Source organism: Battus philenor, unplaced genomic scaffold, assembly GCF_028537555.1.
Source record: "Battus philenor isolate CCGP_79_NKW_IND1 unplaced genomic scaffold, ilBatPhil1.0.hap1 SCAF_2, whole genome shotgun sequence".
NCBI lineage: Eukaryota > Metazoa > Arthropoda > Insecta > Lepidoptera > Papilionidae > Battus > Battus philenor.
The window spans coordinates 13,440,747-13,512,835 of NW_027181682.1; the positions used below are offsets into that span (position 1 = coordinate 13,440,747).

The 72,089-nt window shown below is 33.5% G+C and overlaps 1 protein-coding gene across 6 annotated transcripts; it reads left to right on the forward strand.

The window, feature by feature from the left end:
* Positions 1–930: 930 nt before the first annotated feature.
* LOC137922013 (transcription factor Sp4-like) lies at positions 931–27,212 on the forward strand. 6 transcript variants are annotated; one of them, XM_068764832.1, is made up of 17 exons: positions 931–1,060; positions 4,200–4,314; positions 4,721–5,046; positions 7,509–7,583; positions 8,177–8,296; positions 10,223–10,342; positions 11,038–11,140; positions 12,522–12,746; positions 14,507–14,670; positions 15,717–15,803; positions 16,928–16,990; positions 17,303–17,425; positions 21,423–21,546; positions 22,443–22,632; positions 23,683–23,829; positions 24,210–24,354; positions 25,168–27,212. In XM_068764832.1, the coding sequence occupies exons 1-17, from the start codon at positions 998–1,000 to the stop codon at positions 25,333–25,335; spliced, it is 2,358 nt and encodes a 785-aa protein (XP_068620933.1). In that variant the 5' UTR covers positions 931–997; the 3' UTR covers positions 25,336–27,212. The 6 variants fall into 6 exon arrangements, with proteins under 6 accessions (XP_068620933.1, XP_068620935.1, XP_068620937.1 ...); XM_068764834.1 differs by having other exon boundaries at positions 23,686–23,829; XM_068764836.1 differs by having other exon boundaries at positions 4,721–4,896.
* The last annotated feature ends 44,877 nt before the right edge of the window (positions 27,213–72,089 follow it).

The following is a 72,089-nucleotide window of genomic DNA, read 5'->3' on the forward strand; positions in this document are numbered from 1 at the left end:
GCTGGGACACACGCTCTCTCGGGGCGGCTGCTCATTCGTGCATAATGGACTCGGGGCGAATGCGACTGATGCTTGACAAAACGTAGCTCAACTTTCACTTTCGCTCCGTGCTATTACAAGTGCTAATAAAGTTATATAGCAAATTTAAAACAAAATCCAAATTTTTGTTTTAATTGTTATTTAGGTTAGAATCGATTATATCGATGTTACAAAAAGTACGCCGCAATAAAAAAAAATACGCTGCGCGACAATTCGGAGAAAACAGTTACCCGATAGCTTATTCCAAATTTATAAAACGAAAATAAGTGGTAGTCTCAGTAAACGAAAGCGAACGGAACGTTCGAAACAAAAGCCGAACGCGATAAGAAATTCTCAGGAATAAATAACGACGTAATCTAGAGAGTGATGTGAACAAAGATTTGTGAGTGCACAATTGTACCCTTATCGTTTGTTTACAGGCCACGTTCGGGTGCGCCTGACACGCTGAGCGTCGTGGCATGTGTGCATTTTTTGCCCGCCCAAGGAGGACGCGGGCGCGAGGTTATACACCCATTATTACGTCCTTCCTACTTTCAATTATTATTATCGGGCGGCGGCGCCGCTCCCGCGACGGGGAGGAGAAGAGAGGCGCAGCTGCTGCCTACCAATAATCAAGACCTGTCCCCAGTAGAATGAGACGGAGATACTGACCGCCAACTTTAAATATTAACTTTCCCAAGTTCCTAGACGTTATAGAGTGAAATAACTTAAGTACAAGACGCTTTTTGCCTAATTGTTTTCATCTGATAAACTTTTTTACTTTCATCTGTTGAGTTTCTTGATATAACAGAAAATAACTGCTCCTAATACGACCGCGATAGGAGGCGGATCTCCGAGACATTCCGAACGCGTTCGGCGATAATCGTCAGTTCACTCGCCGCAGTTTGGCGGCCGGTCGTGAGAATGGTTCGTTCCGTACGTGGACAAAGGAAAATAATTGTTTGCAAGTGTAAAGTAGATGATGTCGTCTGAGTCCACTAAAGTGCAGGTGGAATACATTAGTGAGGATAAAATTATCAAGGTAAATAGTGCAAAGTGAACGGCAGTGTTATTGTGTAATGAATTGGACGCTAGCAAGCGGTCTCGCGTGTCGGCCGACGCAGGGGGAGGGCGGGGCGAGTGCGGCCCCGGCCGTGTGGGGCCCGGCAGGCCACACGCGGGAGGTTGTGACCGCGTCGCGAGCTACTCCCTTGCCGAAATAGCATCAACAGCCTCTTTCGATCCTCTTGCCCACCCACTTATAGCAGTACACACTTCTGTATTACTTTGAAGTATCTGCAAACATTTTGAGTTCTTATGTCCAAATGTAGTGTCTAAATACAGACTCAAAAGATTTTTCAAGCACAATGAACCGAAACAGTCTGTGCAGTAACAAAATATCACAAATCAAAACTTGGAATACGTATTAGATATTCGACACTTAGGAGAAAGCGTGTAGTTTAGTTAGTCACATGCAGCGCAGTTCTTAAAAATCACGGTCACGCGATGCAAGGTGGGTGGATCAAAGGGCGGCGGCGGCCTTGCGTGCGACGACTCCCGGCTCCCGGCACTTGTTAGGAAAAGGCGTGTCGACACCCAACTGCTGCAACTAACCGAACTATATAATAAATCGTAACTTTGGAACTTCATTTACTGTTAAAGAGCCATACATGTATATTGTAAAGCAATCGTGCTGTTCATCTCAGACTAACATTTCTTCCCTTTTTCAATACTTAATACCAGCGATTATAATTATAAAATATTTGAGCAAATATTTTATATTTTAGGCAATGGCAAAAGTGATAATTTTCAATTAAAAAAATTAATTTATTAAAATACCGATTATTGGTAAATACATATCCATCTTAAGAATATTTCATTAAAAAATATTTTTTTTTATGACAACCAAAAAGGTATAGTTTGTTTGGAGTCAATGATATTGTCTATGAAATGTTCATAAATATTACATTCGTTAACATTCTTAAATTTTAAAGTAATTTTTTTTTCTAAATTATCTAAATCGTCTCATAAATGTGTGAAAGTACATCTGTAAAGGTTTGTAAACACCAAAAGAAAAAAAAATACTTTTGTTTTCATAAAACTCCTTCCTAGCATAGGTTAAGCGACTTAAAAATATGCGCGAAATAAACTAAAGAAAAAACAATCGACGATAACACAATACTTTTAAGTACAGATTTCGCAAAAACTAAATTAATCTTGGAGAATTCTTAAAGCAACCTGTAATAATTAAATGAAACAATTTTAATATGTCACTAATTTTTTTTCTTTAATTTTTATTAATTAAATAGTTTTTATTAATAAAAAGTTTAAAATACAGAAAATAGTCCCAATTCAGACAAATATCTCTTACTTTTATCATCCTAGTATTCATATTAATTTTAAAAGAATTAATTCAGGTATCTGGATAAGTATAAAATGTTGCTTTAGATCTACTTATATTTCTTCAGTTCTGAAATTGTTATATCTCTCTATATCAATCCATTTAGTTAGTATATTAATTATAGTATTTAATAAATAGTTATAAATATAACATGCAAACAGGTATGCTTGTCATGATAAGTCCGCTGTAAAATCAACTTAAAGTTCAGCCATTACTGTCAATTCTCTATCTACTAACATTATTCTGTATTTAAATTACCCTTCTTTTCATTTCTAATTTAACTCTCCTTTTACAAATTGGTTAAACATAATTTATTAATAGTTTGTTACCAATATATTTCTGTCAGATAGTCCGGAGAGAATTAAAGCGTAGCACTAAAATCCCTTGGTACACATGGTTACATATACATATAAAAGTTTGTATCACTAATGAATACATACATTCCAATCACATTCTCTATAAAAAAATTAATGGTATCATAGACTCTAATTGTTCTGAAAGCAATATTGAAAAGGATGTATAAAATCCATATACAGAGTGTAACCCGAGTGAAAAATTCTAATATAACTTAAAGGTTTAGCAAATCTAATTCAAGTATTTGAGTTATCGGTATTGAATTTTGACCAACATGTAAACTTGACTGACCTTAAAAAGACATACATTAATGTATAGAGTACATTGGTTCTGTCGTCCAAGAAGTATAACATAACATGTAAATTAATGGAGTTAAAATAAAGCACTGTCACACCACTAACTATACACATTATCAGAATGAGTCTACAGAAGCTTCTAAGAGTAGTACAATTGAGTAACAGATAAAGTTATACATTATTATTTGGTTAAATGTACACTACTTTCGCAGACTAAAAATATACACTCGGTTAGTTACTTAATTTCACTTAAATTCCGAAATAATATTGTGTTAATTTATCATAGAAATTAAAGTGGGATTATTCTGAATGTTTGGTACAATCTAGTCTACTAAAGCAGCTTTATAATAATGATTTGCATTAAATGATCTATTGTATAGAGCTAAACATAAGACATGTAAATTAGAACACAAAGTCTTTTACGTTGAAACACAATGTTAATGGAGAGAATGATTACTTGTTACTTAAGCTATCTCTAAGCTTATAAATTTAAACGAGAATGAGTTTGTAAAACCATAAGCAACACACACTAAAAGACTGTGGCAAGTCTGAGTCAGATTGTGCATTCCAAATTCAAAATACCTTTATTCAAATAGGCGTTTACATATACTTTGAATCAATTATGTAAACATTATAACTAGTTAGCTACTTTTGTCTTGGAATGCTGATCTGTTGAGAAGAGCCCAACAGAACTCAACAGTTACCCATTCTAAATGAAAGTTACTTTTTTATGTGTACATTATAATATCAACCATTAGAATTAATCACGAACCAAGTTCCACACATTTTAATTAACTACAAACTCTTGAAGGCATTATTATAAGACTTACTTAAGCAATTTTAATTTTAGATTTAATACCAAGAAAAGTAAAATTTAAGATATCTAACAGTATTTAGTTATAAATGCATGAAAGATAATAACATTTGAAGATTTAATACAGGGTCAGGTTTTGGAACAAAAATTTCTTATTTTACAAAAATAACTTTCAAATCAAAAATTTTGATTACAAAATGACTATTTCATGACATTTTTTCATATAGTAATGAATTTTTAGAAATATAAGTCTTAAATATTGCATGGATTTGAACAAGCGCTCATATGACAACATGGCTTAAATTATTTCTTCTAGGAGGCAAGTGGTAACCAGTCTCCACTAGCACTCCTGGCAGCTACCTGTAGTCGCCTCGGCGCTGCCAATATGGGGCCTGACCAGCAGCAAGACAAAGATCAGCAAAACCATTATAGTGAGATTATTTTGCTTTTATTATGATATTCTTATATATTCTCATATATTTAGATTGTTTGTCCTCTTTATCCTTTCTCCTTGTATGATATCTTCTATGCCCAAATCCTTTGTCCCATCATCATGTAGTTGCTCTGTTTATTTTGCTACCGTCCCTTTGTGACTTCCCTTTTTAACTGTGTAGATTTGTTTGATATTGACTATTTATGTATGTATATATTTATAATTATTATTTATGTTCTAACTGTATAAAAATGTGCTACAATTTCGCTAGAGACATTTTTCCTCTATATGATGCATGCATAGAATCATTGTGACATTAGCACAGAAAACAATGTCCTGAAAAGTCATATTTTTTAAAAAAACTTTAAAGGTAACTAATATGTGATATGATTGATATATTATAGGTCCACAACAACAACAACAACAACAGCAACAGCAACAACAACAACAACAGCAACAACAACAACAACAAGCACAGCAACAACAACAAGTCCAGCAACAGCAGCAGCAACAGCAGCAACAACAGCAACAGCAGCAAGCGCAACAACAACAGCAACAGCAGCAAGCACAACAACAACAGGTCCAACAGGCTCAACTAGTTCAACAACAAGTGCAAGGAGATGCAGCAACTCTTGCTGCAATACAACAACAATATTTACAACAACAACAACCTCAATTAAGGGTTATTAGTACTGCAGTTGTGCAGCAACTTAGAGCTCAGGGTTTAACAGTGAGTTAATGCATTGTTATTACACATAACAATAATATAATGCTAGATTTCTAACTATAGGAAATATGGTGGAGATGTTAAATATATTACTATATGGATTTATATAAATCCTTGCTTACCTTCCATTTTCAAACTGCTTGCACATTACTTATTACTTCACACTGTTGTTGGGGCTATTACTAATCAGCATTATATAACTAAAATAAGAATAAATAGAATCGCTATCTATCTTTTGTAAAGGTTATATCTTTTTACTTTGAGGTTGTTATAAGCTGTATGTGCTAGTATGAAATTGCACAGCAATATTTGCTAAATCTGCATTGTGTTTTGATATAACTCTTTGAATGTATATTTTATCTGCGAGTTCTGTGTTTTTAATACTATTCACTAACTATGCTATTTGTTATATGGTTTAATTTAATGAAAGCGTTCGATGTTGTGTCTGTGAGGGCCACATTTAATATACAGGGTGTTCTATAAATGTCAAACAAAAATTAGGTGATAGCGTTGTTAGTGGCAAATATCAGAAAATGATTTAAATATGCATAACATATTTTTAAAACATATTTCCGTTGAATGTAATAGTATTTTGAATACATTGTTGGACAATATGTGATGATTTTTCAAGATAATTGTAGTATAATTTTTGTCTGTTTTGCAAATGGGTCAATCACTGAAATAAGACAGTTAAAATATTTTATAAAAGTAATTACTTTAGTGATAGTAATATGTTATATCATAGCATGCATAAAATTGATACAATTTTTATGTCTTAAAAATTGGAATGCAATTTTTTTACTTTTTTTCCCCGGTTTAGCTAATACTTGCCCGGTGTCCTTATTTAGAGTTGATTTGATTTATAGGACATCCCTGTATATAATTATAAATTATTCATCTGATTCGAGCTGTGCTAACTCAGTAGTAGAGTACTGAGACTGAGGTTCAATTCCTGAAAAATTTCACACTTTATGCATTAATTATGTACGATAAGCCATTGCTCATGAACAAGTTTCTAGATGCTAGGCAGCAACGTCCTTTGCATACCATTATACCACACTACGGTTCTAGATCTGCCTGCCAAGCATGGGATTATGGTATATCCCCTCATAGATATCTTTGGGTCAGGACTATGCTTTGCAGTGGGCGTTTATGAGCAGAAATAATTTTGACATTATGTTTTTTCTAGGTGGTATTATGAATATTGAGCATATATGTGTTCCATTTCGTATTAATAACTTTGCATATAATTAATATTAATTTCTTGAGATTTTTATCTAATTGAAACTCATTAATTTAGAAAATATATCAGAAATTTTAATGCTATAATTTTAGTCTAATGATATAAGAGACAGTAGTCATGTGATGGTAAGTCAATAGTAAAATCATTTTGACCGGCATTTGATTTGGCACATTTGAAATATTTTTTTTAATACACCAATTTATTTAATAATATAATATACTGATATTTATGATCGGGTACCATATTTGAGATATAGACCTTTTATTACTTATTTTATTTTAGACAGTTTTTACTTAATAAGTTTAATTAAAGTTTGCTGAGTACTTATTCTAACAAAGCCGGTGTTTAATATATATTTCATTGAGGCTACATGTTGACTGATTTAATGAATCCTTAATATAACTACAGTATAATAATTACTTTTCAATACTGTTTAGTGAGCAGGTGTTGATGATATTGTAATGGTAAACATATATTTGCTGCAACGTCGCTAGGACCCTCGCTAGGTAGACTGGGGTCATAATTAAGGTCGGGAGGCGATCTTCAGGGGAGGCTTATGTCTTGCAGTGATGTCCCGGCAGATATGATGATGATGATGATGTGGTTGTTTGCATCTAAATTATGTATTACAAGACTCAACAGCCTGAAATTTTTTATCGGGTTTTTTACCAGAAAATATATAATATAGGCTTTATTCAAGTGATTAAGATGGGTTTACACTTACGAATATAATATTTTTAGGTCTCTTGAGTATTAAATAGAGAAATTGATTAAGTTTTTATTAAATTTTTAATACACATACTATTTGTTAGTAAGAACAGTATATTATACTTTGTATTTGAAGACATTGTTAAGTCAAGTTGTTGTCTGTCAAATATGTCACTGCATATTTCTTTGTAAGGTAGCGTCAGTTTTTATATTTATGGAATCTGACTTTTAGATGTTTGCTATATTTGTCTTTATATTTTTTTAACGTATAGTATATACTAATTACATAATGAATGATTCTTTCGGTGATCACTTTTGAAACATCTTTATATTTATAAATATATATTTATACGTACTGTTATTGGTCATAATTATCTACATTTTTTTATTTTAAAAATCATTAATCCACTACGAATTAAAAATGCAATTAAGTGTATTATTCTATATATAGAGGTTTGTTTGATTATGCGCTTTTGCTAATCTGTTTTTTTTTAAATGTTTCCTTTAATTACAGGGCAATGAACTGTCAGCTGCAATAGTGAATGCGGCCAGTACTGTACCGAATGGTATCCAGGTCCAACAGCCACAGGTGAGCCGGATGACAATCAATTGTTTGATGGTGTGCCAGCTTATGGATGTCACCATGCAACATATGAACAATTATTCCTAAGTAAGGGTTGAAATTAAAAAGAAGTAAATTATATATCGAGGTACTGGTTACAAATTCATTTGTGCAATAAAAGCGTAAGTAAAAAGTAAGATAAAAGTTTCGGTTTTATCAAACAGGAAATTAGCATTTTTTGTGTAATAATAAAAAATATACAACACACATAATAATATAAGGGAAACAATGTTTTTTTTTATTAAATTTTAATTATAAAAAAATGCGGTAGCTAATGGGAACAGTGAAATTAATATGTAAGTCTGTTTATGCTGGTAATTTAAAAACAGTTTCTTTTATCAATTTTTATTATGGCAACTTATTGAAGCCGCCTCCGTTATAGACAAAACTCATAAGACTAATGATTGCTTACTAAGATAAGCTGATTCTTTTGTATTGTCTTTACACGTTATATATGTATATATATATATATATATATATATATATATATATATATATATATATATATATATATATATGTATATATATATATATATATTTACTTGATGTGTTGTTTGCAGGTGATATCTATGCAACAGCTGCAATCGCTACTGGGCGGCGGTGTGGTATCCAGTGGTGAGGGCGCCACCTACCAGAATGCACCGCAACAGCTGTTACAAATACACCCACAGCTGTTACAGGTAACATTAACATCTTCATTTAATGCAAAATTGTTAATTATTAATGACAACCGTAATGCGTTTTTATCGCCCGCTTGGTAACCTGCGAGTTCCGAAGCTGAAATAATCGTCTTGTTGACAGACTATAGACATAACAACAGATGAAAATAAAAGTATCATAGCTTATGCTCTAAGCTACTCCGAACACATTCCAAGATATTATTCTCGCGGTTGTATATATTTGACATATACAAACATTCCACGTGAATCTTTCATGTGGTTTACTTTTCTCTACTCCTAAACTGTAGTGCTACCAAAACCGCTATACCGCACCTTAGGTAATTGCGGCGAGATGGGGATCGCGGATATAAAGCATGAGCACCGCCGCGGTGAGAGTTGAAAACCGTACGAAGTGCTTGATACCCCCCTCTTCACCTCGCTGTTTATATACCTAAGGCGCGGTACAAAGGTTTCGGTGGCATATAGAAAAATTGTTGCATGGAAAACGACGATGTTTCGGTTTTAATCTTTATGAGTTTGTTTTGATTTATGTATTGGTTATCATTGTTTTTATAATATTCTCTATGTTATGACATACTTTTAAGGCCAATGCATTACGAGAATAGCAGAGGGTTTATTTTTTTTTCAAAGAATATTTAAACACATGTAGATACTATTATCTATCTGTTAATTCATTTTATTTCATCCTCTGTTTTTTTCTGAGGGAAGGGCGATCTTAATCCGTTAGATGTTTTTATTTATTATTGTATTATATTTATAATACGTATTATACCTCATTTTTTATAAATATATATGTTGTTTACATATGTGTGTATGTTTAAGTATGTATGTTAATGTTCGTTGGTTTGTAAATATGTATTTATTGTACACGTAAACAACCCATTATTAGTACTTTTACCTTTTCTATACTATAGTTTTTGTATATTGTTTTGTAAGAGATTGCCTTGTGTGATAAGACCGCACTTTGTAATTTTTTGTACATTAAAGTGAAACTTATTAAAAGTATCCTTACGTGTGCAATAACGAATATTAAATAAAAAAATACTATATAAATTGCTATATTTTAATTTGATTTCGTAACATTGAAAGGGATTTCTTGGTATTAGAAAGTTTTAGTAGTTGTCGGAGGTGTTACGCTCGAAATTATAGATGATTGTATTCACCTGGGACGCGGTTTAGATAGAATACCACTAGATGGATCAATGACACGTTTAATGTCAAAAATTTATAAATAAAACACATATCATAGTAATTAATTAATTTTAATGTTTCAATTGTAACTAAAGATATTCTTATTTCATAAATTGTAAGAGTTCAGTAATAACATAATTATATTTTAATTTAACAATGCTTTATTATAATAGTTTTGATGGTCATCAAATGTTTTATATTCAGAGATAACTGTTTTAATTTACTCTGTGGTTTATATAAAGAACACTGGTAAAATTTGTACATTACTTTTCTCTGTGAGAACCTTTGTGTTTTAATAAAAATAGGAAAAAAAATGACTGCGTTGGACAAGTTGTACACGAATTTTGCGCTCAATAGGACATTTGGCGATAATTTTTATTAATACAGTATGATTGGCTTTAGGTGTAAAAGCTTCGATACCGATTTCCAATTACTCTTTAAAGTGATAGCTCTGGAATAAGGCTTAAAACTTTTTGCAGTACAAAGTCTGCAGATATAAATACTTTATTTTAATATGCAGTAATAGAATTTTTAAAAACGTGTTTTTTTCCTATATTATCATTACGCTATTTATTATTTCGATTTTTCGATAGTGTTAGTTTCACTCCTTTAAACATTTCACACCAATAATCAATCATCCTGTAAAAATAAATTAGCATGCTTTATTAATAAGCATAGTAATAATATGGTAAATTGCATATGAATGATTTTTTATTTTAATAATTTGTGTTATAGCAACAAGCTGGAGGTGTTTATGGCGGTTGCCTTGTGGGAGGAGTTGGGGGAGTAGCTCCCATGCAGGCCGTCACCGTGGACGGACAGGAAGCGCTGTTCATTCCCGCACAACATGCACAAGTCAGTATTTATTTATATTTTGTTTCCATAATATTACGTTCAGATGTTAAACCTTTTAATACATATATTTTTTTAACTTTATTTTACATCTTTTAAATATAATATTGAAATATTACATAAACAATAGAGAATCATGATTGGTAGTCTTATTGCAATACTAAAGATAAAGTGTTGGCTTATTATGGAAAACACTTTTGCATTAAAAATGTTGCAAGATGGCATAAAAATCTATTAGTAACTTGTTAAAGCCGTCTCTATAATTTCTAAGAAAAAACTTTATCTTCAAATATGTAATGTAATATTAATATCCTATATTAGAACAAGTTATTGTGTTTATTATTTTCATACAATATCATTAAGGGACAATGTTTTTTTTCATTTTAGAAATATTCCACCTACCCTCTTAGGGTTTTATATTTTTTTCTGAAAATAAATAAGCCAAAAGTGTTGTGTTGGACATATGCCTCCATAGAATACTGACGGCCAAGGTCACTGATGTGATCACTTGCTTAAATTTCGAATAGATGTAGATTCTATTGTATTTTAAAAAACATCTAAATATGAATTCGAATAATGTGAATAAATGACTTCAAAGTGGTTTTATTTATTTAAAATGCTGGCTATTTATTTAGGTCACTGCGCAGATCGTGAACATTGCGATTGGTTACATTGAATTGTTTTGAATTTCTTTGCAGAATTTCTCTGGGATGGGACAAGTTAGCCTTGTGAATGGTCAGCTAGTCAGGACCCCAGTGCTGCCAGCCGGGTTCCTTCAGAATGTCATGCACTTGCCTGCTGGTAAGTATTGCTGTTTTTATGCACATTTATGGCAGTGGTTCTCAAACTTCTATTTATATGAATGAAAAGACAGAAGATTTTTATTGTTGTCTTCGCTTAAAATTATTCCAAGCAAGATATTATTAGACTACCAATAATGGGAACTCTTACTCAGCTACGTACTGCAGTACAGATTAACCCGCGTTGAGATTATAAACATTTAGTCATGATTATATCTGAAAATACCAACGGAATTGCTATATCGGCAAGTCATTATTTTTCGAAGAAAAAAGCAAATTGCTTCAAAAAAATGTTAAATAGAATATTTATGACTAACTATGTCTTTTAGCTAGCGTATTTCAAGTGAAATATAAATTGAAAATAAAAATTAATGTTTTATGTGACCCAGTATCATATGCTCGGGGTTTGAGGACCACTGGTCTATTTAAATAAGAAGAACAAAGAGGTTTGTTTGAATTATAATTTTTAATATATATTTTTATTTTAAAGCTAATTATAAAGTTTTATAATTAAAATTAATGTGGGTAATATTAAATTGTAACAAGCCAACCTCTTCTATAGGTTTTGTTAAAACTACACGAACAAATGAAAAGATTAGGGTCTTTCAATTTCTCACTTAGCTTTTCGGGATTGCTTTGGGATTTACTTTCCGTTCACACGCTTCGCTTTCACTAATTCAGTTAAAAACAAATTGACAAGTTTTTCTGTCTATCATTTAAAACATTAGAATCATTCAGCATGCGTTTTACCTTATCATTTCTCTGTACATATCAAGTTAATGGCTGTGTATGAAATAGATTGTGAAAATAGTTTATTTGAACAAATTCAGTATTTTTTTTTATAATGAAATCCGATTTGATGTGTTTCTCGTGTGTTATATTTACACTCGAACACTGTTTTTGTGTTCCGCATAAGTACGGTAAAGAAAAATACGCAAAAGAAAATGAAATAAGAACCAATACTTTTCGCGATGCAAGTAAAAAGTGTATAAGAACGTGGAAAATAATTTAAAACCTTACGAAATAATAAAAGCATTACGATATTAATAAACATAAGCCTTTGTACTCTTATAATAACTTTTATGTGGTAAACTGGTTTTAAAACTTTTCCTCACTTGAATATGGTGACTCATTAAGAGTTGGTTTTTATTTATCTCGAAAGCCAGATGTATAAGATGCATTTCAATTAACTTTTTTTTTTATTTTAACTTTTAAACTGTTTGAGTAAAACACAGAAGAAAATGCTTATAAATATATATGTTTATGTAGAAAATGTAATTCATACACGGCCACTCCCTTGCACGCCCCTCATCGGCTTCTAACGTACTTCTGTCATACTAATCTTTGTTTTTCCGCATCCCCCCCACCTTGACCGCTAACAGAGCAACAAGCGACCGTCACAATACCGGGCTCTAACCTATCCATTCCATTGAGCGCCCTCACCGGGAACCAACCGATGATCACGATCCCGGCGAACTTTTCCATTCCCGGCGGCATTCAGATTCCGACGAGCCAGCCCATCTCAATCACTGGCTCGCCACTGCCCAGCGCCGACAAGAGTGGTGGCCCCAAGGAAACCAAAGAACCCACGAGTCCGTCTGCACAAGGTTGGTATTTAGGCTCATCTTCAGAACGGACGGAGACAATTCTTTGTTACATTCCTTAAACATAATTCATTTATAATAACCTATTTTTATATCGACTTATTTACCCGAATTTAACTCATAAATTAAACGAATTTTTATTACCATTATTGTTATATTTTACAAGTTAAAAGGTACTTCGGAGTAGGCCTTTTGTCACTTCTTTTTAAGGGGCACCCTGAAGTGAGAAAAAAAATCGAAACTAATTTTCTAAAATCATGACGGGTGTGGAAAAAAATTAAATGGTATAATTTTGAAATATTCCAAAAAGTAGTTACAAAATATATTTTTTATATTTTTTTTACAAGTCTTTAATTTATACAGTTTTAATAGCAATTTTTAGACATATTCAAAATACGCTTTGGGATATCTATGTGATATGGATGTCTTACATTTATAAAAATTTGATTGATTTCAAATGTTAATGTATTTATCTAAGATTTATTTTGTAATTTTCTTTTTTTTATTTAACCAAAATAAAATTATATTTCATATATTTAGAAAAACGTTTAGCTTATTACAACATAGTCTTGACTTCACTTGCCTGGGTGTAAAGTCAAAGGTTGTTCTCCGTTCTGACGTATCTTTCACTTTTAGCTTTCCCGTTGCTTCTTTCGTCACGACTTCATGCTATTTATATTTTATTTCGCACGTCATTCATTTCATAATTGTCATGGTTTTCATTAATTTTTAGAATTTGATACTTTTAAAAGTGTTTTAGTTTAATTTTAATATTAACATTGTTTTTTTAGCTCTTATATTAGCATCGGCATTCGAACAATATCAAACAATACAATTGTTTTTAAGAAATTATATGAAATTATTTTGTTTCTACTCACCGTCGCTGCTAAATTGAATTGACGATATAGTTAATGAGATACGGGCAATGCAAGACCGTCTATAAGCTGATAAGTTTATGATATATTGTGACAATAGTTTAAATTATGTTTTATTATAATTCTTTTACACTGAATATATTACACTTTAAATCAAATAATGTTCATATATATGTGGGATGTGATTTGAAAACAAAATTCGAAACAAATCTCATATAAATATTTATTAAATTATCGTCCTTAGACTCTTTTAAACTATGTCGTCATCTTCAACAAAAAGTTAAATATAATCTAAACCCAATATAAACGAAAACAGAGTTATAAATTTAAAATTAGAAAGCCAAACTTAATATAGAATAAATTGAATATGTTTGTTGTATGTTCCAGGTATATTGCAATACGATTGTATATTAAGAATAACTACCTATTATTACCTGTTTAAACACAGTTCCGGGATCACAGTTATCTTTTATTATGGCAGATTAAAATAATTCTACTTAAAAATGTATGCATTTAGAAAGGGGTAAATAACGAAATACATTTAACGTCATTCTATAATTAAGAATTTAAATGTTAACTTTATATTTACGAACATAAAAATTTAAAAAAGAGTGTACAATTTTATGGTTACATACCTAGGAGTAATAGATATTAATTACAAATTGGAGACACGATTACTCTTAAACGTTGAAGGTAAAATCTTGTGTAAACTGGAATATATTACGAATGAATTGGATAAATAAATCCACAAATCTGATGGACTACGGACTACTTAACTTTCTCATTCTTATTTTGTAAATATATCTTCTTTGTATATATGTTTTAGTTTATTTTTATTAAAAATTGAAAAAGTTTTTTTTTTCTAAATTACCGCGTTGTCTTAATCAGGTGGCGGTGTAGCAGTTCGAGGTGGTGTCGGTGGAGTTGGTGGTGTGGGCATGGTGCCAGTGCAGGTTCCCGTGAGCGTTGGCAACGGACATACCGTATACCACACTGTACACGTGCCAGTGCACGCGCCACACCACCTGCAGATCATACCGCAGCTACAACAGGTACTTATATGAAAATAAATATATTATTGAAAATAAGGTTCTAGTGTATTTAAAAATTAAATAAATATGCGAATCATGTAATTAAAAAGCTAAAATTCATAAATAACGTATGTGTGATATAGAATTGTCTTACATAACTTTGATATATAATGAAATCAAAATCCTCAACAAGCTTAACAAAAACAGCATTGTTGTAAATGCTTTATACGGCACAAAACGTTATATGTTATTGTTGAACATAATAAAACATATTATGTTGAAGCAATTTGAAATTTACCCGCGAAAAATTTCAGATCTCATGTATGTATAGGAGATAAATATGCTTGGGATTAATATATTGATTTTCAGTTTACAAATAGACGATTCATAAAATAAAAACTAATAAAATAACACTCGGTCTTTGGCACTGGTCGATGTAACATCTCCTGAGGATGCCCTGTGGAGGGGTAAAACACGTGTAGAGTGAATTAATGGCGGTAGCTGTGTTTCGCATTGTTTACTGCAAGCGCATTTATCAGCGGGCCGTGCACTTCATTGCACGACTACTGCTGCACAGCGGAAGTAGCTATATATCAGTCCCTTTCTTAGTTAGAACCAACGTTCTAAACCTGGAAATAGTCAATATTGTGGTTTCAGCTTATAGACCCACTGCAGGGAATAGGCCTCCTGCAAAGATATCTATACGGAGATATACCATAAGCGGCACGCTCGGTAGGCAGACTGGCGATCGCGGTGCGGTATTATGGTACGCAGAAGACGCTGCTGCCGATCCTCTGGAAACTTATAAACAGTGGCAATCCTATATAATTAATGCATGGTGTGAATTATATAAGATTGTATCCCGGGAATCGAAACCTGCGACCTGCGATCACATGCCTGAATCCTCTACCACTGAGCTTCCACTGCTCAAGTAGTAGTATACATAGAATACATATTTATGTGTTTAGTATATTATTGCCTTAATTATTCGAAAGTGCTCAGCAAAGCTTACCAGAGATGATGATCACCTTATAATGATGAATGAAGAATTTTTAATGTTTTCGTAGATGCAAGCTCAGCCTCAAGTCGCAAATGTACTCACCCCGTCTGGACAGATACAGCAGATTCAAATTGCATCATTGGGCAATGTACAGGTAATAAAATATTATTAATTATACATTGAAGCTTTGTTTAATATAATTGAAGATACTAACTAACTAATCATTGTTTCATGTTGCATTATACAATTAGAAAGATATTCATCTTAACTGTAGGTTTATGTGTCAATTAAACGCCAAAACGTGTATATATGAAAATAAATCGGATGGTATTAACAAATAATTAAAGAACAACCCTGTAAATCAAAGTAAAATGCAACCGAAACCGCTGTACCGCGCTTTAGCTACGCGCGCAGTGGGAGGCAGGGGGCAGTTTCGGTCGATCTGTACCGTAAGTCCTTCGTCAATGCTCACTGCGGTACTGATGCTCTATTTTTGGCCGACGTCAACCTCGCTGTGCGTTCCTAAGGTGCAGTACAGCGGTTTCGGTAGCATTAAAAAAATCATATGAATTTATAAACGTTCTAATCTACTCTAAACAAGGATAAGGTTTAACCTAACAATCACAAATACTGAAGTCAATACACAATCTAATTTTATTACAAGTTCTGTAAAATATCGATATAAAGAAATAATAATGATTTTTTAAATATAAATAATGTATATATAAATTATTTAGCAATAACAAATAAACATAAACTGCTACCAAATTATTTTGCAAGTTTATGCGGTGAGGGTCACGTTTCAGTGAGGATTCAGGAGTTTACAAAGTGAATAACATAATTGCCCACCTTTTATCTTTTTTCTTAATCTAATCTTTTCTAACTTCTAAAACCATAATTTAAAATCTTTAATACTGTGAATATTTATTTTTTTAAATTAAAAAAAAGTAACAGCATACATATACTTAACAAAGTCACCAATATCATATCATATTTTTTATTCACGTGTAAACACATCTTTATGCTTACGACATAACAGCAATTTCGTCATATTTAAATTTATTGGCTAACTTAACATATAGGTTGCTCATCTATTTGCTTTCATCTAAATATATAATTGTTTTACATATATCTGTTTTCATTTATAAGATATAAATCACATCATGATTTAATATATTATTAATTATAATTCAAAAAAAAATATATTTAAGCATGTTGTGTATGAATCGGTAGGGCGGTAGTAGTTGTAAATACAAAGCTGGGTTTGGTTTGGTGCAGTCCAACGGTGGGAACCAGGCGACGGTCAGCGCTGCCCAGACACCCACTACCATCACGCTTCAGGTAATAACAAGGGTAGACACATTCTATTCACTTGACTATATGACATTTGTTTTATATGTAGATATCTTTATTAATAAATTTTATAAATTATTTAATCTGTCATTTCTATATTTAAATTGAACTGTATTTAGAAGTTTTAAATATATTTATTTATGCTTTATTTATTTTATGAGAGAATTTTTTTGACAAAATAAAAAAAAAGATTTTATTTATGTCAATAATATTTATATAGTAATATGTCTGTAGTACATGTATATAAAGCTAGTATTATAATTATATATATATTTATCCAATCGCTGCTCGGACGCAAAGGCGGTTTCGAACCCGATGCAAGCGGACTCTAGCGGTATGCAACAGCAACCGCAGATACTGACGAGCACAGGACAACAGCTCACCGTCATACCGGCGCCCAACAACGTTCGCAACGTCGTCCAGGTAACGATAGAGAAACGTTTCAAGTATTTAAAAAACATTAACTCTGATAATAGATATTCAATACTAAAACACACACTACTACGGTGTTTTACGCGTAATTTACGTTTCATTAGTTTCAACCCTTACACTCCCATTACAGCTCGAATTTTACAACCAACTAGAGATTAGTTGGCTGTTAAAATGAAGATAGGATACGAAGGTTACACTACAACTTCGATCACCCTGTATGTGATATATAATTCGTCCAATGTAATATATATTCTAAGCCCTTATTAATGTCGGAAGTAAATTGTGTCGTTTATTTAAAGACATGTACCAAAATAAATTTATTTTACACCAAGGAATAATGTTGTTGCACTGTAAGGCGTAGGTTTTTTTCAAATATACAATGGGGGGGGGGGGATATACCATAACCACGCTTGGCGGCTAATTGGCGATCGATGTGTGGTATTATGGTACACAGAGGTCGATGCTGTAATAATAAAGTGTGTGAATAAAAACACAATTATTTCATTTATAATTATTTACCCGAATAGGCACACCTAATTACACGACACTGGAATAGGCGCACCTACACACTGCTCTTTCCGCTGATCTGTCGGTGGCGGTATTCTGATCCCATTGAGTGATTCTTGTCACTAAACCATGACCCATTTCACACTGCTTCTAAAATATTGTTACTAATAATAAACGTTTATTTATGTCATATTCTGTTTTGGGATCTGGTTGTTGTCTTCCGTTTTATTTATATAATTGTGTGTGTCATTGTAGTGTATAATAAATGATTATATTATTTTATCTAGATATGTACACTCAACTCCATTTTTATGCGGTAAAAATATTTCTTAGAAAAGCGTGCAAAAATCGTGTAAAATACGTATGAAAAGGTAAATTTTTTATTCAAGCAGGTATTTAAATTCGGTTTTGAATTGTCGATTATTTAAACATTATAAATCGTCTTTTTAACGTTTTGATGTCTGCGTTTGACTACCAACTTGTCCGATGAAATGCGGTTTGTTCGAAAATGAAGAGAGTAGAATTAGTACGTACCTATTCACCCTGATCCTAAAGAGACATGGGTTACAATTGTCGGAAAATAAGGAAGGCGGTAGATCGTTTCATACTCGGGCTAAGTGGAACAGAAAAGTCGGGTCGTAACGCTTGGTACAGCTCCAAGGAAACTCCACAGTATAAGGGTGGTAGTGGGTGGTTCCTATTCATCCTTTAGAGCAACAAGGGTGGTGGGATAAGGTCTTGAATTTCTACGAATTAAAAGTAAGAGTCATAAGCTACCACCGGCTCGTAATGCTCATCTGCTGAGAAGAATCTGTCAGAAATTTAACAGTTACTTATTTTCAACCTGGTAAATGAGTTAACAAAACAAAATCCAATTTTGATCAATTAGAAACTCTTGAAGGCCATAATTAGATTTATTTAATAACATTTAATTTTAGTTTTAAAGCTAAGAAAAGAAAGGTCTAAGATATCTTTTAGAACTTTTTTATAGTGTACATATAGTCACATGAAAGTTTTGTTAACTTTTTGAAGATGAAATTTCGAAATTGCGGGTTCATTTAATTTTTTTGTATTTATCATGTGTTTGTCGTTTTATTATATAGTAAAATGGATATTTTTAACAAGTCTTAAAAATCGTGTAACATGAAAAAACGCTAAACATTTGAACATGAAATCTTTATTACATAGGTATTTATAAAACGAAAACAATTCATCTATAAATTTGTGTCAAAATTCGATTCAATATACTTAAATATATAATTTGAAATTAGGGGTGAAAATCAATGTTGTAACTGTTCATCGCTACTCACTAACACAAAGTTCCAGAAATAATAAATCACGTAATAATAAAAAACCGTTTTAAATTAACGGATTGCTACATATTTCAATTAATTTTTGTTTCTGTTGCTACAGTTTTTATATTATCTGTATTGGCCTATTGCATTCCAATAGAAAAATTAGATAAATGTTTCAAGTTTGAGTGCTACGTAATACAGTGTGTTTGGAAGTCGATGCAAAAGCTTTAAATCTCTTTGCTGACAAATTAGTGCCAGGCATTTTACTTGGCACATCGGAATGTCTATATATACAGCGTTAATAAAAGTTTTACATAAATTAAATGCCGGATTCTGTAATTAAAATTTACAAATCAATTATATATAATGCATTTACATTAACAATTGCGTTAATGTACTAATTACAGTATTCTGATGATGGCCATGTATTATTATTATTATTGAGTTAAAAACCGCATTTACGACGGCAAGTAATTAAGTTAAAGTTAATTAAAAAAAGTATATTAGCATCAATGTTATATTTAGAACGACGCGAATTTTATAAATGATGCATGTTTCAGTTTTATATATCATTTGTTTTGACTTTATTTAAATTTGTAAAGAAAATTGTCTTTCACTTTAAAATCTCAATAAAACGCCATCTAGCTAGTGCTTGTAGAAAACTATATAATCTCGAGCAAACCTAGCGCTTCTACCGACCAACCAAGTTGAAGCAGTCATTGATCCACGTGGTAATAAAATAAACGTGTGCTTTATGTGTTGTAGCCGTTATTCCTTGTGTTATGTGACGTAAGACGCTCATTTGCTTGCACGAGAGAATTATTATTAAAAATATTCTAACAAAATAATTCGTCACATGTCCTCTGCGACATGTTTACAAAGTTTAACAGTTTAAATTTTTAATTTTAATATTTCCAACGGTTCAAAAAGTTTGTATACGCGGAAAGAGGTAATAATTAACTGTAACTGAGTAATATAGACGTCGGGAGTTTGTCGCGATGCGACGTAAAAATGTTTCTCGGAAGTTGCGCTCGCCGGCTGCGACTGTGAAGTCCACACAAAAAACAGCTAAAGACATCGTACGTAAGCAAATAATTAGCTCTGTATATATACACATATATGTTTAATAACTTTAACGTGTGAAGGGTTAGGCATCGTGAATTTTTATTACTCGCAGAAAAAATATGATTACGAATTACATTGCAACCAAGTTTATGTTAAATTACACCGCGCAATGTTATGGCAAGGACATGTAAAGACCTATTCACAAACTCCCTGACTGATAGTTTTTTTTTTTAATTTTTTCTAACTAATTATTTTTCTTGTATTATAATTATTATGTATGTATGACCAATGATTGTTTTAATATTTAATAAAATGATAAATAACTTATGTTACTATAACGTATATTAACTTAACTATGTGTATCGATATGTTTATTATTAAAATTAAACATTTATTTTTATGTATTTAAAGTATTCCGTAAAATGCTCGGTATTTTCTTTAAATGAGTCTTCTCCAGTTTTGATATCTCCTTATATATGATTTACAATTAAACAGTTCGTTTATTGTTACTTTATGTTTCTCTAATATTACAAGAGTTAAAACGTAAATATTTTAATTTATTCCACAACACCCAATAATTTATTCTCTACTTGTAAACTTTAAAGTGAGTGTTACAATTAATTATTATATATTTGTAAAAAAGTGCTTTACAGTTTTATGGCAATGTCTACTTTATGTGAACGACATATAATTTATATTTGAAAATTTGTTTGTTTTTGTTATTTCGAAAATTATTTTTCTACTGTTATATTGCTGTTGCGTTGTGTCTGTGCATTGATTATTAAACTATTTCACGGCCATAGGTATTTTATTTTAAAATAAATCATGAAATCAATCTTGATTTGATTTACTTTTTTTATGAGAAATTTGACGTAAAAGATTTAGTTTATTACAAGTAAATATAATATTTGTTATTTTTTTTATTGCTAGACTTTTTTTGTTAAAAACATGTTTATATAAATCATTATCATCATCATATCAGCTGATAGACGCTCACTAGGTTTCCTCAATCGTTATTAATAGAAGTAAAAAGTTTTTGTGCGAAATGTCAACAGGTGGACGGATTTGGTAATTTTGCTTATTGTGGTCTTTGAATATTTTACTAAGTATATTCTACGCAGGTCCCTACGCTGGGCGTGGGCGGACTGGGCGGCGCTGTGCAGCTGGTGCCGGCGGTGGTGCCGAACGTCCAGCTTGCGCAGATGCAACAGCAGCAAACTCAACCGCAACCTCAACCCGTTATAGGTACATACTCCATCCTGAACTGACTTGCCTATTTACACTGTTCGTAATGTGATCAACCAACCATTAACTCAAGACCAGGCTTAATTTATCAGGCTAAGGTGGCTTGAGAGATGCCGAATGACTAATTTTTGTCTTATATAGTCCTATTGCCCTTAATATACTGAATCTATCCTCTTTACGTTTGTATTCGCCAGTTGTATTTTCTCCGCTACTATGGTATAGCTATAATAAAAAGTAAATACATCAATAAATGTGAGTGAAGTTCACCCAAGTTGTTCCATCATCGTGTCAGCCTCCAAAGATAGTCACGATGACCGATCTTGTGCTGCCAGTATCCAGCCACTTGATTATGTCATCTACCTAGTGGAGGGGGAGGCCTAGTGGGGGCTTCCCAGGATGGTTTACCGGCTCTTGCTAATCATCCGAGAACCTTTCGGCCATAATGAACATCGGTTGCACGAGCGATGTGTCGCACCCACTGCCATTTCAGAAGAACAACTGTTCGAGGTACTTTGGTAACATTGGTTGTTTTATGAATCTCCTCATTTTTTATTTGATCTCGCAGCGAAGCTCTCTCCGAGTGACCTAGAGCCTGCTTATGCGACCATGTCTCAGATCCATGTCATCTTGTCAAAGACCTTAATCTTTAGACACTGCTTTTCGACAAGAAAATTTTTTGGAGCTTCCTGGTTAATAGTGTTCCAGTTAGATTCGGCGAGTGATCTCTTTCTAGAAGTTGCAGTTATCCAGCCGGACGGTTTGTCCTAGATATATAAAATCGTCTAAAACTTGATTTATTTTTGTGGTGACATTTACAATATTCTAAATACAGTATTTACAGTAATTACTTCGAACTACGCAGTATTGGTAACTAATTCATTAAATTAAATTTACAGAGACAACGTTCACGGGCCAACAGATCCAGCAGGACTCCAGTGAGCCGGGCAAGTGGCAGGTGGTGACGGTGAGCACGGGCGGTGGTGGCAGCGAATGCGAGAACAAGGTGCGGGAAGCTAGTCCCACGCATGGCAAGCGGCTTATGAAGAGAGTCGCGTGCACCTGCCCCAACTGCGACCAAGGAGAAAAGTGAGTAAAAACTGCCAAATATTACCATCACAAATATGTTTATATTGGACACTACGTGACCGAAATTTTTCGTGATTATAAATCGAGTATATCATATATCCGTCGAAGTTGCGAATTCGGCAACCGCATTACAAATAAATTACATGAACAAAAAAAAATACAAAAATTGTAAAAAGCACAAAAAATTGCCTTGTTAAGGTTTAACGTGTGCCGCAACATAGCGTCTGTAAGTATCGGGAACGAATTTTTTAAAATGATGAATGAAATATTGTTTTTTATGATCCTGTGGTCTTTAGTACATTTAGAGCAACCGATTTTATTCTGTGTTTTAGGGTGATTCTAATTTGAACTTGAATTATTACTGCTTTCAGTTTTTATTGATATATTGGAAATATTTCCATTAGGTTGGTTTTAGTTGCACAGCAGTCTAATATGGAACTGTTGTTTAAAGAGTTCTTTGAGTAGTTGTAGTAAGTAAAGTGTAAGTAAAAGGGGACTTGGAGTAACTTAGCACTAATAAAAGGAAACATAGTGACACAAAAGAACAAGAAAATAAAAAATAAAAATGGGAAATATTAATTGTGATCTTAAAAACAGAGACACAGATGGATGTCTGGTGGGACACAGACAAAAAAATCGAATCTTGATTACTTTTCTTTGAGTATTTTCTTTCCTCATGTTATTTAGCAAAAATATACATGATAAAAGTAAACAGTGCCATGCTTGTATATGTTAAATAAGGTTGCCAAGCAATTTCATATGGTATCTAGATATTGCTGTACCCCAGCCCTCTTTACAAACTTAATAAACATTCTCTTGAGCCCTTAGCAGGTAGAATTTTAAGAAAATCTGTTCTTATCTTACCTCTATTTGGTCTATATTTCAATCAAATTTTAAGTCTTTAAGGATAAAGGTAGAAACAATCTGTGATGAAGGTGATAAAAATGAAAAAGAATGTTATAGACACTCACCTCACCTCACCGCGCTTCTCTAAGGCGAAGGCGGTTTCGGTAGCATTTTATTTCTGTTTCTAAACATCATTTTTCTCAGCAGGTTAGTAGATCGTAAGAAGCAGCACGTATGCCACATACCGGGCTGCAACAAAGTGTACGGGAAGACATCGCATCTCAGGGCGCATTTACGATGGCACTCCGGAGAGAGGCCTTTCCTCTGCAACTGGCTGTTCTGTGGCAAAAGGTACGAGTGTATTAACATATTGCATCTCTTTGTACATATATTGTATTAAGCTATATAATTATAGAAATAAATTGCTATTAAATAAAAACTATGAAAGAGGCCGTTGAGATTCACTCTAGGATTTTGGTTGGCTCGATTAAAGCCAATTCCGTTGCAAAGTTGACGTTTGGTTGCAGAAACTAGCAGTGATAAGATAAGACCATGAGAAAAGTAAATGTTGACCTTCGGCTGAAATTATGATGATGATTAAAATGGCATATTTATTTGTATTATCTTGTGATCTTTCCAATGCTGAGATCCTCTAAGACATTGTGTTAACAGTAAACTACTTGTAACTTCAGTAATATTTGTACATATAGTAAAATAACGTTTTCAAACAGGTTCACGCGTTCGGACGAACTGCAAAGGCACCGGCGCACTCACACCGGTGAGAAACGCTTCGAATGTCCTGAATGCAGCAAACGCTTCATGAGGTCTGACCATCTGGCGAAACACGTTCGCATACACACCAAGAACAGGATTACGGTTAGTTTATTTAATTCAAATAATAAATCAAACATTAATTCTGTCGCTTTGGGGCTTGGTCATAAAATATGTCACCTGAAATTTCAGTTTCGTCGATCCCTCTTCCTGGAAATATTATGTCACAAAAACTACAATCTTCCTTGAAAATAATGGATAATTATACAAATATAGTTATTTTGTAATAACAACTAAATTTAAATAAATTAATAAATTACGAAAATTAAAATAAAACAAATGCACAATTTATTTATTGTTTAAATATCGAAATGGAAAGACAGGTATCGAAAGCATTGAAATATCTTAATGGTCATCGTCACGTGTTCTTATACCACCCTTCCCCCCTATTCTACCTTGTCACTTTACACAGTGACGCTTCCTTTATTGCGAATGTATTATATGAACGGTCCTTAAACATCGGCAGTAATAAAGAGCTATTGTCTTAGCTTGTGTATATCGCCACCTATAAACAATTCAGATGAATGTACCTTCCTGCTGAAATCGACACAACTCGAGTCTCTAAACGATGGGTGGGTTAGTATTGGCCGTTCTATTTCGTCAATCTGCAGCAGCGTCGTTCATTCTTTTCGTTCCTTAAGACTCGGGGCGACAGCGACACTCATCTTCAAAATGTTAATCCAGTAACGTGTGTGGCGTTGCTTGCTATCTTCCGATATATTATGTTACATATAAACAAACCAGTATTAATTTTGTTACAATTTCTACATTCGCTACGGATTTTTCAAACCTTACATATATAAATGAATGTTATTTTTTTAATTTGTTCGAGGATTTTCATATGTAAAAGTTTCACAGGAGGTGACGACGTCGACCCAGTCGATGTACTCGGATTCCGGGGACGATAGCTGCGACGACAAGATGATGCTCACGATAGAGACAATACATTCAGCCGGCGACGGTGATGAGAAGCTAGTGATGATCCGGCCCGGCGCTAAGCTGGAAACAGAGCACGCGGACAGCTAGGACGAGGCCAGCGACGCATAGTCCCGTCGCTGCAAGTGCCAGACTCGCTCGCGCACTAAATACCACTTGCGGGAATTCTGCAGCTGCGAGTAGAAGCCGCCAACGCCAAATTAGCTGATCAAATTCGTGATTACATTGTTCATCACCATCATTTCAATCTCAGGACATCAACTGGCCAGACAGAGGACTCTGTTATCTGATCATATTGTTAGTGTCTCCGGTTTGTGGTCTTCACTATGAAACTTTAAAGCCTCAGTGGTTAATAGTGAATAATATGTTATGTGGTGATAAATACAAAAAATATATTGCGAACGAGTTAAAAAATTACTAACCATTAAAAAAACTATTTATTAAACACAGAAAATAAAAAGGGTGATTTGTTGAAATGTTATGGTGTGAGTGAATATACACACTAAAATGGCGTTGACTTTAGTGAAATACTCTATTTGTTGTAGAAACAATTGTTTATGTGGATAAACATGAAATTAAACAATAGTGAAAACATATGAAAATGCACATTTCGAAGACAATCGCAACTAGGGTTTATAAATATTTAAATTAATATTTAACTTATTTATACTATTATTAAAATTGTTTTAGTATATATTTCTCTCCAACTTATGTTAAATGTATAGCAGCCTGGTGTATTGTGAAGTAAATGTCTATCATATAATCAGTTCTTAGGTTTATTTATTAAAAATGGCCATATTTTGTAATAAATATGTAAAAAAGTTAGTGTTTGTTTAACTTTATCTGTATGTATAGTGGAAATGTTGGATATGATCCAAATTTCTTCTTTCCAATACAAGTAATCTATTGCAGATATAAGAACATGTGTAATTAATTTGTAATATATTCATATTTGAATCCATGTTTCGTGTTAGGTGTAATAGTTCGTACAGGGACTATATTGTAACAAAAAATGTATAGTTTTTTATTTAGATATAATTGTATACATTACTTACTTATAACTATAATACAGGTAATCACAGAGACCTTAAAATTTTAATGATCATCTGTATACAGGATGTTCCAAATGTCAACGTTGAATCGATTGGAATAAATATGATACACAACTTTAACCTACCAAAATGAAAAATAAAATGTTTTTATGGTGTTAGTACCGCTCTTTGACGTTGATTTATGGGACACCCCGCTTAAAACATATTCTAACGCGAAATAATACAAAAGGTAATTCATGTATTATGATAAGGGTAATTGTATTAAACAAAAGTATGTGAAATTAACAAAACTTTTACCTTCGTATTTTGCAGGTAAAAATTTTTGGTCATAAATTGCACAATGCACATTCATATGGACCTAATTAGTCCAAAACAACAGAGTTAGAGAAAGAGAGTATATAGACGCCCACTGAGAGGCATAGGCCTTGAGCGATACGCCCTGCCCACTGTCACTTCAGACTAGTAATTCTTTAAGCTACGTTGGGTTACCTTGGTTCTTCTGCGGATCTACTTATTATTGATTTGCCTCCGCAGCTAAACTCTGAGCAAATCCCTCTCCGTTGCCCGTTGCTATCTGGGTGACCTTGAGCCTTCAAGGGCTATTGTAAGCGACCAAGTCTAGGATCCTTATGTCATCACTGGCAAAACAAAATTTTTAGACATTGATTATAATGTTCTCTGTAAAATAAATGAGCAAAGTCTTATAAAAACAACTAAACTAAGTTTGTAATGTTTTATGATAAATCAATTACAATTTATAAACATTCTTAAACTTCGGAATAAATTAAGTTATTGTAAAGCACATCAGTACTTCACACTGATTTTGAGCCTGCAGTGCAAGCATCAATTCTGTAGCAGTTCATGTAGTTGTGTGTTTCTATATTTCTAGAATATTCTATCAAAAACGTTTCTAGAATGTTCTATTAAAATATGTCAAGAATGTTCTATTAAAATATTTCCAGAATGTTTTATGCGAATATTTCTAAAATATTTTATTGAAATATTTCTAGAATGTTTTATTGAAATATTTCTAGAATGTTCTATTGCTTTTCCAATTGATATTGTACATTAATTTGGTTCCGCCTGTCTAGATTTAATGTAATATATAAATATGCTTAACTCCTTGTTGTTACACTACACATGTTAATTTTAGTTAGAATTAAGTTGCCTATCGTGAAATTATTGCGCCACCTAGCGTCTCGTCTTCGAATTACGATTTAAATATGTTTTTTGTACTCATATTCATATATGTGTATTTTTAAATGATTATGTCATTATAATAATTATTTTAGCCGTAAATTCATGAGCGAAGCCCACGTCCACTGCTGAACGTGGGTCTCGCTCATAAATTTCCTATAAGACTTATGGGAACCGGCCTGCATCCAGCGTTTTGTAACGACTTACAATGTCATCTGTAATGAGAGTATCACGTTGAGAAACCCCGAAACTTGGTCGGTTGTGGTGGACATCCTGTATATGGAATATGCTATAAGTTTTTGCAACTAACAGTCGCTGTACCTCTTAAAATATTATCTGCCTACATTGATTCGAGAACTGAAGCCAACATTTTAGTTCACACTGCCTCCATTTTTTTACCAGGCCAGCGTACCTCTGATGGTCCACCTGAACCCCTGTGAGTCCACCTTTACCCCTGTGGGTCCATCCGGATCACTTTAGGAACTAAATCTTTAAAAATATTTTATGAACACCAGTTGCAGGTGGCGCTAGTGTGCAAAGGTCTTTATATGTAATAATAAATTGTGTCGTCCGTATGTATGATGAAAAAATGGGTGTGTATATAATAAGAATTTTTGTTTCAAACATTAATTACAATTTTTGGATTTGCACAAATATCTTATTTGATCTGTGATCATAAATAATTTTTAAATTGAAAATCAGTTGTTGGTTACCCTTGTCAATAATGAGGTTATTATTTTAACTTAAGTTGATATATTTGTTTGTGTAATCTGGGGCGCCAGTATTTGCAGTTACATTACACTATCAATATTAAAATTTTGGTATCCAATAAATTAGATAAAGTTTTGTAATAAATTATGCAGTTCATATGTAATCACAGAATCAACGTACAAATATGCGAGTGTACATCGAAGCACACGGTGGGTCCAAATTTAGCTTGCTTGCAGTAACCACATGTAAATACGAATCGTTATTTTCTACTGTATAGTGTATATAATGTAATTGTGTAAATATTTGATTGTTGAGATGATTAAATAAAATATTTTTTATCACACGTCTTTCTTTTTCTTTACAATAAAAATAATTAAAAATTAACTAAAAATACAACCCAGTAAAGCTGTAAATACCAACGAGCAAATAGTTTTTATATGTATCGAAAAAAAACTAAATCCTTGATAAATCTTCAAACAAGTGATTTTGTCTAACTTATCCGCACTTAAAGGCGTGGTACAGCGTATTCGGTAGTACTGTAATTTTGAAAGTAACATGCCAGAGTCGAACATATACTAACAAAACTAACGAATATATACTAACAAAAGATATAGTTTTTAAAATGTCCAAAGCCTTTTGAAGAACATCTAATAAGATATATAGATCTGAATAAGCAGATTTCATATTTAACGCACATTAAACAATCTATCTTTAGTCATCAAAATGTAACCACCCAAAATTTTAATAATTTGAAAAATTATTTATTGATTGTTTTTCCAGACCAATATACGTTGAATACAGGTATTTAGGGGTAATTACGCTGTACGTTTGGGCTAAAACGATGACAGGCATAGGCCATTTATCGGGGGAGTACATCATAATCGCCACGCTTGACAGGCAGGTTGGCGATCACAATGTTGATGTACAAAGCTTTCGTTTCGAAACTTAAGCAAACAGTCTGTAGGCAAATTTAACCCTTTAAATGCATGAATTTATTTATACTTTAAAAATACATATCTTGCACTAGGATGCAGGGGAAAAAAAGAAAAAAAAAGTAATATTTTATATATTTATTTATTAAAAACCATGTTGTAGATATTCAATACTCATTTACTGTATACTATTGTATTGAAATTGGTATGTTACAGTTTATAAACAATATGCATTGAAGGGTTAAAGTATATTCCGTTTTCATATTTTTAGGGGATGACTTAAGTATTAACTTAATGTTATATCTTACATTTTTATTTTATCATGTATTATATTTTTTCTGCTTTTTCATACTATTTCTGGTTAACTAGTCGTCACAGTCGTCGTTTCAGCCTATAAATGTCTACACCAAAGATATCTATAGCGGAATATAACATGATCGTCATGCTCGGCAAGCGGGTTGGCGATCGCAGTATGATATTGTGGTACGCAGTGGACGCTGCTGCTTGCCTTCTTGAAATTTGTTTGTTAGCAGTGGCAATTCTATGTAATTAATGCACATAGAGTGATTCATATAACATTGTTTTCCGGAAATTAAAACAGTGACATACGAACGCAAGTATCAGTCCTTACCTCTGGGCTACCACAGACGTTGGGTAGATTATCGTTACTTAAAATTTATTGTTATTGTAAGCCCAAAAACATAATCAATTTTGCACATTAAAGAATAGAAGATTCAGTTTGTTCTCCTATCTTTTTATCAATTGCGATTACGATATTTACAGGTCGGATATTTCGTTTAATTTTTATACAGTCAGAAGTAGTACAGATATTATTTATCCTAACTAAAATAAAACATTATTTTGTGAAGGAAACTACATGGCTATATGTATATATAGAGGAATCATAACGTAAAGATTTTCGATAATCTTGCGGCGCTTAAAATGGCACACTGTTTGTTGTGGCGACGTCTGTCAACTATGTTCTGTTACGGCAGCTTTCTTTATATAGTCGTCAAGTAAAAGGAAAAATGTTCCCTAGGTGTCGACTTTGCTCAAAGCGCGCCGTCGTTCGTGGCTCGTGGGTTAACAGTTGTGTAATAAGATAGCTTCTAGTGTAGCACAGTGTATTTACTATTTATTTTTAAGTTCATATTCTTCTCTCACTTCAACCAAAAAAGAATAATCGTAGTCTTCTTTACCCAACGTAATTCGAGTAACCGCTAAAGAGCAATGGAATTATAAATCATTCGCAGCGAGATTTCCTTCGTTAATTATATTATTCCTGCGGTATAAATAGCAATGTAACTTACCTTAATAATACAAGCTGTTCAGTACAGAACGAAATAATTAAATTATTTAGGTTTTATTTGTAATTTATTCGGTAAAATATTATGTAGTTCTAGCAACAAAGAAATTAGTAGCAAAACTGACAACTGTCACTTTTTCTTCTCTAATTTTGCTTTGTAAAGCAATGCGTGTCTTATTTTAATAAATCTATATTCAATATTAAAAGTTGATAGCAGTTTTATTAAACATAAGCAATTCCGTTTGGAACATGTGAACATCTGAAAATCCAAACGAAGATTGCAGGTTCGAGTCCTGTCGGGGTCGCCAGATGTAATGGATGTTTCTAATTTCTATTTATTTTAAAGCTACAGATATTAAAACAAACCAGACAACCGTCATGTTGTATTTTTTAATAATTTGACGTTTCTTTTTTTTGTGTTGACATTTTATTAAATTAATAATTCGAGCTAATAAATTTTAAAAGTTTGTATATGTCAATCCGTAACAATGTGGTTTACTTAATACAACACTTTTTAATTACAATTACGACAGAGATCCTCTTTTGAATTATTTCTCAAGTTCTCGAATCCTAAAATATGCACATGTATTATAATTTATAATTCTAATTTTTGTATAAATTTTTGGTTTGATGCTTGAAAACATGATTTCTCGTAATCACTTAAACGCATGTGTAATTTGTAAAATGCAAACTATGATTGAAATCAAATTGATATACGTTTGCGAAAGCTTAATTCTATTTTTACGCATCAAGTAGCCCGTTTACTTGACTGACAAGGGGTAATTACGTGCTTGCGGAGTTATAATCAGCCATGGTTACTGGTTACCATCGCGATTGCTTGAAGCTGTTATTCTTATGGATGAACTACGTTTCCTGTTTTCTTGCCATTATTTTATTAAATTAATAATGTTCTTTATTATATGTGTGTGAACATTTTATATTGTTTAACTACCCAACCATTACTATCTTATAATTGAATAAATAAAAATCGTGGAGTTTTTAGCTCGCTAAGTTTGACCGACGGCACACTTTGAGCAAAATCGTTTACCTTAGAATAACCAGCTTATTTCAACTCTCTCGTCTACGCTGCCGCAATGGACGTTAAACTTGAGGAACGCCGCTGCAACAAGACATCACTTTCACAAATTTAACAACAACAAAGGGCGTGCCATTTCACACGCCGCTCGTCTATTTTTATTTTTTGGGTCTATAATTAGTCGTGTAATTTTTTCAATGTAAACATTGCGTATACAACAGCTATGTTTTACTTAAACAAATTCAGTTTCATTCATTTCAGTAAGGACTAAGGTCCTTTTAATTGTTTAAAGTTAAATATTGTCCCATCCAATCAGGATTCGAAGGAAAAATATATACTTATACACGGGGATACACGGGTGCAATCAACGTAAGAGTAAGAGAACACCTTCATACTGTGCATACGACCATTGTATAAAGTAATTTGGTTTAATTGTGTAAACACATCCGTACTTCGCTGTCGTAAATGAATGAGACAGGTTGTGCATTGTCTGATGTCAACTTTGTCCTGTAGACTCAACATTTTGTCCGGTAAACAAAATATAGAAGATATTATAATAAGATATGACATTTTTTAAAAAAAGTATACAAAATTATACATTTGTAAAATAAAATGAACGTCATATTTAGTACTTTTATTGAAGTTAAGCATATCGTAACTTATCATAATTTATTTTCATTGATTGCAAAGGAAACAGTTTAAACGGATGGCTACGCTCGGAAGCTGATGTAGATGGATTGTTATCGCACGTCCTTTTCTGATAAGGCTTTTCTCTAACGAGGTACGAACCTGCCTTGGCAGTAGATCATTAAAGATTATTCTTTAATGTTAATAGTACATTTTACGTGTTAATTGCAACGAAATATTTTAACAGAATAGTGAAAGCACCTAAATAAACATTTGATTCAAAGACTGTAGTAATGGTTTCATCTTCGCCATTGTTTATTGTATTTGATATTAAAGAATCATTTGAATCGAAGCGAGTGACTACAACAACGGCGTTGTTCGGGTCGTCGTCCGCCATTTTCCGTGTCGCTACGCGTCTAATGGCGGCCATTACCGGCGTCCGTGAAATCGTGATGTCGACCGCTGCCCACAAAACGCGATGTTACATTTTTCTATTTTTTTTTTCTAAAGCCACAATAGACCTGCAATACTTATTTGTGTATAAAACTGTGGGGTTTTAATACTCAAGTTGAAAATTTGGTGAGAGAATTTAATGTAGCATTTCTATTGCAATTTGGAGAAGGTTCTATTTTAGCGAGAAATCAAAAGTTACATTTAAATTACTTAAATGTTATTGTTAACTTAATGTGTTTTATTAACCTAAAACATTATTGTAATCATTGTAAAAACGAGTACGTAAGTGCAAAATAACTTAAACTTACCATAACTTAAACTTAAAAACTACATTGGGCGGTCTTATCAGTCAAGGTAATTTCTTACAGACAACCATGCATAGTATGGAAGACGGGGGACACGAAGCGGGCAGTCGACGTGTACATACAAACACAAATATTTATTAAAATATACTTATAATAATAAATATAATACAATTTTAGTATTGGGCACATAACAGTTTTCTTAATAGGATATAATTTTTAAATAAAATTCTCTCTCTCTCTCTCTCTCTCTCTATATATATATATATATATATATATATATAAAATGTAGATATATTATCTATTTTCATGACAAATAATGTCATAGCCGATGCCGAGTGAGGATCACGAGGGATCATTATTAGCCTGACAACAGCAACTGACCAGTTCGGCTTTCCTTAGCATCTTTATCGGAATGCTAAGAGGGTATTATCAACGAGTAACAGCCCAAACCGATTTCCCCTCTTGGGGGCCCTTTAACCTAGTCACTTCATCGAACGTTTAAGAGCTCGGCGATCTGCCAATCCGGTAAAATAGCAGTACTTATTGGCCTGAGCCTAGGGATCACTTGAGCTTCATTGCAGAGGTCTACAATAAACGCCTTTAGCGTTCTACTATATTAAAAGCTGTGAGGCTACAAATGTCAAAAGATAAACATCATTTGTCAATGTCAAAACACATTACAAACACATTGTTTATATTGTTTTTAATCAGAAAATCTGATTCGCCAGAATTATGGCAACACTTTTAAAATTATTTAATGGAATCAGGCGTTACCTTGCGGAAGTTCATCCTAAGTGAGAAAAGGACCAATATTTAGCCACTTTGGTCCTTTTCTTACTTTTAACAATTATTGAAATAAAATCTTTTTTTATAGATTAAATTTTAAAATTGTAGAAAATTCGATTAAATGGCTTAACGTATTCAATAGCAGTAGCAAGAGAGTAAGACATTGTTCGGACAGCTGTGCTGTACGTTGTAGTTGTTCTAATTGAAGATGGACGATAAATTATAATTACAGTGCGCACCTGACTAATTACTAACCGTAGATATACTTGTAGGGGTCGTCGCAAGTCATCGACTGGTTATGGACAATTTCATGAGATATTTATGCAGGCGGCCGTGACACAAGACTGACGACTGTAACGGAGGCACCGAGAGTGTACGCTCGATGGTTTTCTACTCGAAAAGCGTAACGCGTTATACTATCATTATGGGATCAGAAAATATACGGGATGATTGGAAATAACTGTAATAGCTTTCAAGGGGTGAATGTACAGCTTGTTCACTGTCAAATAATGTATTCTTCACTCTATTAAAAATCAAAGTTTCCAAAATATATCTTAATGATAATATTGTAAGAAAATGGATTTTTAAAATTCGAATTATTAACAGTAATTATGATGAGACCGCCTCTTGTACCATATGATTTGTTTCTTTTCTTCTATCTATTTATTGTCTATGGTGTACAAAAAAGTTTTAATTCATAAAAAGAATTAATTAATTACTTATTTAATATATGTACCAGAAGACTGTGCAGCCAGAAGGTATTGACTTGCCGCTTTCTCTATAGAAAAAAGAATATTTTAGAGTGATAATTTTTAACAAGGTCTTTGGAAATATATGTTAAAGCTTATACACTTATAAACAATCACTCTATTAATGTACTATTCTTACTACTACACATACTATTCGTGTACTATTAGTGTTTTAAAATATTAAATAATGATAACTGCTCTTTTACAAATGTATTGTTTATCTTTTATAAATGCCTTGATTGCCAATTGTGTGAGCAAAATGTGTTATCAATTAAAAAAAAGAACTAATTTGACATTATTTTTGGCGCCAACAGTGAAGTTTCATTGTAAAAAAACAATAGTGTCGTCAATATATAAAAGTATTTTTTATTTTAAAAAAAACTTTGAAAAGTTATGCAGTATCAATGATATATAATATTATACCTTTAAAAATATTTTCTTATATGGACGTACATTTGATTTAAAAAAGTACTGTTATTTTTATTTCAATATGTGTTATTCTTATATATATTATGTATTGTATAAAATTAAGGTTGAATATTATAAAAAAAGTCTCATGTTAGTTTAATCCTCATGTTAGTAAATTCTTTAAATAAGTATTAATGCTAATTATCTGCATTACGTTCCACCTAATTTATATAAAAATATCAGTGTTCTAGTTCACAAATGGACGATAATTGCCATAGACAATTAAATTATTTATAATTTTAACTATTTTTCGTAATCTATGACTTTTCCTATTATATATATTTTTTTAAATTAATGATTACGCATTTAATGATACAAGCAGGAATAAAGTGAAATTAAAATGATATATAGACAGACGTCAACGCCGCGCCATATATTAACTTATATATTCAGTGTTTATCGAGCTTAGTATTTATTCCAGAAAATAGTACATTCATCAAGTAATAAGCATAATTTGTTCCACATAACTTAATATCTGGTTATATAGCACTTTTTGATCGGACTATGGTTGATTTACGATTTTCTGAACCAGTTGTTACGCGATGTTTTGCTTACTAGAGCTGCTAATATTTGCAGAAATCACATATACGTTAAAATATTTATTAATAGATGGATTGCTTAGATGTTTTCAACCAGTTAGGTATTCTTTTTTGTGACGAACGGTCACTGTATGCTTTATAGTATTTATCAGGGGTGGCCAAACTATGGCTCGCGAGCCATATGCGGCTCTTTGAACGATTATTTTTAGCTTCTATTTATTGTCGAATTATTTCAATATTTAAATTTATATAACCTATGTCAGTTCCCGGGCAATCGAAACAAATTACTGGTGTAAATAATGATTGTTATTATTCCACTATAAAATTAGCCAAATCCAAATACGGATCATATTTTAACTAACCGGAATCTTAAATAATATTAGGAGTGCTGTCACATACGTGTGTTATTATATCTAACTTCAATACGCATATTTTGTACTTTTGTCATATAATTTGAATCAAAATAATTTTTGTAAAAAATATTTGTTTGCCTGTTTTAAATGCGCATTAAATTGCGGCTCACGAAATATTTTAAATTTCGAACAATGGCTCGAACTATCGAGGAGTTTGGCCTACCCTGATATATATCAACGGTTTCTATAGATTTGCGGTGTCTGAGCTGTGTATTTTGTCACTGTCGTCGAGGGCTCCCTGGGCGATTTTGGAGTCGATTTATAAATTTCAAAACCAAATAAAAAATATCTTCTTTTTAGTGGGAATTTACTCTTTTAAATTGTCAATTATTATAACAATTTAAATAGGTTAGTGTGGTCAGTCGGTGAGCAAGCTACCACCGGTTTAAAATACTGATCTGCTGTGAAGAATCGACCAGAAACTCAACGATTGCTAAATGAAATTTAAGAGCGGTTGATGTATGATACCAACTCTGCAATCTTGAAGGATCGACGCTCTATGGAGTTACTATCCTCGGTTTTATTACTCAATACGCGTTTATATTATCTATTCTAGGTATGGACCGAACCTTGGTTCTTTCTTTTGTTGGTCTTACAATACAATTACACAGCATAATTAATGTCTTTTACGATTATATTATCAAACTTACTACATATGGCCTACAAAACTAAAAAATATTTTATTAGATATAAAACTGGCTCTTATATTAACGTATCATTTAATGCCACGCTGGTTTTTTATCTTTAATCTCTTATTTGGTTATTTCTAAATGCTGTTTACTATGGCATTTCGGTGGCAGGGCATATAGGCGCGGAGTTTAAACTTCTTTTATAGCCATCATCATTTCAGTTGCAGCCGTTGTTTAAGAAGGTTTATCTTTCTTCCAAAACCACCGGAAGCTATAAGACCCAGAAGAAAATGATACTTAAGTTATTGGAAATAAGTAGAAATAGGCATTATGGTATCTATCAAAGTAAATTATTGCAAAAGCCATTAAGCATGAATCTAGAATGCTAAATAGACTACTGCCAAGAAAAGAAATGAAGAGAAAAGGCATTAACTGGAAGTTTTTTTTAAAAACTCGTCGATGCGATTATGTTTTATTTTCTTTGTGTCTTATTACTGTGATAAGAGTAATTCATTTAAAATGATTTATAAGCCAGAGCATTCATCTTGTAGTAAGTGAGAAATCATCATTACAGCCGTATGAAGTTCATTGCAGTATATAGAATCCTTTCATAGGTTTACAATAAGACCAGTTGGAAGCGGTCTACATTCAGCTTCTTCCGATGCCTTTGATTCTGCTGCCGGTCAATGACCAATACTTCAGATCCTTAATCTTTTATTAATCTCTAGGACTTTTTAACAGATGTGTCATAAGTCACATAAATTTAAATATTTCATGCTAATATCTTATAGTACAAAATTCAACAAAGTATCCACATAATTGTGAGATATAATACAAAAAAATATTAAATAAAAGCTTAAGTTTTTAAAAAAGGCTAACTAATGACGAACTAAATGTATATACTCATGACACATGGCGCCACTTGAAATAGAGACTTGTTCCTCTTAACTTCATTTTTAATTGTTTTTTTTTTTATGGCAATTCTTATAGCCCAAATATAAGTATGTGTGGTTTCTTGGGATATTTATTATCAATTTTAAATTAAAAGAAAAAAATTATAACTAATTTAAATACAATAATAATGTATACACAATTGGAAGTCAATAAACTATTTTCTTAAATGGATCGGCATGCACTCGGCATTACTTCATTAGTGTTAGGGATCGCAAAAGGTCATATACTGCGGTTGTTTTAATAGTCATTGAGTAACTACCAGTCGCTGCAGGTGCTATTGCCGCGCGGAGTCACCTGTCCAAGTCAAGCACCTTACATTTTCCATGGCGGATGCGCGTGCAGCGACGCGTGGCGGCACGGGTCGACGTCTGCCCCGCGATGATACCTACCAGTATTATACGATTGTTGGATAGCGTCAATTATGATTGCTTTTGCTTAACATCATATCTCGTTCTTACTTAAATCCATACTTTTTTTTATTTCTCTTAAAATTCTGTTCAGGATATTCATTTCAAAATTATAAATTTATTTATAATCTTCTTCGAAATCTGTTATTCATAAATAGATCGTTATCAAAGTAAACCACGTGTTTTGTGACGTCTTCTTTAAACATCTTCCGACGACCTTAATAAGGGTGTCTATCTACCTCATGGGTGGATGTTCTATGCCACTGATGTACTTGCCAGTCCGTGGTCTCTATCTCAGAAACTAAAAGCACCAGCGGCCATCTGTTCTGCACGCTATGAGGCCCGCTCACTACTACTTCAAATTGCCAATCTGCTGCCATTTATTTTCATTCGTGTACGGATGTATTTATTTCTTAATAGATTTCTTAGAGAAATTTCAAACTTAGCCCTTTTCATTACTGAGTGTAACCGTTATATATTGGTTAATATTATTGAATTATCACGAGAAGAAATAATCACGGTTAACTGTATAATGTTAACATTTAAGATGTTAAGATATTTTATAAATAATGTTATTGAAATTTTAATTATTTTAATACATTTAGTCGTAAACTATTTACTTAATATGAAGTCTTTACTAAATGTAGGCTGACATTTCCAAATCTAGCGAGAATTCGGAAAAACAGTTTCGGTGGTTAATGGCGTTGGTTTGCGAATATCAAACCAGTCTATGTTACTATGAATTAGCGAACTTCATTCCGCGACATTCCGGTTTGCATTTCACGAAGAAGCGTCTACTGTGTTTTTTCACAGTAAACTGTTTTATTTTTATTTTTATAATATTGTTAAAGAAGTTTTGAGGCGTGAGAAAACATTTTATTTACTGCAATAATTCTTATTCAACTTTATCAAATGACTCACATGTACGAAATACTGTTAACCTTAAAAATATGTTCTCATTGTTGGGAACACCAGACGGTCTTTTCTGTAACTTTCTCTTTGAAAAATTGACTGATGTATATTTAAGAATTAGAATTTAGAACGCAAAAAGATTAAAATATAGCTATGGCAAAGGAACGTGTATGGCTAATATTTGTTTAGTTAGGAGACGTCATGGCATCGGATGCCACTACCATCCATGTTCCATAGAAAAGTGATAAGGTAGCTCTCATAAAAAGTGATTAAAATGAGCTTCGGATTCCCTGATGTTATGTCGCTGGTGGTTCTTTAAGAGAATCAAGTGCTACTCCTAAGTTATACATACTACTTTTGGCATTTGCCCGGTTTGAAGGGACGAAGAGAACGTTTTGCTTAGAGCTCTTTACAGTTTAACCTTAGAGGGAAGCCGCCTCTCATAGGACGATGATGCAGAACGCGAAGTGCACTGGTATAATTTTCTGCGAAAAAGGGAATACTGCAGAAGGAGGCTGCAGAGAGGGAGAGAGATAGAGTATCAGAGCTTCTCATCCGCAACCGAAAACTTGAACACCGGCGGAAGCCCCAGTAAGGCTTTCGTGAAGGATTCGAGATGATTCACCACGTAAGTGTGATAACACTGATCGCGTCTTTGTTATGATGGGCGGGAATGCAGCTCTTCCACTAGACCTAGAGGGACTAGTTTACGTAGTTTTAATAAAAGGCGTCAAAGAAGACCGTCCGGTTTTAGTCCATGGAAGTATTTCCCTACGATAGACGTCTTTATAGTAACTAACTTCATAGACTTTTTTGGGAGAGATTATATTGTTATATAGGATTTGAAAACCGCTAAGTTTTTATATAGTTTAAGAAGATGTTTCATGGTAGTGAATGGTTCTCTAGGGTGTCCCTCGGTTTAGGTTGTCACTTATACTGTGTTATTTTTTTCGTGGTTGCATAAGTAATCGAACCATCAACTGGACTGATTACATCTTCACGCATATTTCTGTGAAAATTAGACTAAGTTTACCAAGCTCATTTCGATGTGGTGATGTAGTGAACTGTATCACTTTAATTGAGTCGTTTTCGCTCTGATCGTCTTATCGTAAAGTGATGACTTTAAAATAGAAATAATGTTAAAGATATAAAAGCGATTCCTGTAACATCGCTGTTCCTGTTCACCTGTCGGTTAGCGTTATGCGCCTTTTTTGTTTACTTAGGGGAAAGACCCATTCTACCCTTATTGAAGCAAAGACAGGTTGTTGACACACACACCTGCATTTCCCCTAGAGTCAACTAACTCTGTAAGTCCTTCACACGCATCATAATACTACTCGATTATTTACCCTAATCTGGTATTATCCGACTCCACAATACGGACTCTTCAACACTTATTTAGACACTGTTCCAGATTCGAATTCAAAAAGACGTAACCACGTGACCCTTTGAAAACCGTAATATAACTCGGTTCAACTTATGGGACCTCTTCAGGAAAAAAATTGCAATAGAATCTTTTGTTGCCGGCACATGCTCTTAAATCTCAATCCAATTAACGGTCTGTAGTGCTTAGGCAGCGAGTTGAAACAAAATAATGCAGAAATTAATGTATAAATATTAACTGTATATACCTATAAGAAATTGTAAATGATAATAAAACACCGTTGTGACTCGCAGCTTGGAGAAAAAAATTCACGATCAAAAAGGGACAATCTCTTTCCCAACTGTCTGCGCTCAGTATACGCGAAAAAAAAACGTATTGTAAACAAGACATTTTAGCGATAAATTAATGAAAAATTAATGAAAATTTAAAAAAAAAACTGCTAATATTTACACATATTTTTTAAAAATTGCCCTGGTTCAAAGAGTACTAAGCTCTCCTGATCTCCGGGTATGGTTTCAGAGCTATCTCCTATTGTAATTCGATCGCAGAGTACTGAAAAAGAAATTAATAATTCCATTTTGTTTATACGTAGTCCGTGTATAATTTAATTAAATTTGAACTTAAATATATTATACATATACTTATATACTATATATATATATATATATATAGTATATATATATATATATATATATTGACTTGATTTGGTATGTTGAGGGTTCGATTCCCGAGATGCAACCTCATATTCTCATACCATCACATTTTGAGTATTAAATATATAAAATTGCCACTGCTCACAAACAAGTTTTTAGAAAATTGGCAGCAGTACTCTGCTACCATAATATCATACTGCGATTGCCAACCCGCCTGCCAAACGTGGCGATTATTGTATATTCCGCTATAGATATATTTGGAGGAGGCTTAAGCCATGCAGTGGGCGACTATGGGTTGAAACGACTACAAATAATATAAAAGAAACAGAAAAAATACAATACAAAAATATGAGTAATATAACATATCTTACTACTTATGTCATCTGTCAAAACTATCAATATTAAATATTCTTTAAATTTGCCTACAGACTGTTTGCTTCGGTTTCGGAACGTAAATTTTGTACTCTGTCGTAAGTGACACCAGTCGTTTCACTGTTTACTCCTTTGCGGATAAAGGCGTGAGTGTATTTAATTCTCCGTGTTATATGTAACAATGTTAATGGATTCACGTTTTAACCATTACAGCTTTATCACACGTGTGAAGGTCGGTTAACGCGTGAAGTCGGCCCCGATCATTAGTGTAAATTATTACGGGTGACCACAATGGAACGTTCAATGGAGTTTTTAGAAATGACCATAATTGCTCTCAGGTGGGCAGAGGTCGTCGCGCAGTAAACGGATTTCTGAATATGGTGTGGATTCCAATGACTAGGGGGGTACTAAAATGTTGCTTTATTGTTTGTTCGTAAGGTTTGATATATTGATATAAGAAAGAAAAGGACTAATATATAGATACTTCCGCTATGTAGCAGTAGTCGTGCAATACAGTGCACCGCCCGCCAGCCCGCTGAGCGAGTTGACTTGGTGTTTGGCACTAATCGATGTAAATTTACTCCTGAGGATGTCCCGTGGAGGGGTGAAATACGTGTTAAGTGATTTAACGGTGGTAGTTGTGTAATTCGCATTCTATTGTCTGTTGTTTCTGAAGATGTTAATGCTGTTAGCCCTAAGGTTTTTAAAGCTTTATCGGTACTGAGTTCACGGAGCGGTAGGGACCGTCAACTAGATTTAAAACTGGAAATTAAAAGCTGGTGAGACGCCTACCAGTTGATTACTCGCACGTTGTTAAGGCTCTTCGCGGTAGAGCTTTGACGGGGTGTGTTTTTGGAGTGTGCTTGCGGGTTAGGACGGCAGCGTGGACCACAGGCGAGCCGAAGAAGGATCCGGATCCAAGCACGGTTCGTCCACGCTGTTTGCGGTTAGGGAGCGGGCGGCCACTCGCTAAAAGCTGGTGTTGTGGCGTGGTGGGTGATGTTTTGTAATTCGCATTGTTTGCCGCATGCGCACTTATCAGCGGGCTGGCGGGCGGTGCATTCTATTGCACGACTATTGCTACATAGTGGAAGTAGCTATATATTAGTCCTTTTCTTACTTAGGATGGACTTCCGCAAGGTAACGCCTGAATCTATTAGATATTGATAAGAAATAGGATTTAATCATCATTTCAGCCATAGGACAAAGTTCACTTTTAAATATCTTGATGTCATTATCATCATCATTTTGCACGCCCACTGCAAGGCATAGGTCTCCCCCATAGATCGCGGTGATGATCAGTCTTGAGCTGCTCGCATCCAGCTACTTCTCGCGACCATGAGTAGATAGGTGCAGAGAGAAAAAACTCACGCCGCGTCTACAGCCTCGTGATATCTATTTCAGATCCTTTTAGTTCCAAAAGCTTTCGAATGCATGAGCGATGTGCCCCACCCACTTGAGACAAGTACTTCTGCGATTTAGGTCAGTGATCTTGTTTCTTCTTCGGATCTTCTAAATCCTGATTCTACCTAGCAGCGAACATTTAATCTCCATCATCCAGTCCTGACAAGACGCACACGAGATATTGGAGAACAGGCTTGTTGTTACCAGGAGGCCACTTGCACTTGTAGTCACATTTTATTGATACAAGATTTATTTATTATATACCTTACATCCTTACATTGTACTTGTTTATTATATTGTTAAGTTATACATAGTAAGTATGTCTGTATTTTTTTCGATGTCTTCTTTTATTTTTCTTCATAGTATTATTTTTACGTCTAAGTTTATGTATATATATTTGTATATATTTCAGTATCTATTTATAATGGTTGTGCTCATAGACAAAATTGTTCTTAAAATAACGGTTTATTACGTATGTATTTTCGTCAATAATAATTTTATGATAATCGAATTCTGAATTGTGTTATAGTGAACTATTAAATAAGTTATTTTCGACTTGATGAGAAAATAAAGTTATTAATTAATTAATTAAAAGTTTATTTTTAATATTCCTTGCCTTAACAGTTTTGTTTTGTATAAAATAATAAAACCAGTATAAAGTTTTAAGGTTAAAACTGTTTAAATTATTAACATGAAACATTAATAAAATTAATTCATTACTCGCTCCGCTGGTCAAAGGTACAGAACCTTCGTTGAGGTTATGGGAGTCAATTATAACTGAACTGGTTTTAATTCAAAGTCATACGTTGATTATATTTGAAACTTCGTTCCACTGAGAACATTCAGACGGAATTCTTACAATAATTGTTGCGAGTAAAGGTTACCGCCAATTAGAGCTATCGAGGGTGCATAATGTGCGCCTGTGCCGTGACGGCTTACAGAACTGATAGTGTGTAGCCACCCTAATAACTTATTGGAATTTCTGCTCAAATGGCATTTGCATCGTTTTTGCTAGACAAATGGATGTTTGAAGTCAATGACTCGATTGCAGGTGTTATTTCCTAGACTAGACGATTGTGACGGAAAAAGAAAACAATGGCATAAACGTTTCGTTTTAAACTTATCATTTATAATAGTCTGATGTAATTGGTTTTATTAATATTGGTATAAGTTCTTGAAGGGACACAGATTAAAAAAGGTGATAGTAGTACTTCTTCATCTTGATGTTATCTTTAACTATATACTATGGTTTAATGTATCATCACGTTAACCGATCTGGCGCAGCCCGCATCTAGCGTCTTTTCTCTATATTGACTAAGTCGTACTACGTTTGCGGCCTCGTGGTTGCTATTCGACAACAATACGGCCTCAACGGCCATCGCTTGCACCTTGGTTCCTCTGAGGATCGCCTCATTTCTAATTCAATTTCGTAATTTCTAGCATAGCCCCCTCCATTGCTCTCCGGGTGACTTTGTGCCTTCTCACGAGGTCCATCGTAAGCGACCACGTCTCGAATCGAGATGTCATCACTAGCAACATAAATTGGTTAAAGATCTTCGTCTTCAGAAATTTCGGTATTTTGGACAAATAACATTAATATATCTAAAGGATTCCGGTGTTATTTTGCGGATGTCCATCCTAAGTAAGAAATGGTTCAATATATAGCTACTTCCGCCATGCAGCAGTAGCCAGTGGAGGGGTGAAACACCTGTTGAGTGATTTAACGGTGATAGTTGTGTAATTCGCATTGTTTGCGCATGCGCATTTGTCAGCAGACTAGCTGGCGGTGCACTTTATTGCACGACTATTGCTGCATGGCGGAAGTAGCTATTTATTGGTCCTTTTCCTAATTAATACAAATATCTAAATCAACTAAAATATCACGTAGCAGATATTATTTTATGAGTTTTAATTCTATCACAAAGCTTATGGTATAAATAGCTGTCAAACATGGAGATCCAGATGTCAATGTTAATAATATTAAAGTATTCTATTTTCAGTGTCAAATTTTATTATAGATGATACTTAGCTATGTTCACTACTGGTACCTGATTTTTCACACCTCGAGTCCAATAGCAATGTAATCCGATACAGGGTCGCTTTGGAACATTGTGGAAAAGATTAACAATTTTTTTTAAACTTTAGAGATAATTTTAAATGGACGTTTTTTCAAAATGATTTTCTGTAGAAAAGAGTATCGACGAGTAATATTTTAATACAATAAAATGTTACTCGTCGATACTATTGAAACAACGCCTTATAATTTCCAAACATTAATAATCTTTATCTCTAAAATATGTGTCAAAATGTGTGGCCACAAATAATACAAAATGCGTAAATATTTTTAAAAGAAACAAATGCTCTTAATAGATAATCTGTGGTGGTCAATTGTCGGACTCACAGGTTTATGGCACGAATCTCGTGAAAACATCGCTATTTTTTTTAATTTTTAAATTTAGTTAAGGAAATAACCAATAGGCTCACATCAAATAGCTGATGTTATTTTATACCTTTTATCTGTGTGTTTAGAAATGTGACCCGCCCATTTACACTTCAATTTCAAGTCATATTGGGCATCAGTTAAAGTGTAAAAATTCGCAACAGCTATTGTTGAAATTAATTAAATGTTGAAGTTAAATTAAACCTATTAAGCCATTGGACATTACTTTTATTTCATGAGTTATATCCGCTGAATTTATGAATAATGAATAAAAATAATGAAACCTAAATAGTAAAATTCGGTGGGGTCCTAGTCCGGTCCTGGCGAGGCCATCCGAAGCTATTCGGTGTAAAAATTTCGTGCAACGACTCCGCAGCCGGTCATCAACCGCTGCCGTCACGGCCGAGCGGTCGCCGTTCCACCAGCACTTCGCCGCCATTATATACCACTCGCGCCCGACTGCCAATTCACGGAAATTTTATAGCCTTCGTGTTTTTTTTCAGTTAGGCAAGCAACATTTTATTTTAATTATCACAGATATTATTCTCTGTATCATCTTTCCACTTCTGGGACATTTTGGAGAAGTATAACAAATGTACATGTCGCTTTTTATTTAACATTACATGTCGCTTTTTATTTAACATAATAGATAAACCAACGATGCCATCAGAGTCATCACCATCATCATATCAGCCGCTGCAAGGCATAGGTCTCCCGCAAAGGTCGCCATGATAACCGGTGATGAACTGTCTGCATCCTGCGATTTCCTGTGACTCTAACTACATCGGGCTACCTAGTTAGGGGAATGTCTCAATATATTTATAAAAATATTCCCTGTATTTACAAAAACACAAATAATTTTTCAAAAAAAAAAAACAGCAACCAACACTATCATTTCATTTCATATCATCACAAAAAAGAAAAATAAGCTTGACAAACTCTTTCGCTTACATAAAGTTGATTCATTCTTATTGAGACAAGGTATATTCCTCTGTTATAAAACCCCTGAACCAATTTTATATTTATTAGAGGAAAAATTCAAAGCTTACGTTAAGCAAGCATTGATAGAAAAACCATTATTGCATTAAAAATGATGTAGGAGATTGACATGCCTGGCTAATGCCATATCATGATAATTTTCATTAGAAAAATAGAAGTTTTATGACATGGAAAATAGTAAAATTGTTGTAAAAATAGTAATTATTGAGTTTTTTGCTTGATTCTTCTCGATAAAATCAACTTTTGGAACTTGGCAGTGGTATATGGAGAAAACGGTCACGGTGTGCGTGATTGAACTCCTCCGAAACGGCTCGTCCGATTTTTGTGAATCTTAGCGTGCATATCGGCCAGGGCGGAGAATCGGACAAAACAATTTTTTTAGACAATTTTTTTTTATGATACAACATACAAAAATACATACAACCCTAAATTTTCACTCCTCTACGATTAACCCTTATTTTGTTAATAACATTTATAGCAAAACAATGTTTGTGGGATAAGCTAGTTATATATATAAATACATTTTAAATGTACAATAAAGTAATGTCTTGATTTTGCAAAGGTGGTTAGTAAAGCCGGTTCGAGAGGTTAAATATTTGTTTTATTGTTTTTTTTTGTTTTGTTTACTGTGCCGATTTTCCAATGTTTTCTATAAACATTTGTCCGCTGAAAGATATTTTATTATATTTATTTATTTAATTTATTTTATCCTTTTTGCAATTTGTGTAGCTGTCAGTCAACTCAAGGTGCTGCAGAGAGAATTAGTGGACACGTGTTTAAATAAAATCTAAACTAAAACATAAGTTATTCATATTAAGATATGCTACATATACACGGTAAATACTATAATTATTATATAAAAACCTACTTAATCAGGAGAATATTATTTCTATATAAATTTGGGGTGCATATATGCATACGCTATATATATAATACGTTATTAGTGACAGAGTTATGACGATTTTTCCGCGAGCAGGTCTCGAACCTTCTTTTTGGACATTTTATTTGTTTTAATTATTCACGCTAGCAATAAATAATAATATTGATTTAAGTTTCATATAATGGTAATAAATTTAAATACGTTTGCCTATTTTAGACGTGCGCTGCTTTAGCCCTCATCATATTAACTGCAGTCATAAAGTAATCGCGAATAAATGATTTAGAACAATTACGGCTATCTAGGTATTAATAATAATATAAAGATTTATGACGCAGATTGAATCAGAATCGAACTTACGTCTTTGTCTTATCATCGCAAGCAGCAAACCTTAATCAATAATGCGTTGCTGTTGAATGGATATAATTATTAATATTTAAAAATCTTTCATCTAACCTAACCAAAATTTATGATTGTGATAGATGTTATAAGTTACGTGACAATATGGCATTCGTTAATCAACTAATTGATAATAAAAACTTAGAGAATGGAAATAGAAAGTTTCTCAGTAATCACCGGCACACTTTCCATCGGTTGTTACCCAAATTACACCACTAATAGCGCCCTTTGAAAAATCACCAGTGTGCTGTCGTAACGTTAGTTCGCGGAGAATGGTTGCAGTGGACAAAACTTCTAGCTGCCGTTTAAAATGACATTAGAACTTTTTTAAACACATTCCAAGTGTAGCGCAAGAATATTGTGACGCTTCTAACGCTTCTTGATCTGTTTAAAGGGTTTTCCAGATCTGAGAGAGAATTGTACCCTCTGAAATAGAATTTAATAGTGAGAATTTCATGTCATAAGTTTCTAGAAATTCTTTGCTGCGATTTACAATATATTTTATCGAATTTACAGGGTGCTTGATTATTGGCGTAAAGAGATAAAATTCGTTTAGTCAACATAGGAACTATTAACAGAACTCTTATTGATTGTCAACTTATTATCTATTTTAATTTAGACTTTAACCTGTTTCGTTAGGTGTTATAGTTGTGGTAAAGAACCAGGAAGAAATCCCATATCTCATCTCGTATCATAACTCATAACTATAAATGGTTTAAAATGGTAAATGTGTAACTCATTTGTCAGCAAAAAGCTTTAAAACTTTTACACCTATTTGCAATCGCCTTGTATATAGTGTTCATTCTGAAATATGTTATAAATAAGTTTTTCCATTAAAATTCGTCAGGGAAATATGTTCAAGCAATACAAAGCCTGCAGGGTCGGATAAGACAGGAGCAATATTAGTTTTTATGGTTAATCCGAATTTTGGTAACGCTTTTTCTTACTATATTACCATTATGTTATTTATTACTTCTGAAATCATTGAATTTTAGATTGAGTGTATTATATATTTATTGATAGCATATGCTATACATTCAACCCTTTCAAGTTTTTACGCCTATAACAAACCAATTTGTATTTTGTTATTACCGACAAGACAATTCACGAAGTTTGATTTTTCGTTTAATATTTCGGTGTAGTATTCAGGTTGGTCTTCCTACTTTAGTATGATGATTATATTTTCAAAATATACATCTTTACTTATCCTATTTAGCACTTAGGCGTAGGACTGTGATGCAGTACGTAGCCGAGTAATTCATGTCGTTGATACTTTTATGACATCTAATTGTTATATTAGTTTTAATTTTTTTGTTTCAATGTTTAACTTATTACTATAATTAAAATCTTCTTTCTTTCAAAGATTTATTAATGTCACATAGACATGTAAATTACTGGTATTGACATAATTTAATTTTTATCAAGTTTCCCAATGAACTGTTTTATCTATATTACTGATTTTTATCTATATTTGTAATTGTTTTTCTTCGAAAAATGGATACTTTCTAGCTTTTGACTAGCTCTTTCTCAAGCCTCTTCCTAGATTCTGGAAGAGATTTCCTAGAGGCTGTCTAGAAGAAATTGTTTCGTGTGATAAGACAACAAATTGTAGTTTTTTCTTTACTTTCATATATATTTACTAGTATTAGTGTACAAAAGTGTATCACATTAAATAAATAAAATAATATAATTATTTAAAATCAGTCTGAAGATATCCGTTATTTATTTTATTATAATCAATTCAGGTCAACTCCGTTTATAAAATTTAAAGATTCGAAACACGCAGACGCGAAGCGTAAAGTTAGTCAACAAGAAGATAACGACAAGATCATATCAAAATTACCGAAGCGATATTTTTATAACTCTGCCGATGCAACTTGATCCTTCGTTATAGCAGAGCAGGTCGGTGTTCGGAGATCTTGTAACACTCGTTGAACAAAACAAAGCCAATTATCATATCGTAGAACGAGATGTGGGGCTTCATAGCCAGCGAGCTGCGATGCTTTCGCATCAATCTGAATGTGGTCGCGGATTGTGCGTTCGCAGGTGACCTGCTTTATGTTTTAATGGTCTCTTTGTTATACTCCTCATCTGATGAATAGCATAGCGTTGAATCTTAGTAAACATGCAATAAAACTAGATTTTTTTTACACACTTTAGACCAATAACATGACTATTAACCTGATAGAAAGCACAACATTACAACAATATTTTTATACAATGTGACTGTTTATAGTTGTAATAACTTTAAACGGGTGAATGTACAGCTTCATTTTATGTCAATTAATATAGGTACATCCTATTAAAAATCAATGTTTTCAGAAATTATAAGTGACGGATTGCCTATACAACAGAAAAAACGTTCTTTGAAATTCATGTATGAATGTTAAATTAGTTATTGTTAATTATCTGTGTCAACCTTGTATGCCAAAATAAAAAATAATAATGTAACTTATTTCATAGCGATCATTATATAGGACGATTAATAATAGGTGTAAAAACTTTAAAGCTTTTTACTGACAAATGAACAGACATTCACCACTTTAAAGGTTTTATATCTATAACAATCAACCTGTATATAAAATTGTTTACAGAACGTCAATTAAAGGACTGGTCAAACTCTTCATAGCGCACTTCTAATTGGCAGCAGAAACAGTTGCCTAAACCAGTAAATGAATAATTGCAAACTTAACCAAATAATGTCAGCCATCTTGATTATAATTAATCGAAACACGAGTGCAAGTCATAACGGTGTAGTGTAAACCTAAATTTTATTTACAGTAAGTTCGTCTTGCGTTCTGATTTTGATAATTGTAGTTAGGTATCATAAATAACAATTGTGAAATTTGGTTTCATTATAGAAAAGAAGACAATAAATACAACCAAAGTAATCTACTGATGTCAGTGGTTTGAGGAAACTAAAGTAATCGATTTATGTAAGCATTTACAATATTGTATCTTACCGAAAAATTGTTTTATTAGTTTTTCGTTTTAAAATTCAAGTCCGGATTGACATATACCACATATTACTAATTTTAAAACGAAGAAATTCTAAAATTAGTTTTAAAAGAGACTTTTTATTGACTTTCTTATGAGATATTTCTTGATATAATGAACATTCTGCATTTGCAAGTAGACTTTGCATAAATACCTTAAATTCTTCCTAAAGTGCTATTTTCTTATGAAGGTTTGCTATCAATTATACATATTTAAATGTTTATCATATGAATGTCTTGACTTATCGAAGACACTTAACAAAGCTTATTCAAAGAAATAAATATTTATTTTATTGTTTTATTAATGCCACTGCAGCTGGTGCGAGGAATTGACGTTAAGTAAGGTTAGATTTGTTTACTCTAACCTGATACGGGCTGTCCACAATAGCACGGCGCGAGGGTCTGTAGGTGATTTTGAACGTGGAGATGCCAGGGTCACTTATATATCGCAGTACACCGAGGGTGTTTTAGTGGGTTTTGATCCCACGTAACTAAGTCCTCCCCCCAGAGGATATATTGCAAATCCGGAAGGTTTACTACACGAAACCAAAATAAAAAGTTATTTTGATTTGTTTTTAAATAAAGTGTGACGAATTTTGAGTGTTTTGATTTTAAATAAAAGTACGTAAAAACCACCAATACTAACAACAGTATGTACCTTCAGATTCTACGCAACAGAACCCTGATATTAAACTTAAGTAGCGAGTCGTTGATCTAGGAAGCTCCATTATAAACGGCATTGCGGTATCTTACAGTGGGTAACTATGAACATTGTAATTTAGCTGATGTTTGCTTACTTTGATAAATTGCTTCACTACCGTACTAGCATTGTGTACGACCACGCTTCGATTCCTCTAGCAGTAGTTTTGTAACCAACTCTAAAAAAAGTTTTAATCATTCTTTCACTTGAGTTTGTTTATTTGTGTTTATTCTTATTTTATTAAACAATTTCAGGAAAGTTTCATTATCATCAACACAACTATCATCAGCATCACCACCACCATCACCATCATTACCATCGCGACCACCACCATCACCACCATCACCATCACCACCACCACCACCACCACCACCACCACAACCACCACCACCACAACCACAACCACCACCACCATCACTACCATGACCACCATCATCACAATCACCACCACCACCATCATCACTATCACCACCGTCATCATAATCATCATCGCATCTTTCGATAGATGTTCACTTTAAGGCATAGCTATCCTCCAAAGATAGCTGTGATGGCTGGTGTTGCGCTGTCGGCACCCAGCAATTTCCGGCGACCTTAACTACGTCGTCGGTTTATCTGGTGTATGCTTACCCACGTGGCGCCTAGATATCGTTCAAGTAATAAATAATAAATATCTAAACTTACGTAAACGAAAGTTTGCTGATAACAAGCTGTCTCTTTTTGTTGTCTAACCCATAACAATAATAAGATGTTTGACATAGATGTATAGGTATAAAAAACAGACAATGGAAAAAATAAAGCTGGTTAAAACTTAAATGTAAGTTCATCTCAATATTGTTTCGTTAACTTGAATAATATGGATCAAAAAGTTATTCACACATTTTGCGCCTTCGGCAGCCTCCTCTTTGTCAGTCCAAATTATTTGAGCAGAATTATTCAGTGTCTAAATAGATGGCTTTAGTAACTTAACCAATAAAACGCAGCTTATCTAAACCTCTTATATGGAAATTCGTCGGTTTCAAGCAGCTAAAAGGGGTGTAGTATCCCTTGCTTCATATCGAAAACCTTCAAAGTATGTATACAATAGAAATGTGAAATTAATTGTTCTAGTTTAAAGTTAAAATAATAATTAAAATATTTACAAATCCAACTGAATTTCTAGTTTGTTCTTACACTTTCACTAGATAACGGGCTACGAATTAACTTAACCTTAATTTCAAGATGACTTTTATCAATGGTTTTGAATGAGTTGCGTGTAATAAAACTTTTTTGTCTTTGACTTTGTAATAATGACGATGATGATGACTTTTTAAAATATCCAATAAATTACAAATAAAATCGAATCATAGAATTCCTTTCAACTTCAATAATTTGGGCAATTTTTCGTTGAAGAATAGTAAAGATACCTTTAATAAGTCGAACCTAATTTTTATGAACGCATTCGCAAATGTCGCTAACGGAAAGTAAATAAATCAAGCTTATCGAAACGACTGCATGTCCTGAGTACGATATTAAGCAACGTTAAGTGCTCACGTGCACTTGGCCCCAGTAGGGACTCGGTCGAAACGAGACTCCGTTTATTGAAATGCGCTGTTACTGATATGTCAATAACAATAAAACGTCGACATAAAATATAATTTGATGTATTTAACCGTGAATGTTTCCGGTTTAATGAAACAAGTGCAAATAAGGCATATTTAAATTTTTTTAACTTAAATCTTGTCATACTGACTTTGGACAGCCTATTTACTTTCAGTAAATAGTGACTAATCATTATCTCCCAGCCTACACCAAGCATTACTTATACTGGAACATTTGTAAAAGGGTGAATGTATAGAAAATTCGTGAGCAAAAAGCTTTAAAATTATTACATTTACACCTATTTTCAATCACCCTGTACAAAGTGATCTCTCTGAAATATGTTACATTAATACAACTTTTCTATGGGAAATTGATAGGGCGATAACATCTGGCAGTACAAAATTTGCAGGGACCAATAGTATACAACAAATAATTTTAATAACTAGTTAACCATTTGGAAACGGTTTTTCTTGCTATAATATCTTTACGTTTTTTATTATTTCTTAATTTTTAGGTAGGTTGTACCCTAAAGGCCTCTTTAAACTTATGGTATTGAAAGAGGTCTATGTCCAGTAAATGTGACAATCCTACGGCTCAAATGTTTATGACGATGTTTCAAACTCTTGTCTCCATGTGTCAACGGGAAGTGAAAGTCGTGTGTTTATCATTGATTTTCATTGTAAATAAAATTATGAAAATATCGGAATTTCATAGGTGAAGCAGTTTACGGGGAACTAAAGATGTTGATGTTTTTATTCTAAATGTTTTTAAGTAAATGTTTTTATTCTAAAATGTTTGAGACACCTAGACAAATTTCAATTTTATAATATTTTTTTTTGCGCCAAAATTTAAAGTCCTATAAAAATAGTGACAGAAACATGATAAACGCAAGAAATAAAAATAAATACATCACGCCTTAATTTCATATACAAAATTTTAACAAACCTTTCAACGGTCTGTGCACGCATATATAGTAAAGATTCACAAGATATCTTAGCCCTTCTTTTTCTTAGTTTTTGTTAATTAAATTTTAATATTGTGAAATTTTATTTGAAAAAGCTTCTGTTGAGTTTCTAACCGGCTCTTTTTAGCAGATCAGTAATCCGAGCCGGTGATAGCTTATTACTTATGTTAAAAAAGTTAAAGATTCAAAAGTGCAAGTTAATATAATAATATTTTTGTTTAATACAAAAGATCGGCGATAAATAAGAACAGAAAATTTCTAATGTCGTACATATATTTATTAGTTAAAAAATGGAAACGTAATATTGCACAGAATTTTGTAATTTAAAAGTCTGGTCATCATGAAGTAAAAGTTTTTTGTTTTAAAAAATACATTAAGTAACAGTTATAAAGCAATCTCTTCTTATAGCTTCTTCGTTAAGGAGTATAAGTGTATACTGCGTTTTAAATATTTAAATTCATTCACAGACATATCAATTTCTAAGACAATGAACTGATTACGGCGCCGTAAAATCGTATCATTGCTCGAATTTCTACGCACCCACTTCAAGTTTTAGTTTAATTAACCGACCTATTATGCCCTGTGAGATAAATCTGCCGATACGACCTCCTTAATGATGTAACCTTTTTGGTATTAAACCTTCCTAGCAATAACCCATACCGGTACAGCTGTGCTAAGTGAGATGATTGCTGATAGGGTCCAGTTAAGTGGATTACGGACCACATATGTTGATCTCCAGCCGCCGACCGCCTCGATGTACTACAAAGCCTCCTAATTAATTGGCTCTATCAGATCTATTATATTTTTTATTGAGGAAATTGTAACGTCTTGCCGCCGGGGAAATAGGTAATACCGTGTGTTTGTTTTCTTCATGACGTAGCAATATAAATAATTACATTTGCTAACCAACGTGATGATGATTTATAAAAGGGTATTTATGTTTGTCTATTCATATAATTATGTCACTGCCAATTCGTAGAACTGTCAATTTAAATATCTGGCATTGTGGTTGTGTATTAAATAAAACAAATTTGTTTTAAATCAAAGCTAACACGATATGGTTTTGAAATTAGTTATTCATTTGTTTTTGGGTCACCTCATTTTGGTGCCTATTATTACTTGAAGTATTGAAACACGAATATCGAAATATTTACATTCCAACTGTTAACATATCATCATCTGCGCACATCAACATATTATGTATATTTGGAAACCGTTTACTGGCCTTATATATTTTGTATACAGGATAGAACTTTTTTAATGGAAAAGGTGTAAAATGTTAATTCTATTGTTTTTTTTTAAATGAAAAAATTAATACTTTGTTAGGTTACAAATATTTAGCAATGGCCTGCAACCATTGCTTTTCTATAATTTTTGACGTTTATAGAATGAAGAAAAATCACTGTCATCTATTGTCTTGCTTAAGAAAATTAAGGAAAAGGGTTTAATATCATACTGCTTACAGACTATAAAAGTTTCAAAAAGTGGTATGTGTTATAAGATAATGACATGTTGTACGACTGATCACATCTGTGTGTAATAGATCAGACTGATTTTTAAACAAGGTAAACCGCAATTTCGATTATCGACTGTTACTTTTGAGTTATATAACATCATCACAGCTTGATAAAGTTGAAGAAAAACATCTAGTGGAAACCAGTGGAATCTCTCAAAATATCCCAAAGGTATTATTTACCCTTCTGAACCGAGCCCATCATAAAATATTGTCTTTATTATATGTATGAAAAAAGGTATATATTCCAATGTCGTGTATATAAAAAATGTCCAAAACACATCGTCGTGGTTTCGTCTATACATTTCATATTCATCCTGTAATAAGGCACACTGCATGATAGCCTTTGATACACTAAAATTCCGGGAATAGAACTCGCGACCTATGATCGCAAGTCTTAATCCCTACGACTGGGCTACCATTTGTCCTTAATGGCGCCTAAATTCAAACAATTTCACTGTTTCCTTTCTTTGTATGTTTTTATATAAAATAGTGTACAATGTAACTTATTGACATAGTCCGGCATATTGTTAAGAGTAGTGTAGTAAGTTAAGAGTTAAGTGGTTGTAAGCCTTAAGGTTTTAGACTGGAGAACACAGACCGATAAGCGCAGCGTAAGACGTTCACAAGCAAGGCGAGAAGAGGAGGGAAGAAAGGCCGCTTCCAACTGGTCCTATTGAACATTTGTACATATATCCAGCATGACCCTTCTCAGACCTGTTCCTAATTTGTTGATTATACTGTCCGTTGAAAGTCCGCTGGTTGTACCAACGGGGACAGTACAACAAACCGACTGAAGCCGAGTGTCTTTCCTGCTAGTATCCACCAGTGGATGATCTAGGGCTGAAATGATGATTATTTAGGTTAGGTTACGTGACATACTGTGTTTTAATGAGTATACAGTAGTTTTGGTACTCTACGACAGCGCTGTCTTTTCTTTTGGATGTATCGTTGATTGCTCTTTACTATTTTATAATAAACAAGACTAATAGTTATTATTTATATCCTTTATTGAAAATTTTGTTTGACTTAAATTGATTTACTGTTTAAATTAACTATCGCATTTTTTCTCAAGTGTAACAGACGTTAAAGTGTCAAAACACTAGAGCAGAAGAAGTGTTGTTTCAAGGTGAATGCCCTTTCCCGGCACGACGACTTGTCGAAACGAATCGATTCGATAATCGAATCGCTAGATCGACGCCGGTATCTCGATTCGGAGCGAATCGGGATAATCTCCATTTTAAAATAGTTCAAGTTACTGCAACCCAGTAACGTAATGGTCTGCTGTTTTATAACATAATAAGAACTGTGTCTTAATTGCTTTTGTCATTCATTTTTGTTTCTTCTATATGGTCTGATTTATTACCAGTCATAATATTGACAGTACATGTATATTCCTCTATCTATTTGTATATATAAAAGAAATTTCTATCTATTTGATGACTCATCATGGTATCGTTAAAACCAAAAGTCTTAGAGACCTGAAATAGGGAACAATATTTCTTATGCCTAGTACAAATCAGCTAAGCACAAATTTTACAAATAATAGCTCTGTTAGGTATAAAAGTTGTCTAGATTTTTTTGTCATTTGATAAATTTAAAAATTTTATTTAGGGGATAGTTGTACCCTTTTACGTGGTGATGTGCTATGCATCCAATTAAAAACCTGAACAAAAAGGCAGTTTTGATACCTCAAATATTAACAGATAAAAATATCAATTTTTAAAAAACCTTTCTGGGGATATTTCTATATACCTATTGAGTACAGACAGACGGGTATCCGTCTATCTGTGTACTCATTTATTGTGATATAGCAGTATATTGTAGCAGTAGCAATCCTATATAATTAATCCCTGTTTAGTAATGTTTTTATTTGTTTTTTTTTTTAATTGTTTAACTATAAATCATTATATGTTCTCAGTGAGATAGTTATAAGGTAACAATTGTAACTAATTTAATTTTATATTTCTAAACTTCTAAGTTTGTACTTTCTTACTGCCTTTTGTTACTGTTTATCTTCAATAAAGTAAATAAATGCACAAATTGTGAATTATATAAGATTGTATCCCGGCAATTGAACCCGCGACCTACAATCGCACGTCTTAGTCCTTTATCGCTGGGCTACCACCCTTGGATAAGGTGTACCATACACTAACTGACAAACTTATGTAAGGTAAGTTTTTACACTTATAATAGCTCTGTATATCTGAATTTATTAATTTGAACGGGAAATTATGAAAGTATTTTTATTAATGTTTGAAATTAACTAAGAATTATGTTCTGTTAATGTTTATAAGCATAAAAAAATAGATCTAAGTTATACGACCGAGGCTATTTATTACTAGGGGCGGTCTAAAAAACCACGTCTGTCTTGCGGCGACGATTTACGGTATCAATAGTGACGTGCAATTGTAATAATGACAAACCAAGAGCCACGGAAAGCGGAAGCCATCATTCTTAAGCCTAATGCCGTTTAAAGATCGATCTAAATAGATCATACATGAACGATTACCGCTGCGTGCGCAACATTACTAGAGATGTTTCACTGCAACTTGTCGATGATTTTTTAAAATAGAAACTAATTTTAAAGTGATATGTTGCAATAATCAATAATATCGCCGTTTCATAAAATATATATTAATGGTATATTATTTTTACTGAAATTAAAACACCTTGTCTTATATAGAAAGCAGCAGTAGTTTGAAACTAAACTGATTGATGATTACTGATGTAACATGTTAATCTATATTTTATTTTTGTATTTACTTATCAATTTTAAATATGTCATTTGTTAGTTAAAGATCTATCAATATAACTAGTTTACAGAGATTTATTGTTTTTTTTAAGGATATAATTTGAAGGTTGATATTAAGGTTATTCTGAAAATAGGTTTATTAAGAAATGAAAATACAATATTACATAGTAAGAGCAGTGGTAGTACTGCGACCGAAGATTGACACTTGCGATTGTAGATCACATGTTTGGTTTCCGGAATACAGTCTTATATTTAATTTACACTTTGTGTATTAATTAATTGAGGTGGCTACTTGCTACAGACGATAGACAGCAGAGTCTTTTGTGTACCATAATATCACACAGGGATCGCCAACACGCGTACTAAGCTCAGCGATTATGGTATATCCTTCACAGAGAAATCTTTGGGAGAGGGCTATGTTTTGCCGTGGGTATCTGTGGGCTGAAAACACCGACGACTATTATCTAATTTCCCGATAGTACCTCATCATTATGATTCGAGCATAAGGGTGTCCACTGCTGACTACAGGCTTCCCTCAAAGATTTCTTATAGAACCAGTGAGAATAGGTCTGCATTGAGTGTCTTCCGATCTCCTGATCATTCCACCATAAATATCGTAAATGTAAAATAAATCGAACAAGCGGAACATCACTAGATGCAGTGCGTCGTGTGGCAGGCGCGCGGTGTGACGTATGAGTGATGGCGGTGACTCGACACCGCCATTACGAGCAGCGTGCGTCGGGAAGCGCGCCGAAACAATGTCGCCAATAACTTACAATATTACTCATTAATGTACACATGTCGCGGTTAAGGCTGTAATGTTTTATAACAGAGAGCGCCGTTTTGAAAAGAACCGACTGACTACCTCTTTCAAGTGGTTTAAATAGATGACATAAACATAAATTTAACATACAAGTTGAACAGTATTAACTTAGTGCAGAAGTCGTTCCCTAAACTCCCACTAACTTCAGTCGCTTTGAGGCGTAAAATGGATCGATGTGGTCTGTAGCCATCATGATAATATCACGAGGGTTTGGGGGATAGCGTGACCAATGTGTACCCCGAGATGGGCTATCATATCCTATCAGTATCCTACAAGTAGGACTGCGGGTGTTTCTTCTGTTTTTCATGAAGATACCGGAGTGTCTCACCACCGATTTAGTGGGTACAAATCACACATAACCTTGTCATCTCCTCTAAAAGTAAAATATAAACACAAAATGTCTTGATGGAAAATAAAGAGTTAAAAAAATAAATAAGGTGCGACTGCTTTAACTAAAAATCGTCTATTATCTATTTTTTCAAAAGATTTCATAAATATCTCATATTACAGGGCAGACGAGAGTTTTGCTTAGGTAACTAATGTAAAAAACATCTTTTTGTATTTGTTGACAACAAACATGTTCATGTCAGAGAGATGAACATTATAGTCTTTTATAATACGGCGCAAAGGAGCACGTTCTAAAGCATTAGTTCTGCATTTTTTGAGAGAGGATGTTCAGTACGTGTGATACGTATGAATGCGTTTCTATCTTTTAGGAATACATAGACAATTCTGATTAGTCAGATTGCTGTTATATCCATTTATGTGATGAAGGTTTTGGTCAGTGTATGAAACGTAAACGAGGTCGTTTATGACGGGCCATACAAGAAGGCTTTGCTGCGGGATCGAATCAAAAGTAAAGAGATCTGCAGAAGAACCAAGATCACTGGCGCAGCATCGAGAATTGCTGGTCTGAAGTAGCAGTGGGTAGGGAAAATCGCGTGGGAAGGAGGACCGAAGATATAGTAAATTCAAAATATATAATTCAAGTAGGCTTTTACATTCACTTTTGAATCGTCGTTAATTTTAAAACTATAAATTGTAAGCTATTACCGGCTCGGAACGATGATCTGTTGAGAAGACCCGGCCAGGTACCAACTGTTTGCTCTTTTAATTCATTTTAAACAATGTTTTTCCCTGTGTACATTATAATATAAGTTATGTAAATGAGTCAAGGAAACAGAGTTGAATACATTTCGATTAACTGAACACTCTTTAATTTTCTTTATTAAGATTTATTTAATAGAATACTTTTAATTTCAGATTTAAAGCTACCAAACGGACGGTCAAAGATATCTTCTGGAAATGTATTATACATCCATACCCATGAAGGATTTGTTAACTTTTTATGGACAAAATTTAGGTTTTATGAGTTTATTTTTATTTCTTGTATTTTGTCACGTGCTTTTATTGTGTCACACATTGGGAAGGTCGCGAGGAGGTGCTATATGTCGAAATTTCATGACCAGTCATCGTGGCGATTTTTGCAGTATGTCTATACTGCAAAAATCGCCACGATGACCAGTATCGCCACGCGCATTCACTGGATGGGATAGACATCCCATACAGTGAACGTCAATCAGCTGATATGATGATATTGTTGAAAATGATGATAATGACTATGACAACGACGATGACGATGATGACAACGATGATGGCGATGATGATGATGATGATATTTCCTAACAAGATGTCATATTTAAAAGATTGCAGAAAAAAATATTTTTAGCTAAGACAAGCTAACGAATTCGTTATAACTAACAAAAAAAAAAAAATATTCTCTTGCTTATTTACGTCTTCAAAAAATGTTTTTCTGGAATCTATTCTGTATATTTTATATATGGCCCTTTTGAACAAGTTTGCCGACACTTGGCGCTTGATCTTTTTCCAGGAAGTTGACCATTTTGCGTAAATTATTTATCATTGCAACTTCTCATAGATCGTGAAGGAAAATATTTTGGTTAAGCCGGTATGTTCTAAAAGAATCTGCAAGTTCTGTGTGACGGCTCGCACTTTCTGGAAGGAGGCTTATGATCTAGCAGTCTAAGCATTATTTATTTACATAAACATTTTTAATATAAAGCGTAACGGTGAACTTAATTAAGAAAAGAACCAATATGTAGCCGCTTCCGCACATGCTGGAGCAGTCGTGCAACAAAGTGCACCGCCCGCCAGCCCGCTGATAAATGCGTATGCGGCAAACAATGCGAATCACACAATTGTCATCGCCAAAACACTCAACGCGTGTTTCACTCTTCCACGGGGTATCTGCAGGAGTAATGTTACACCGATTAGTGCCAAACACAGAGTCTTAATGTCGAGGGCATTTTCTGTCATTTTACCTTTTTGACGTGAAAAAAGATAAAATCTTAAAAAGCAAAAAAGATATGGAAAGAAATGTAAATGAAAGGAAAAAGGAAGATAGATACTTTACTAACGACATCTATGAGCCATAATAGTACATAATATAACACATATAAATAACATGTATATATTTACTTTAACAATTTCTTATTATTCTTCTTTTCATCCCACAGCCGCCTACTGTAAGGCTCAGGCCTCTTTCAAAGATATTTGTAGGGATATACCATTATTGCCAAGCGTGGCAGGCGGGTTGGCTATTGCAGTTCGGTTTTATGAAACATAGAGGACGCTGCAGCCTATTCTGTGGAAACTTGCTTAAGAGTAGTGGCAATCCTAGATAATTAATGTAAATAGAGGGAATTATATAAGATTATATCTCGGGAATTGAACCCGTGACCAACGATTACAAGTTACAGTCCTCTATCGCAGGGCTACCACTGCTCGTATATACATTTATATAAATTCAACAATTGAGATGTTTCCTGATATGTTAACCTGTAAACATATTTGATCGTTATAGCCTTAACGTAAATATGTTTTTTATTTACAATAGTTAGTATATATAATACATAAAATGACTAATAACTAAAGTTTTTTTTTTATTTTAATGCATTTTTAGTGATTCTTTTATCTATGTTAGTCTCTTTCGAATCTTTATATCATGCGTGTGAAAATTCATCTTAGCATTGCGATTTCGTCACCAGAAGTGGCGATATTGAATACGCTCCACTAAATGAGATTCGTAGATTGATTCACGTACGTGCTCGGAGTTCGTGGGAGGGCTTGGCGTCCGTAATTTGCTTCCACATGAATGAAAAGCGCTGGGGGCGACTCTAGCAGAAAATAGATTATTTATAACATCATCTTACGGAACTTTGTATACGTTATTGTATATAAATACAAATATTCGTACAATTTTGTAATTAACGACGGAGAATTTTGTTATATAAATATCATTTATCTTTAATATATTAATTCTAGAAGTTATTTCGTAAAAGTTATTTTATCGTTGATGACTTATTTTATTTTATTTTATTTTTACGGCACATTAACAACGTTAACTCAACTATATAGGGTGATGAATTAATCATCATTGTAAAAGCCTTAAAGGAGTCTATATATAGCACATTTGTCAGCAAAATTCTTGAAAGCTTCGCATTTTTTTCAATTACACTCTACAAAGTGAACACTATAAAAATATTTCTATTATTAGAGTGCGAGAAGCCAATAACTTCTAGCAGTATAAAGTCTGCAGTAACAGACAATAAAAAAATAATTAATTCTAATATGAAACAATCCAAATGTTAAAAAAATCCAATTATGTAATCTATAAGTATTATTGGATTTTTATTATTTAAAACAAATGATTTTTGTACATGATGTACCATTCAACAACTGATGCAAATTAGTTATACATTGACGCTTTTAAAGGTTTTACGCTTATAACCAATCAACCTGTATATAAAAAAAAAACAAAATGTTAGTCTAATTGCAACTATAGCCAAAGTATAAAAATAAAAGTTTAAGACAACAAAACATTAAAACAATTATAAAGGCAATATATTTGTTACCAGGAGTTTTTTTCTCGATGACGTGCTTCGGTCATGAAAAATATTATTAAAAAATATTTTGTTGGTCTTAGAAATATTGCAGGAGAAAATATTTAAACTAGAACCTATCGAAATACCGCAATAGATTTAGAATTGTCGTTAGGAGGAAATTGAGTTGTACATTGCGGCCAGTCTGTCCAATAATGACTCTGTGCTGCCATGGGAATGTTCCTATTTGCCGAGGCGTAATCTCCGGTTAACGTCGATGAAAGAATCCCGTAGCAAACTACAATAGAAGTGTTGACGGAATTCCAGTAGCGATTGATCGGCCCGCGAAGCCAGGGCTGTGGATATATATCACAATCAACTTTTGGTCATCAAATGGTGTATTTAAATTTTGGTGTATTTAAATAATGTGCTATTCCAAAAAAGTGTGTTGTTCTATTCGTAACATAACTATATTACTCAACCTTATTTACACGTTTCTTCTTATTAATTTTAGATGACATCTGATAATATCAACCAATGATGTCCTGCGAATCGATAATGTCATGTGGAATGCCAGTACTATTTAAAACAATAAGATATTACATAAAGAGCAGATAATGTTTCGAAATCCGTAATCAAATGTGCTACAGCTATAAAACTTATAACAGCAACCGATCGTATTGTGATTCGGCCTTCTTGGATTTCAAAGAATGAATACCAAATGAATTTCCAGCGACTGTTCAAACTGAAATACCGTATCAAAGGCTCTATGGCATGCAGCGACCTTTTAAACAAATAAACGGAAATAAAGATTTGGTTAACTTGTAATTAGATAGAATAATTAACCTTAGAAACTCATCCTAAGTCCCACGTGCTAAGTTTTTATCAGCCGTGAAACATTAATATCTACTAATAATTTAATTAAAAAACTGTAATATATCTATTGATTACACCTGAAAACGTTAAAGGGATGAATATATTTGCTGTCAATTAATATATGGTACATCCCCACTGAAAAAAGGTTTCAATGGTTTAATTAACAAAAAATAATGTAACGATAATATAGTAAGAAAAAGCGTTTTACAAATTCGGATTAAAATTAATGTTAACATATTAAAATTAATTATTGTTTTCTGTCTGCAAATTTTTATTGTCCTTTTCTGCTATATTATAATCATCCTTAACTTTTGCTAACAAATGAGATATATATCCTTTCCTTTAAAACGTTTACACCTATAATCGATAACAAAGACATCATGAAGTATGAATTAAAAAAATCGAATTATTCAAATTAAAAAATTGTTTTCTGTTTTTAAAAAGTTAAAAAAAAAACAAATATGAGAGATAGTTCTATTGTCATTACTCACAGTTGGCAGCCCTGAAGTGTCGGGACGGAGTAAATGACATTCCTGCGGAAAGGTTTTTTGGTGGAGAACCGAGTGGAACGGATGGTAGGCATTCACATCGGGAGCAAAGCCAGCTGCCCGCGTCGGGGAGACTAATGAACTATGCGACACGGAATCTGAATGGATGCCGAGATTTCTTCCACCGTGATTTCCTGATTATCAGGCGTGCAATCTGACGTACCACATTAAAATGTTTATGATCTGCATACTAGGAATTGCACAATGAAAAGTTTTATTACTTTATAAGCAATTATTTAAACGGTAAAATGTAACAATGACTAATATAAGTATTACTTAAATAAAGTAGGATGATTCTTTATATTCGTAGACCTCTTTTGGCGGAATAGGTATGATCATACATGGCTCTAGTGACCGTTCCTCGCCATCTTCTCCATATAAGAGAAACTGCGAAAATGAATACAAGGGTTAATTTCGGGAGCCCCTCACTCGATCCTTCTTTAGTACTGGACGACTTCTAGGTCTTGACTCATTCACAATAGGCTCCCAGATTATAAACAAAAAGTTTTATTGCTAGATTTAAAAAAAGGCAGTCAAAGAATGATTGTGTGCTAAGGGTTACCACACTGTAAATGAGTTTTCCCTTCAAGGCTATTTCATGCTTATTAAATATATATGTACATACAATATATGTTAATAGTCCTGCTGAGTTTCGTTCGTGTGTTCTTAGATTTAAGGCATTTGTCATCCGAGTAGGTGGTTAACTCAACTTAACGTCATATAGAGTAGAGATTTTTTAAATTGAATTCACACTATGCTATACTTTAAGTCTCTTAATAGCCTCGTGTTCCGCATAACGCGGCGAGAGTGCGTAAATTTTAAAAGAAGTTACTTGGGCTTGGAATCCTGGAAATAGAGAGAGAGAGATTAGTATGTCGTTGCGTCGTATAACATTTAAAACATTTTATTCTCTTTATTATGTTCTCCAGCGTCACATATCCAAATGACCTTTCATTCTCTATTTCGTCATCCTAGTTCTTGCAGTGTCAGGAAACATTAGAAACATGAAGAATTTAATAAGGCAAGTCTTTGGTGTATTAGATATGTTACGATATCTCCAAGTGTGAGAATAGATAATTTTATTTTTAATTCGTTAGTGTAACATATTCTTGTTGACATTACAGTGAATTTCGGATAAACGTTATTGGCTTTCGAATGGATGTGTTTATAATTTGAATGTCATTTGTTTTTAATTGCAACAATTTTAGTCGACTATGGAACCTTTCACCGGCTATGCATTCTCAAAAATGTGTCCGGGCGTACCGTGGGAAGGTCGGTGGCGACGTTTCCAGGGCAATTAATAAGCCCGCCTCGGGTCCGTTTCGTTTCGTCGTCGACACGGCTCTGAATAAATTGTCCGGGGAACCAGCATGCCGGGTGAAATTAGATTTCAATTATTTTCAAATAATATCGCCAACATTAATTAATATTCAAAATTAGTTAATAAATCACAGATAGTTTTAGAACATGCTTAGTTCCATGCTGCCCATATGTGCGACACAGTGGACATATTGCGGTTGAAATGATGATTATGATCAGAGATCGAAGTTGATTTTACAACGAATGCAACGAGTTAATGTTGAAGTGTCGATAAAGAATTTTAAATAAGATCATTGTAAAATAAATAATGTCTTTAAAATTTCTGCTAATATCCGCAATATGTACATTAGCAAGTTGTTACAGAGTTTATAAAAAAGGCCGACGAATAAATATTTAAAAATCTTTTTCAAACAGTCTCGGTATATATTTAAGAGGGTCGTTAGCCGCTGTCCAAATGCAATTACGTCCGTCTTACAAATCATATAAATGGAGGGATTTCGTCGAGAGGCAACTAACTTTGTCACAGCTTACGGGCATTTTATTTCGACGAATAAAAAAAGGTATCATTATAACAGTAATTTTGCTGAAATACTGGACGCATGCGTCGTTTCGTACTGCATGATTTTGATCACTACGACAACATTAGATCAAAATGTTAAAGACGATTTATTTTATATTATTTTTCTATTAATATTATAATTTTTTCACTAAATAGGACTGAAAAGATTCGTAGACGAACGAAAGTCCGATATAGCCTAGCGAAACGGCAACTTAGAAAGACATTAGGCAGGTGGATTGATGAACTAAATAAAATTTCTTAGGCACTATTATTTTAATATCGATAAAATATAAAAGGGCTGATGACATTTTACTTCTAAAGGTTACTTAAAACGATTACATTTTTTAGTTTTTATAGAATGATGTATTTCAGGTGTGTGCCCGCTTATATACAATGACCGTAATAAGAACGTGTCAGGCACGTAAAGAAGCACGATACGGTCTAATGTGCATTAGTGAATGCGTGTGATGACTGTAAGCAACGCGTATGATGAATGTAAGCATCGCGCATGATGACTATAAGCAATGCGTATGTTGACCGTTAATAACGCGTATGATGACCGTAAGCAAGGTGTATGATGACTGTAGGCAACGAGGATGATGACTGTTAATACGCGTGTGATGGCGCTAAGCTAGGTGTATGATGACTGTAAGCAACAAGTATGATGACCGTAAGCAACGCATACGATGACTATTAATAATGCGGATGACGACCGTAAGCGAGGTGTATGGTTATTGTAAGCAATGCGTATGATGACTGTAAGCAATACGTATGATGACTGTTAATAATGCGTATGATAACTGTAAGCAAGTTGTATGATGATTGTAAGCAACGCGTATCATAACTATTAATGACGCGGATAGTGATCAAACGCAAGGTGTATAATAACTGTAAGCAACGAGTATAATATCTGTTTTTTTCCTATTAAAATGTATGAAGCTATGGCCACTAGATCGTTCCGTCACCGGCTCACACCGTTGCGTTTCTAGAGCGTGGTCAAGTTTTAGTAGCTATTTGACCACTTTTTTTGACAGCACAAGTGTTCATTAATCATCATTAAAATAGATAATGAAAATAAACGAAAATTTTTAGCTCTCTAACTATAAACATTACATCTTTTGTGTCATAAATCACCTGCCCCTAAAAGTTTGTTAGTTTTATGTCGGCCTCTACTATTTTTTTGCTTTTTCTGAACAATATTCTTGCACGTGTGTTTTTTTAATTGTGTGATGACTCAAGGATCCGTTGGTCTCTCGGATTGTCAATGTCAATCGGGTGATCAATGGAGAGGGCTATGTTCGGAGAAAGAATAATTGCTCTTCTGAAGTAACAGTAGGCGGGGCATGTTGTACGTACAACTAATGGCTATTGGGGCCGAAAGGTTCTTGAGCGGCAACCACAAGCGACGCAGCGCGGAAACGCTCCTTAATAGGTGAACCGAAGATATAGCCAAAGTCGCAGGAAGTTGCTGAAGGCGGGATGGTCAAGATCGATCATCGTGGCAATCTATGGAGGAATCTGTGAACCGGGCGTGGGCCAGACCGTGGTCCATTATTGGTATCCTACTGTCCCGCATTCGGAGGACTCCGGTCAGACTTCGAGTGCTAGTCTGGTGAAAAAGTCAGGGAGGAATCAACAGCCTCCCTGATTAGAGAAGAAAAAACAAAAGAAGACTTCTTCTTACTCTGTAGAGAAATAATTAGTAGAGTGATAGATAAAAACAAAAGTTTATAAATATGTAAATAAATAGAACCTATAAAAATAATGTAAAATAATCTGATAATGTAATAATCTTATATAGAAATAAAATAAAAATATAAAACAAAGAAAATGTAAATGAGTAGTGAGGGATGAATGGAAGGCGTTATAGAGCGAAAGGGTAAGAAAGAAGGAATGTGGTATGTGGAAGATGCATGTAAGAAGAGAGAAAATAAAAAAAGTTCGTGAAAATACTAATAAATTGTAAAACAAAAGTCCCTGATCCCAACAAATTAGGGGTACGAGAGGCTCCCAAAAGCGGGGGCCTATAAAAAAAAATCTATGAAGGAGGCTTATGCCTTGCATTGGTCGTCTATCGCCTGACACGGTGATGATAATGATCTATGTGTTACATTTATGCACATAAAATGAATTTTTAGCATGCATGTAGAAGCCATGTTATTTCCTCACCTCTAAGAAAGCCTCCTGTATACTATAATAATGCATCAACGTTATATTTTTAACGATATTTTCAATTAAGTCAATAATCGAACGAACCGTAGTAAATCGGAAGTTCCTTAGCCGTTACTTGAATGTTGCATCGGCTTCGGGTGAGATGGTTAAAGTTTTTTATGGTTCAAGCAGAGCCGTTGCGCGTGTGGCTGGCCAGGTGCATCGACCGCTCGATTTTTTATCTTTTACGCCATATTTGACGGTTAAGAGGTTTTGGCACGGATTACGAAATTAATATGATATCGGATTCGTGACGCCGTTTGAGGGTTTACGATCGATGTGATCCTCGTTTCGTGCTAAATGTTAATCATTCATGTATGCACTCGTTCGTGAATATTGTTCATAGCTCCTCTCCTCTGAACGTAGAAATGTTTCATTATTCTTTAATGTTATTATCGTTGGAATATATAACTCCTTTCAAGTAGTGTATATGTGAATGTGAGATATAGGCTTTGTGCAGCTTCATCTATATTAAACTCGCCTAAACAGAGATCCGCGAACTAAAATTTTAAATAGGAAGCCGTAAACAAATAACATTACTAACAAATTTTTGGTCTCAGGATATACAAGTTCCTGTGCATGTTTTACTTTTACGTCTGTGAAAGTTATTCACGTAATAAAACTGACATCGGAAGTAAAGTTTAATAGTAGTAAGTCAATAATATGGTTTAGTTTTAAAACATTTACAGAATCCTAGAGAGATTGTCTTGTAGCACCAATTAAAGTATTTGTCCTAAAGAGTTTAATGGAGTTTGGTGACTATTATACATGGTCCGAATGTTTCTCGAAAGAAATTTCGTTTTAATGTTTTTCTTCTAAAGGAAGGGTTATCGCATGAAGCGTCAAAGTCTTCAAATATCTAGACATTGTTTCACACTTATTCAAATATGAGCAGATTTTCAGAAACTGTTATCAGAGTTGCTGACTTTCCGCTTATTACAATACCACTGAGGTTAATTCCCCTGCAAATATATAGTCAATACAAGGCTGCCAGTAATTGATGTCACCTACGATCATCAATCTTAGGTCCAGACCTTCAAGGCTGTTAATTTTCTATTACTTGACAGTACAGTATTACTAATTCCTTTAGATACTTCTATAGTTTCGTTACAGTTAACGAGATCATAAAAATCAGTTTAAGATGAAGCCTTAGAGAATTTATATAATTTTGTTTAAATACTTTGATTCATTTGATAATTAAGAGAAAATCGGTTTCTGTCGAAACGCTAGTGCGTTTTATCGATTTATATTCGGCGAGCCGTCTTTAAGGCTGCGTCATGAGCTCTTTATTATTTTGAGTAATACCGTATATATTGCATTACTTCAAGGTTGGTGTAGAGTGACCATTTTATTTCATGGATTTTTAAGACGTACATTTTTTTTAAATTTTTAGACTTTTGATTGCTTGCTATAGTTAACGACAATAGTTTTAAACAAAATGAAATGGCAATACTTAACAAAATTATCAGTAATAACAATAATGCTTTCTTTCATTATAATCTTATAATAATTTCTTTTTATTTGCCTAGTGGATTGGCATGTTGAATTGACAAGCCACATTACGCGCAAAACCCAGGTCAGCAGAGCCTTGAGATTCTGGAGTGGGGACCTCAAATATATGTTTTAAATATTTTATCTGCCGTTTTATTAGTGTAAATACTTGTATTAGATGTGGCATTGAGTGATTCTAATTACTTATGGATAAGTTAATAAGTATTTAAAAATAATTATTAACTTGTGTATCCATAAAATTTCGTTTACCATGGAATCACTAGTCTGTCGGGTCAATGAACTATTTTCGCGATGCGTTGAAGAGCTGAAATTACGTAGAAGTAAGCAATTCACGTTTTAAAATTCAAGCGAGTTCATAATGAGTTTACTTCTAGATACCTAATAAAATTCAATCTGTTACATCACGCGGTTCAGTATTTTTTCTTGATTTTATATAAATAATTTCTAACAAAGGATGAATGACAAGTTTTTTCTAATCACTTGTATATGTATAACAGTATTCCCGGCATTTGATTTGGCGCTTTGGAAACGGCTGTGAGATATTCGCCTAGGTTTTAAGATAATCATAAATAGTTGTTTGTCTATAAAAATCACCGAACTATATAAGCACTGTGCGATAAACATAGCACTCTAAAAATCAAACCTAAGATTCATTACTCTCCGATGGATCTTCCGATGTGTCAAATCAATTGCTGGGTATTGTACTATTTGAAAGCAGTAATAATGTAATATAATTAACACTACGCGTGCGTCAGCACTTTTTACATTTTTTTTCCCCACTTCACCTCTTTTTAAATTCTAGAATGTAGTTAGTGCACGAACACTTCTTTGCTCGTGCAACCTTTTACTCAATGTATCTTATAAATTACTTACTTTATTACCTCAACAGACACCTTACGCATACCTTATGATGATCAAGATTCGATATGTATATTCAAGTTGGTTATTTTGACGAAACGGTATTTTTTTTAGTATATCGTTTTTCCTCTTTTCAGCCGATGAACGCTCATTGCAAAGCAAAGGCCTCCCCTCAAAGATCGCCACGTCGACCTGTCCTGTGCAGCCCGCATACAGCGACTTCCCGCGACGTTAACTATGTTGTCGGTCCCAATAGTGGGGGGTTTACCCAGAATATGTCAACCAGCTCGTGGTCAACTTCCACTCTCCGCACACTGGCACTACAGACGAGCGATTGTTAGAGCGACGTTGGTACTCTTGGCTCTACTACGGATCTCCTCATTTCTGATTCGATCTTGCAATGAAACTCCGTGCATAGCCCTCTCCATTGCTCTCCGGGTAATCTTAGGCCTTATTGTGAGGTCTGTCGTATGTGACATATCTATGATCCATATATCATCATCAGCAACACATTTGTCAAAGACTTTCGTCTTCATTATATAACATCATTATTTGTTATTAATTTCATATACCTTCACTAATTTGCATCTGCGCCTCACAAAGGGTCTATTGGCAGCATTAAGTGTACTTTTGTGTATAGTGTGAAATAAATAAATACGTAATATTAAAACTAACTTAAACTGAGTTTTTCAGATAATAAGAAATTTATAGAAAGCAGTTAGTAAAACTGCGAAGCCATTTCTCAGAGAGGCATATTTTTAATCATCAACGTCATCATTCCATATTCCGGAGAATATAAACTACTGAACGCAAACCTCTCCGATAGATTTACAATATGACCTATTGGAAGTAGCCTGCATTCAGTGTCTTCCGGCGACAGTTATAAGGTCATTAGTTCGTGTAGATGGACGTCCAAACTGCAAGGCAAAGGTCTAAAGATATCTACGGGAGGATATACCTTATTAGCCACACAGGCAAGCGTGTTGGAGATCGTAGTATGGTACTATGGTACGCAGAGGATGAGACTGTCTATCCTGTGGAATTTTTTTGTGAACATTGACAATTCTTTATTGTTAATGCACAAAGTGTGAACTTATATAAGATTGTATCCCGGGAATCCAACTCGCTACCTATGATCTAGTGACAGTCGTGGCTGCCATTGCTCAGTCCTAGAGTTAACCCTTAGTAGCCTGATTTACGAAAGTGATTTTTTTTAAATATTACTGTGTTTGTTTGAGGGTCTAGATGAAGGGAAAAATATTTTTTTTTTAATTTCGTTGGAAAGAATATTATACAACAGTAAAATACGTACAGCCAACCTATAAAAAAAAAACTAATAGTAATGTGAACATTCGGTTTGAAGATTGGTACCAAAATTGAAACCTTAGGTTATTAAGGGTTAAGTTACTGTTTGAAATTGATTATAAGGAAAATTTTTTAAAAGACGCTTTCACTAAATATCCCCGCTGTTTGTACATCATTGGAGAAATGACGTCCGTTGCATTTTTAATTTCATAACACGGTCGGAAATTGCAGTCGCTGATAAACAATAAACAGTGGTTTGGACACGGGGCTGAGTTCATTATTTTTGTGTTACACAAGCGCGATTGTCTTCGTCTTGCATCACCTGGACGATGGACTGACCGAGTCAGCGTATTTAGGATTGTTTAGCAACGCATGCGTCATGCTTTGTTCGCGGCACAGTTGTTTCTGTTAATTTTGATA

What these genes read in the sequence shown, in the direction of transcription:
- LOC137922013 (XM_068764832.1), top strand. Translation starts at nt 998, where the DNA reads ATGATGTCGTCTGAGTCCACTAAAGTGCAGGTGGAATACATTAGTGAG. An exon ending in TTAGAGCTCAGGGTTTAACA is followed by an intron (nt 5,047 to 7,508) that starts GTGAGTTAATGC and finishes CTTTAATTACAG; the next exon opens with GGCAATGAACTGTCAGCTGC. An exon ending in ACACCAAGAACAGGATTACG is followed by an intron (nt 24,355 to 25,167) that starts GTTAGTTTATTT and finishes AAAGTTTCACAG; the next exon opens with GAGGTGACGACGTCGACCCA.